This window comes from Mustela erminea, chromosome 7 (genome assembly GCF_009829155.1).
Source record: "Mustela erminea isolate mMusErm1 chromosome 7, mMusErm1.Pri, whole genome shotgun sequence".
Taxonomy (NCBI): domain Eukaryota; kingdom Metazoa; phylum Chordata; class Mammalia; order Carnivora; family Mustelidae; genus Mustela; species Mustela erminea.
The window spans coordinates 26,872,622-26,935,127 of NC_045620.1; the positions used below are offsets into that span (position 1 = coordinate 26,872,622).

The 62,506-nt window shown below is 46.0% G+C and overlaps 2 protein-coding genes across 7 annotated transcripts; one reads left to right on the forward strand and one right to left on the reverse strand.

Moving 5' to 3' along the window:
- Window positions 1-17,148: 17,148 nt before the first annotated feature.
- C7H20orf96 (chromosome 7 C20orf96 homolog) lies at window positions 17,149-55,371 on the reverse strand. 6 transcript variants are annotated; one of them, XM_032351101.1, is made up of 11 exons: window positions 36,951-37,358; window positions 36,632-36,680; window positions 35,965-36,082; window positions 28,105-28,217; window positions 24,168-24,326; window positions 21,813-21,912; window positions 20,548-20,705; window positions 20,367-20,468; window positions 20,107-20,193; window positions 19,294-19,412; window positions 17,557-17,732 (listed from the first exon to the last, which is right to left on the reverse strand). In XM_032351101.1, exons 1-11 carry the CDS (start codon window positions 36,968-36,970, stop codon window positions 17,672-17,674), a joined length of 1,086 nt encoding a protein of 361 aa, XP_032206992.1. In that variant the 5' UTR covers window positions 36,971-37,358; the 3' UTR covers window positions 17,557-17,671. The 6 variants fall into 6 exon arrangements, with proteins under 6 accessions (XP_032206991.1, XP_032206992.1, XP_032206995.1 ...); XM_032351104.1 differs by lacking the exons at window positions 35,965-36,082; window positions 36,632-36,680; window positions 36,951-37,358 and adding exons at window positions 53,575-53,683; window positions 55,225-55,371; XM_032351102.1 differs by lacking the exon at window positions 35,965-36,082 and having other exon boundaries at window positions 36,951-37,354.
- ZCCHC3 (zinc finger CCHC-type containing 3) lies at window positions 42,675-45,814 on the forward strand. The gene has a single exon (XM_032351105.1). The coding sequence runs from the start codon at window positions 43,091-43,093 to the stop codon at window positions 44,306-44,308; it is 1,218 nt and encodes a 405-aa protein (XP_032206996.1). The 5' UTR covers window positions 42,675-43,090; the 3' UTR covers window positions 44,309-45,814.
- Window positions 55,372-62,506: the final 7,135 nt, after the last annotated feature.

Here is a 62,506-nt window from a genome sequence, read left to right on the forward strand (position 1 = left end):
TGCTCACAGTTCTGGAGGCTGGAGGGCGCCGATCCTGGGCTGGCAGGGCGGGTTTCTGGCAGGGCTCTCCCGGGTGGTGGCTGCCAGTCCTTCCGCTGTGCCCTGACGGGGCGGACAGCGAGCTTGGCTCCGGGGTCTCTTCTAACTAGGACACTAATCCTAAGGATTAGAACCCACCCTTGTAGCCTCGTTTATCCTTAACCCCTTCCTCAGAGGCCCCACCTTCAAGTACAGTCACATAGCGGACTCGGGCGGCGACATACTGTTAGAGGAGGTCATCGAAAGGACCTGAAGGCAGGTTGACCCCGGGGCTAGACCTGGACGCTTGGACGTCCCTCACCCCCTGGAACGTTCGTTCCGCCTACCAACTCCGCAGCTGGAGCCATTTTCAAGGACACAGCTTTGGTAGAGCACTGTATTGACGAAATCACCTGGACTCAGGCACTGCGGAACGGGTAAGGCCCAGGGCAAGCCCGAGAGGTCAGTTTCCTCCCCTACTGAAACTGCCACCTACCCATCTGGGGTGGTCTGCCTCTTTTGGGGGGTCTCCCCCTGCCCTCTGGGTGGGGAGGGGCGAGTTCCAGATCCTCCCCTTCCTGGGAATTCCCCAGTTTGGGAACCAACGCCTGTAAATCTTGGAGGGGGACATAAACATTCAGTCCCTGCCACTCAGTTTTGGACTTTAAATGCTTAATTTTACCAATTAGCAAAAAGACAAGTTGATAAATAATCGTAATTGTTTTGAGAAAATGAATATAGACATGCTTCGATTCCCTTATAATGATGCATTGATTACATAATGTTTAAAAGTTTTGAAAATACAGAGATGGCACGTTTTGTTGTATTTTTTATTAGATTTTTATGCTAAAGCAAACTGCTGATAACATTTTAATTCCCTTTGCTTTTCTATAAAGCATTAGATCTTTCATTACCTATGACGACCTATTACGCAAATGTAATATAAACATGGGTTTTGCAATACGAATAATTTTAACATTACTCCCACCCCAAGGTTTCTGTCCCTGGGTTAGTCATTCAAATACTGATCTAAGTACAACTATGAAGGGATTATGCAGATATAATTAAAGGCTTAAGTCAAAGTGGCCTTAATTTGTGGAGAGTATCCATAAAGACCCGACCCAATCAGGTGAGGCCTTCAGAAGCATTTTTCTCTGGCTGGTATGAATAATGAACTAACGACTTACAACTTGGTTCATATACAAAAATACCCAGATTATACTATAAAATTATGTGAATTAAAATTCCACTCAAATTTTATGAGATTTAACAAAATAATTTTTTAAAGATTTTATTTATTAGAGAGATGGAGAGAGAGCACAAGTAGACAGAGCAGCAGGCAGAGGGAGAGGGAGAAGCAGGCTCTCCGCTGATCGGGGATCCCTATGCAGGGCTCAATCCCAGGACCCTAGGATCATGACCCCAGCAGAAGGCAGCCACTTAACCAATTGAGCCACCCAGGCACCCCCGGAATAAATTTTTTAAAGATTTTTTAATGTATTTATCTGACAGCAGAAAAACACAAGCATGGGGAGTGGGAGAAAGAGAAGCAGGCTTCCTGGTGAGCAGGGAGCCCCAGGATATGTGGCTGGGTCTCACATGACCTGAGCAGAAGGCAGATACCTAATGACTGAGCCACCCAAGCGATCCCAAAATAAAATTTCTATAGTAATTTTTAGCATTAATACTATTTGCATGAGATATTATATCATCTGCTATTTTCAGATGCCTTTTGGAAAGTTAATATCCTGATAAATACCCATGTATATCTAAAGACTTTTTATAATTGGTGTTTAATTCTAAAGCTATCAGATTTTAAAAACTGAAAGGAAAAAAGTTAAAAGGATATACTGTCATCTTATAGTCTCTGTGTAAATTTTTGTTGTTGTTGTTTAAGATTTTATTTATTTGGGGCACCTGGGTGGCTCAGTGGGTTAAGCCCCTGCCTTCAGCTCAGGTCATGATCCCAGGGTCCTGGGATTGAGCCCCGCATCGGGCTCTCTGCTCAGCGGGGAGCCTGCTTCCCCATCTCTCTCTGCCTGTCTCTCTGCCTACTAGTGATCTCTCTCTCTCTGTCAAATAAACGGATGAAATCTTTAAAAAAAAAAAAAAAAAAAAAGATTATCTATGCTTTAAAAAAAAAAAAAGATTTTGTTTATTTACTTGACAGAGAGAGATAGCAAGAGCAGGAACACAAGCAGGGGGAGTGGGAGAGGGAGAAGCAGGTTCCCCGCCCAGCAGGGAGCCGGCTGTGAGGCTCAATCCCAGAACCCTGGGATCACAACCTCAGCCGAAGGCAAACACTTAACAAATGAGCCATCAATGCACCCGATGTCTAAGTTTTATTGGTACAAACAGCCCAAATAAAATGCCTTGGCTTTTCTGAACTCCAAAATAAAATAGTGCCTTGTAGGTATTATGTTAATAATACGTTTAAATTAGATTTGTTTTTAATGAATATTGTTTTCAAGTTTTAAATAATGTTACAATTTAAACATTTTTATATGACAATGCTGATAACATTAAGATGGTAACAGGACGTACTACAATTTAAGGTAATAACAGAAGTGAGTCTCTGGTTGGTTCAGTCAGTAGAGCATGTCACTGGATCTCTGATTATGAGTTCAAGCCCCATGTTGGGGATAGTACTTAAAAAAAAATAGTAACAAGTTATAAGTGAGAGGAAGAATAAAAAATTCAGAAATGAGAAAAGAAGTAACTGAAAAGCTTTAATATTTGGGTTTTTTTTTTTTTAGAACCAATAGTTTGGGTGCTCGTTTTTTTCAGGGAAAAAAGACTAAGTAAGCTTCCCACAATGGACAACCACAGATTGCATGCAGCTTCTGACCACATGAAATGTCGTCATCTCCATATCCATTTTTATAGCTACAGCCTTGGTAACAGGGTGGCTGATGGTGAGATTAAAGCTCCCAGAACAGTAAGAACACTCTGCCCTTTTTTCCCTACTAAAGAAATGATAATCATCTTTTTCCAGAGGAAAAGACTAGCTTTCACCCAAACTAATTTCTTTCCCTCCCAGGTCTGCTTCTACACTACATCTCCTGGTCTTCTTGCACTTTGGGGAGTCATGTGACTGAGTTCTGGCCAAGGGCATGTAGAAGGAAGTGATTAATGCCACTTCCGGGTGACCTGAAAACTCCTCCTGTGTAATATGGCCTCTTCCATGGAATAGCCTCTAGGAGGTTGGTGATACCCAGGGAGACCTTGATCACCACATGTTGAAGATGGCAGGGTCTCCATCAGCTTGGATGCCTGAATGACTACATGGAGGAGCAAGCCACCTCCCCTCACACTGTGGAATGGGATGTCTGTGAGAAGTGAACTATTAGGTGACAAGGCTGAATTTGGGAGTTTGTTACATGAGCTAATGTTACCACAACTAATACCAAAATATAAGACAAAAAATAGAAACAAAATATTTGTAGTACTGACCTCTCCCCTGTCAAGGAAAAGAGAGTTCACAGCACAGGCACTAAGATGATCTAGACATAATAGAAAAATGTCACCTTGATCACCAGTGAGCCACATCAGTCTTCCCAGGGTACTAGCTGGGTAGATTCAATAGTTTATCTATAAGTCATTTATCTAAGTAAAATAGTATTTCATGAAGAGTGGCTAGTACAACCCACAGTTCCATGGCACAAGTATTTTTAACTTGAAACAACCATTATACTTCAAAATTACTTTAGATGTACTTCCCATTTCATCATACAGAATATTAAAAAGATGCATTCCCTAGGAAACAAAATATTCTTCTTCTATACTTCAAGGTCTTCTGGCTGAACCAAGAATTAAAATTCACATGAGATAAGGCAACAGGAGGGAAAAAAACCAAGATTTTATTACATGTGCACAGAAACCCAATATTGAAATCGAGACCTAAAGAAATGACCAAGGCTGGCAGTTTTTATACATTTTAGACAAACAATAAACTTGTGACTACTTGACAGGATATAGAAAACAGGTGTTTGGGAGCTTTAAGTAGTAGAGAATTCTAAGCAGAATTTAGACTAAGGTAGTAAATTAGAGAAAAAAAGTTTCCTTCTAAGTTCTCTTTATTTTTTTATTTTTTTTATTTTTTATTATATTCAATTGGCCAGCATATAGTACATGATTAGTTTTTGGTTTAGCGCTCAGCGATTTATTAGTTGTATAATACACCCACTGTTCATCACCACATATGCCCTCCTTAATACCTATCACCCAGTTACTTTGAAGTCCTTGTCTCTCGGGCACCTGGGCAGCTCAGTTGGTTACGTGTCTGCCTTCGGCTCAGGTCATGATCCCAGGGTCCTAGGATCAAGCCCCACATCAGGCTCAGTGGGGAGCCTGCTTCTCCTTCTCCCTCCACTGCTCCCCCTGCTTATGCACACATTCTCTCTCTCTCTCTCTCTCTCTCAAATAAACAAATAAAATCTTTTTTAAATAAATAAATAAAATGCCTCATCTCTGATGATAGATGTCTTTTTATTTTTTATATAGGAACAGTATCTTTCACATGGGAGATTTGTTTCCTGCTTTCAGGGGGACAGAGGAGAGTCTGAGTGTCCTTGCACCATTGTTTCTTTCTTTCTTTCTTTCTTTTTAGATTTTATTTATTTGACAGGGAGAAAGCACAAGCAGGGGGAGCCGCAGGCAGAGGGAGAGGGAGAAGCAGGCTCCCCACTGAGCAGGGAGCGCAACATGGGAATCAATCTCAGGACCCTGGGATCATGACCTGAGCCGAAGTCAAATGCTTAACCGACTGAGCCACCCACGTGCCCCAGAACCACTCTTTCTTAAGTAACTTCTACTTAAAACAATCAATATGCCAAAATGACAAATTTGGGAGTGTCCTGCCCTTGGTCCCCATAGTACTCAAAGGATGAAGTTTGATTAAAATTATAATTTTCATTAAGGATGTTCTTAAGTGGGGCACCTGGGTGGTTCAGTCAGTTAAGTACCTGCCTTCACCAAAAATCTTGGACATTATAAAATATATAAAAATTAAAATGATATCTTGGACTTTAGATTGTAAAAGTATAGAATTTATAATAGGCCTGTGTTTGAAAAAAAATGGGGACTGCAAAAAGGTTATAAATAAAATATGGGAAACCTTCTTTATTGTCAGGCTTAAATCCAGCTTCATATAATAGAAAAATCCCAAAGGGTTTAAGCAGTATAGATGTTTATTCCTCTCTTATGCAGAAGACTTGTGCAGAAAGCAGTTCAGGCCTTAGTTTCACAGGGCCACTCTGTCATCACCAACCCAAGTTGCTAACTTGCTGCTTCACCATCCGTACTGAAGAGCTTCCATACTCAAGGTCACCTCATGGCACAAAATCGGTGCTGGGCCTCCAGCCATCATGCTTTTGTTTCAAAGAACAGAAGGAATAGGAGAGGACCTCACCTTTAGGAAACATTCCCAAAACTCTCACACAACATTTCTGCTTACATACAATGGGCCAGAACTTAGTCCCATGGCCATACCAGCTTTAAGGGAAGCTAGAAAATATTGTCTTTATTCCTAGAGGCAAGATGTCTTTAAAATGTGGATTTCTGGGCAACTGGGTTGCTCAGTGGGTTAAAGCCTCTGCCTTTGACTCAGGTCATGATCCCAAGGTCCTGGGCTTGAGCCTCGCATTAGGCTCTCTGCTTGGCAGGGAGCCTGCTTCTTCCTCTCTCTCTCTCTTTGCCTGCCTCTCTGCCTACTTGTGATCTCTGCCTGTCAAATAAATAAATAAAATCTTTTTTTTAAAGTGGATTTCTGTTACTAAAAACGAAACTTCTAGGTAGAATGGTGGGTCGGTGAAGGAAACAGAAAGTACTTTAATACACTTTAAATATATACAATTGTATTTGTCAATTATACCTCAATAAAGCTGAGGAAAAAATTAAAGCAAGATCTTGAAGAGATATTTGCACACCAATTTTCATAGCAGCACTATTCACAATAGCCAAAAGGTGGAACCAACCCAATGTGCACTAACAGATGAATGAAAAAACAAAATGTAGCATATATTTCCAATGGAATATTACTCAGCCTTAAAACATAAGGAAATTCTGGCATATGCTACAATGTGGATGAACCTGGAGGACCCAGAGCTAAGTGGGGAAAAGTTGCAGAAAAGACAAATTGCCTATGATTCCACTCATCTGAGGTATCTGGAGTAGTCGAATTCATAAAAACAGTAAGTAAAATAGCAGTTGCCTGGGCCCTGGGCCCTAGAATGGGCACTTAGCACAGACACAGAGTAGGCATGTACTATTTTTTTAAATAGGCTCCACGCCCCAATGTGGGGCTCAAACTTATGATCTGAGATCGAATGGGAAAATGGAAAGTTGTGACTTAATGGGTATAGTTTCAGTTGCACAAGTTGAAAAAGTTCTGGAGACTAGACGCACAACAATGCGTGTAATCTTAAAACCACTAAACCACACACTTAGAAATGGTTAAGATGGTCAATTTTATGTGTTTTTACCACAATTTAAAAAAATAGAATTCATAATTTTTTTTAAGATTTTATTTATTCATTTTGACAGACAGAGATCACAAGTAGGCAGAGAGGCAGGCAGAGAGAGAGGAGGAAGCAGGCTCCCCGCTAAGCAGAGAGCCTGATGTGAGGCTCGATCCCAGGACCCTAGGATCAGGACCTGAGCCGAAGGCAGAGGCTTTAACCCACTGAGCCAACCAGGCACCCCAGAATTCATAATTTTTTTAAAAAGTCACAGAAATAAGATGGACAGATGGATGGATAGGGGATGGACAGACCTGGTAAAGCAAGTACAGACCATTGTTGAGAGTAGAATCTTGGTGGTGGGGCAAGTGTGTTCTTTTCACTGCACTGTATGTTTGAAATGTTTCCTCAGAAGGGGTTGGGGAAATGAGTCTTGTATTAAATCAAGGCTTGGAATGAGCTAACCACTTGGGTTTTTTCTCGCTCGAGAGCATCTCTTCCTTTCAAGTCAGAGGGAGTTTGAAGTTCTCCCAAGGCACTTAAGGTGCTTTCCTTCCACCTCCTGCACAGCTGCCTTTGATCACTGTCCCTGAAACCTTATTTAATTTGAAGACGTCATGGCTGCCATGAAGGAGAAAAAGCTGTCACTGTATCTTAGAGATAGAAAGAAACTTTCCCCGACCTGGCATTCAGTCTCTGCCAGGTCCCATCCTCGGAGCCATTTTACTCAGACATAGGTCCCTTCAAGAAGGACCCAACCTGCGGCCTACGAACAAAGTTCGTCCCTCCTGATATTTTTAGCAAAGAACGTGGGGCCTCAGTTTAGCTAGCAAATAATTTTTAAAATTTGGCACGAATATGAAAAAACTGAGCTCACTAGAGCAATGCAAACCAGAAGGGAATGTTCCAGCCGTTTTTCAAGTTCTTCTCCTACAGCCTCATTTATCGGTCAAATAACATGATGAAAGAAGTGAAAGATGTGACATTTCTCTGTGTCCATGCCCTTAATCATCATCCAGTGTGTCCCAAGGCTATGAAACACAGTACAGGAATTCATTCATTTTCATAGAATCAGTCGGTAGAAATGCAGGCTGGTGGCATAATTCTGATGAAGAATGTAGTCAGCTGCTTCTGCAAATCAAAAAAATTGGGGGATTTCAGGAATAAGAGACTCTATCTGGTCAGCTGCAGTCCGTGCAAGATACCTAATTCATGGGGCCAAATGGGAGGTCCCTTGTCCTAAAATTATTAAGAATTTCAAGATAGTTACAGCAGAATATTTAACCAAGCAAAGAGTTCTTTTGAGTAGGAGGACCTATGTGACTGCATAGGTCACACACCCATGAAACCAGCCCTGGGCCCCATGGTAAATAAGGCTATTATTTTTACTGATGTGACAAAATATCAGAATAATTTGAACTTGAAGCTGTTGGATGATGAGAATTGCTCCTTTCTTCAAGGCAGTACTGATACTTCCACTAAGTGAGGCATGCAAGTTGAGCAAATAAAAAAAACATTTAGGAACTGCATTTATTTCCCATTTCCAAGTTCCCTGACCTTGCTAGAATGGGCACTTAGCACAGACACAGAGTAGGCATGTACTATTTTTTTTTAAGTAGGCTCCACACCCAACGTGGGGCTCAAACTTACAATCTGAGATCAAGAATCACAGGTCCTAATGACTGAATCAGCCAGGCAACCCCTAGGCATGCAATATTGACTGAATTAATCACACAATTTAAAAACTGTAAAGCCCTATTTCCAGAACTCACTCATGTATTTTGATAAATAAGGATTATCTTAAGCTTATGCATCTTCCTTTTCCTGAGACGACGAGCCTTAGAAAGTGCCGTTAGCCAGTCCTCTTATTTTCTTGATGTATTTCAAAGTAAAATCTGGGCTTAAGTACAAAAAGGAGCGATTAAACTACATATCAGTCAACACTCTTCAGGTAATTTATTGGCTCACCCAACTGAAAGACCAGGCACAATCATCCAGGCTGTAGGCAAGGGATCACATGATGTCATTAGAACCCACCTTCCTTTCTCCTCTGGTGCTAATATCCATCTCCTGCTCTGTTGGACTCATTGGTAAGCTATGTGTACATGACAGCTCCAAGCAACTACAATTACCCACCAACTGCAACAGGAAACCCAGTAGGAAAGAGAGCAACACAAATAGATGTCCAAGACCTGAGCCTCAGCAGACCTGAAAGGCCTTACTTTGGTCTTGTGCCCATCTCTAAATCAGTCAGTGGCTGGCGTGGATAGAATACTCTGAGTGCCTCAGTCCTGATCATGAATCTCACCCCCAAGGGGCGCCTGAGTGGCTCAGTGGGTTAAGCCGCTGCCTTCAGCTCAGGTCATGACCTCAAGGTCCTGGGATCAAGCCCTGCATTGCATCAGGCTCTTTGCTCAGCAAGGAGCCTGCTCCCCCCACCCCCGCCTGCTGCTCTGCCTACTTGTGATCTCTCTGTCAAATGAATAAATAAAATCTTAAAAAATAAAAAATCTCACCCCCAAAGCTTCTGCAGGGACTGAGAAAGGAGCCAGCGTGGATTCCCCAAATGGAAATTTTGGAATTGTTACCACAGGAAGTAGAGTAGCTTCCTGCTGGTCCATCGCAAGCAGAAAGCAAGCTACCCTTACTGTGAAGATACTGCATCCCCGGAAGCTTAGAGATGGGACACAAGTCAAGAACCATCCTGAAGTTTCTGGCTGTGTTTCAGTGTTCTGGGCTACAGGTCTAAGTGAGTCCCTGGAAGCATTTTTTCCCCCTTTAAATAAATGAACTTAAAGCTGAGAGCCAGCATTAGGTACATGAGTCTAGAGTCAAACTGAAGTACACCCAGTCGGAGTTACCCTGCGGTTCCTCCAAAATGGTTCACAACTGTAAGTGCTATTCAGATTTGTTTCTACTTTAGAATTGTTTTTACTGTAAACATCTAAAAAGAGAAAATTGTTCAGTCAATGTAATACCAGTATTCTCTCACTGACTTGTTAAAAATGACCTCACCCATCACTATGAACATCTACGTTAAACTTATGTAAATGGCTATTTAAACACTTACTTTTAATCCATATTTTTAATGTGCTTCTACTAAAAAAAAAAAAAAAAATCCACACAGCCCTAAGATGTCGACTAGTAATAACCACACCACCATCTTCAACAGTGAGAGCTTGCATCTGTTGACCTTCCTTCTTGGCATCATCTCCCCTATTCATCCCCCTACGCAAATCCTAGTTTGCCTAAGACAGAGCTCTGCTGAAATTCCCTGAGTACAGGGGCCAATGCAGAGCTAGTTACAATGATGCACTTTCATAGGAGATGGAGGTAATTGAACCCCCACTCAGGTGGCAGGTGGGCTGGGCACCAGGTGCTGCTGCATTCTGTTTTCTGTTTTCTTTCTTTCCTTTTTTTTTTTTTTTTTAATAAATGCTTCTGCATTCTTTTTTTTTTTTTTTTTTTTTTTTTGACAGAGAGAGATCACAAGTAGGCAGAGAGAGAGGGGGAAGCAGGCTCCCTGCCGAGCAGAGAGTCCGATGCGGGGCTCGATCTCAGGACCCTGAGATCATGACCTGAGCTGAAGGCAGAGGCTTAACCCACTGAGCCACCCAGGTGCCCCAACGCTACTGCATTCTGAAGAAACCATTGGCAGATTCAACCCAACCAGTACAAAAGCTGCACAAAAAGCTTCTGCGGTGTTTGGCACAGTGACAAGCCTCTGTGAAGACGAGGGACAACTTGGAGGTTCCAGATGTTCTGTTCATTGCCCCGGTTCAATGGGAGGGCAGGACCAAACACCCTGGTCCTGTCATCAGAAGCTCAAGACTGGTGAAAGTCTTATACTGCAGAATGCTGACCAGATACTCCATTTTGCCTCCTCACTGCACCGTTTTCCCTGGGTGGGGGCTTCATTTCCATGACGACGCAAGTGTCAGTGAGGAAACCCGCCTTTACACCAGCAGAGCCAGTTCACCCATTCAGTAATTTAATAAATATTTGTTGGCACCAACTATGTGCCAGGAACTGCTCCCCACACGAGAGGTAGCAATAAACCAGAAGGACAAATTGCTTGCCCTCGTGCTGCTTACCTTATGGTTATTGGACTCCAAGAACAAACATAAAAGGAAGTAAACCGATGTGTGATGTCCAGCAGTAATCGGTGCTATCAATGAAGTAAAGCAGAGTGATGTGATGGGAAAAAAAACTGTGGTCAGGCAAGATCTCTCTGAGAAAAGAAATTTGAACTACCAGCACATGATAAGCTGGCCTCTTGAAGACGTGGAGACGAGCATTCAGACCAGGGGACCAGCCAGTGCCCAAGGCTGAGCTGGAAATGCACTCGTTTGATGGATAGAAGGAAGGCTGGTGGAACTAGAAGTAGAGACAGGAGACGAAAGGAAAGGGATGAGGCTGGAGGCATGGAGCAGGCAGGAGCATTGGGCACATAACACAGTCGTCCCACTCTCACCACGCTAGTGGTGAGCATGATCGGTTCCAACTGTGAACTCTACAATAAAAAGTGTCATTAACGATTTACAAACTGGGGATCCATTCCCCCAGAGCCCGCCCTTAATTAATTTTACTGGCCCTTTGCCGCCATCTGCTGGCGACACTCGGTATGCCCACGCCACGGTCAACACCGGCTTACTAGGAAGGAGTCCGACGTGGGACTCGATCTCAAGACCCTCAGATCATAACCTGAGCCAAAGGCAGACCCTTAAGCAACTGAGCCACCCAGGTGTCCCTAGAATGGCTATTATTTTAAAAAAGGAAGAAAGATTGGAAGGAGGAGGGAGAAGAAAGGAAGAGAGGGCAAGAAGGAAGGGAGGGGGCAAGGGAGAATGGAAGGACATAACAAGTTTTGATGAGGATATGGGAAACTGGAGCCCTATGCATCGCTTGAGGAAAGGTAAAGTGGTGCAGCACGCCACTGGGGGGAAATTTGGTGGTTCCTGAAAAGTTAAACACAAAATTACCATATAATCCAGCAATTCCACTTGTAAGGTCATAGCAGCATTATTCGCACCATCCAAAAGGTGGAAACAACCCAGGTGTCCATGAACAGAGGAATGGATAAATAAAACATGATGTATCTGTAAAATGGAATATTACTCCTTAGAAAGGAATGAAATTCTGGCCCATGCGGCAACATGAGGGAGTCTTGAAAACATTATGCTAAGTGCAATAAACTGAACACAGAAGAACTATTGTATGGTTTCACCTATATGAAGAACGTAGAATAGGCAAATTCACAGAGAAAGAGAGGAAAACAGACATGACAGGGGCCCGGGATGGGGAGGAGGGAATAGTAGGAAGTTATCATCTAATGGGGACGGGTTTCTCTTTAAGGAGATTTTTTTAAAAATTCTGGAGATAGTGGTGATGTTTACACAATATTGTGTGTGTGCTTATGGTCACTGAATCGTGCACTCAAAATGGCTACAATGATCAATTGTATGTTATATATATTTTACCACAATTTTTAAAGGTCCCTTGAAGAGAGGAAGCATGGGACTCACAGAACCACTTAGCCAGCTGAGCAGAAGTCACAAATCACAAGGGACAGGAGTCTCTAGGAAAGCTACATGGAGATGAATGGAGTGAATTCCTATGATGTGCCCCAGAGTCCCAAAAGCTTACTGGGGGTGTCAGGTCAGCAGAAACACTGCCAGCTGAGAATAAAAGGGACAGAGACGAAATAAGACCAAAAAATGAAAGCAGGACACCAACCTCCAAAAGCCTCTAGGCAGGAAATAGGTTGGTGGAACTACAAAAATGTACTATCTGGCATCAAAGAGGGGAAAATGACAGTGAAGGCAAAGTCTCAAGCCCAGAGGATTATTCTAGGCCTAGACAGCAGATGAATCTGGAAATAACTTGGGACCAGGGACTCCTTTTTTCCTTTTATTTTCTCCCTTTTTAATGGAAAAGCCTATAAATTTAGGTACCCTATGTACACCCCACCATTGCATTTTGGGAGCAGGTAACCTGTTTATTGAGTCTCTTAGACCCACGTGTGGAAAGAAATTATGCCCCACAATGAGCTATTCCCAGATCCTCCCTCTACCTAGTTCAGATGATGAGATAGGGGCCCTTCGAGCAGATGAGATTCAGATAAGAATTTTTTGCTTTGAGTTGATGCGATCACAGGATGAGACTGGGGGACAAGGTGAATATGTTTTGCATGTGGGACGGATCTTTGAATGTGGGATGTGAATCTTTGGAGTCCAGAAGGCAGACTGTGGTAAGCAGAAAATAGCCCCCTAGAGATGTTCACACCCTCTCCCCTAGTGTGTTATGCTACAGGACAAAAAGGAATTACAATTGCAGTTAAAATTAAGTCGCTAATCAGCTGACCTGGAACAAGATCACCCTGAATTATCCTGATGGATACAAGGTCCCAGAGCCTTTAACAGCCAAAGAGGGCAGAAGAGGAAGCCACGGTGACAGGGGATGGACTTGACCTGCCGTTACTTGTCCTGGGGGTGGAGCAGCGGCCACACACCAAGGAATACACACAGATTCTAGAAGCTTCCTCTAGAGCCTCTGCTCTAGAACACAGCCCTGCTGACACCTTGATTTTAGCCTTTTGAGATTTGTGTCAGACTTCTGACCTACAGAACTGGAAGATTAAAAAAAATTGTGTTGGGGCACCTAGGTGGCTCAGTTGGTCAAACACCAAACAAAGTTGCCTTTGCCTTCAGCTCAGGTCATGGTCTCAGGGTCCTGGGATTGAGCCCTGCTTTGGGCTCCTTGCTCAGTGGGGAGTCTGCTTCTCCCTCTCCTTGCTCACGCTCTCTCTCACTATCTCTGTCTCTCTCAAATGATAATAAATAAAATCTTTAAAAAAAAAAAAAAGGGGGGGGGGAATTAATGCCAGAGCTCAAGTCCTGGCTCTACAGGCAGAGAAACACAATGGTCTGAGTTACTGTTCAGCAAATATGCATTCCCCAGCACTCCTGAGGGACCACTTTCCTGCCTAATGGCCGCAGAGCCTGGACCTTTCACTCTCTTTGCCCAGTGAAATGCTAGCGTGCATGCACATAGAAGTCTTGAGTAGTTGATCAGACTCACTCTAGGGATCCTCCTTGGAAAAAGCATGCCCCAAATCACCCCAGAGCCCAGGAGCACCCCTAAGCCTAACCCACAGTCTGAAACCCAGCCCAGATGACCTGCAGCCAGAAGCAGAGCCATCCCACCAAGCCAGCCAAGGCCAGCCAAAGGTAACAGCTGACCTGAAGACACGGAGTAAAAGAGTTCTTCTTGCTGCCATCCACCGAGTTTTGCCGTTGGTTCTCATGCAGCAGTATGACTGGAGAGAAAGCTGACCAGGACATAGAATTCTTAAGAAGTCATGTAACAAGGGTCCTCCTTCTGTGACTTAGGCCAGTCTGGTGTGTGTCTGCACATGCACGTGCAGGGAGGCATCCCTGTGCACACGAGAACCGACCCACGTGCAGCCCTGGTAAGTGGGGGAGATCTGTGTACAGCGTGCACACGTGTGAGCTACTCTCTGTCACACCTGGAGGCCTGAGGGCTGCATGCGATGTCAGGGAATCTGTATGTTCAGGCTTTCTTGCTTGGTTTCCCTTGCCAGAATTCATTTGTTCCATCGCTATAAGGTGTCAAGCTCCTGGCTAAAATCCTATGTCATTTTTTAGGTCCAACCTATAGGCCATGATGAAGGCTTTCCCTGGCAGGAAACTATACTCTGCGCCCCAGCCTGGGTGCCCGGCCAGTGCCTGGCAGTCTCAGAGTGGGGGGCAGCCAAGGACTCAGCCCCCAGTGCCCTCCTCCAGAGCCTCGGCTGAGACCTGCCTGGCAGGGGGAGGGGGAACCTTGCAGACACTTTCCTTCTCCCAGCCCTGCCCAGTCTCCCTTCCCCACCCAACCCCCCATGGGGGTCCCCAGATTCACAAAATTGCAAAAGACTTTTGTTTGGGGCTCCCCCAGCTGTGAGACCAGCCCCAGGTGCTCATCCCCCTGACCATGGGTCCCATTCCATAGGGAACATGGAACGGACTGTGGCACTTTCTCTAGTTTAGCCTCTTCTTTGCTTGAAGCAATCAATGAAAGGCCTGTCACTTTAGTTTTGAATTGTCTTAACTGGCTGCTCTGGCCCCTGGCGGCTCAGATCTCCAGCTCAGCTGAGCTCCTGACAGTACAGTGCTTAAGAGTGAACTACTTCGGGGCGCCTGGGTGGCTCAATCAGTTAAGCAGCTGCCTTCAGCTAAGGTCATGATCTCAGGGTCCTGGGATCGAGCCATGCATGGGGCTGGCTTCCTGCTTCGAAGAGCTTCCTTCTCCTCCTGCTCCCCCGATTGTGCTCGGTCTCTCTCTCTTTCTCTCTCTCTCTCTCTGTCAAATAAATAAATAAAAACTTAAAAAAAAAAAGTAAACTACCTTATGCCTGGTGCCTTCAGAAGATCACTTTGCCGCTTCATGGACTGGGTTTATCTGTAAGATGGAAATGCTTATGATCCCTACCTCAGAGGGTTGACCTTGTGAGGCTTACTGACTATAAGAAAAGCATAGGGTCCTAAGTGCTAGCTAAGTTTTTGCTCCTGTTGTGTTCAAAACTGTTCATTTCTGGGGTGCTGGCTGGCTCCATCAATAAGACTCTTGATCTCAGGGCTACAGATTCGAGTGCCACGCTGGGTGTGAAAATTACTTAAAAATGAAATCTTTAGGGGCGCCTGAGTGACTGTCAGTGAAGCATCTGACTCTTGATTTCAGCTCAGGTCGGGATCTCAGGGTCGTGAGATGAAGCCCCACATCAGGCTCCATGCTGGGCAGGGACCCTGCTTAAGATTCTCTCTCCCTCTCCTTCTGCCCCCTGCCCCTCCCTCTCTAAACAAAATAATAATTTTTTTAGGGACGCCTGGGTGGCTCAGCGGGTTAAAGCCTCTGCCTTCTGCTCAGGTCATGATCTCAGGGTCCTGGGATCGAGCCCTGCATTGGGCTTTCTGCTCAGCAGGGAGCATGCTTTCTCCTCTCTCTCTGCCTGCCTGCCTCTCTGCCTACTTGTGATCTCTGTCAAATAAATAAATAAAATCTTTAAAAATAATAATTTTTTTTTAAAATTTAAAATATAACTTAGAAATAATAAAATCTTTTTTAAAAATTTTCCATTTCGGGGCGCCTGGGTGGCTTAGTGGGTTAAAGCCTCTGCCTTCGGCTCAGGTCATGATCTCAGGGTCCTAGGATCAAGCCCCACATCGGGCTCTCTGTTCCGCAGGGAGCCTGCTTCCCCCTCTCTCTCTGCCTGCCTCTCTGTCTACTTGTGATTGCTGTCAAATAAATAAATAAAATCATTTTTTTAAAAATTGTCCATTTCTGTTTTGCAACCCATTCAGTTCTAAAGGTGCCTACTGGCTTAACCTAGGTCATGTGCTTCACCCCAGCCACCCTGACCCTGCTCTCAGGGTAGTTCATGTGACCTAGACCACACTAGGAGGCACTCTTCAGTGCCTGGACTAGTTCAAGGTGGCCAGGCGATATAAGCCAGGCCCATCACACTGAATATGAAGACTTGGGCTGAAAATTCTGGGACAGAGACCCTCTTTCCAGCAGTACCTGAACCAGGAGGTACAACCCCCGAGGAGAGGCTGGGAGACACACCATGACCACAGGAGGCTCATCCTCAGGAAGAGAACACCTTGGAACAAAGTAAAGAAACAGAAACCAGGTCCTTGGTGCTGTCACTTGATTTCTGGAGAGACCCTTGCTTCACCTAGAACACTGATTTCCCTGAGCCCTTTTTTGTGTAGGACAATTTGGTCAGGTGTCCTGTAACCTGTGAGTCTCTCTGGACGCCAGGTGGATTGGTGAGCAGTCAGAGCATCTGAGGCCTTGCAGGAGCCTGGGTCCCTGGGGAAGCGGTTCTGAGGCCAAGTGCAAAGCACAGGGTGTCAATTACTGAGTCCCTGGGAATCCAGGGAGGGAGAAACAGGCAGAACTCAGCAGAGGAAGAAATGAGCTGTCATGCAGGCCCAGGGACAGCTTCAGCCGACCCGACAGGGAATGCTGGAGCCAGAAGAGGTCTTCAGAGTCATTCCAGGTGAGGCCAGGATGGCTTAGCCATTGGCATTTGCACACGGAGCCGTCATGGACGTGGGAGGGGACTGATCTTGGGTGAGGGGCTCTCTGCAGCCGAGGCAAACCCTGAAGGGTCTGACTGCCGAAGGACACATTCCCACGGCACTCCCAGGGACTGCAGCAGCTGTCCTTGCTTGAAGGGGGGGCCAGGCAGCACAGCTCCAAGTCAGCACAGGGTGGGGGGCTGCGCCTAACTCCACCTGAATACGAGCATGTGTTCACGTCCACGCACGGCTGGGGTGCAGGCACTGGACAGCAGACAGCTGGACCAGAAGAGAGATGGCCATCAGCGAGGAAAACCCAACAAGTTCCCAGGGACACCAACTCAGGGAGTCTCCCCTCTGCCCTGGCACTGGCCTCAACAGGTCTGAGCACAAATTAGGAGGGAAGCTGGGCTTCCATCGCACCAGGGACAGCGCAGCCCAGAGCCAGTTCGGAGAGGGGCTCACTCGGCTCTTCTTGAGAAGTCCTGTGCCCCAGACACAGTCGGCGCAGTTAGCCACCCCTTATCTTTTTTTTTTTTTAAGATTTTATTTATTCATGAGAGACACACACAGAGAGAGAGAGAGAGAGGCAGATGGAGAAGCAGGCTTATCACCAAGCAGAAAGCCCGATGCAGAGACTCAATCCCAGGACCCTGGGAACGTGACCCAAGCTGACGGTAGACGCTTAAGCGACTGAGCCACTCAGGCACCCTAACCACCCCTTATCTTAAGACCATAGTCCATTCCTACCACATCTACTCAAGGCCTAGCTGGAAATCTCCAAGCAAAAGAGCAAATGCAAGGCCGGCTTTATTGGTAAAAAGGAATGGCAGACTTGACTGGGAGTATCCACCTGGCCCAACCACCAGCGCCAACCAGAAAGAAAAGAGGAAAAGTGGAGGAAAAAAAGGAGCCGGGGAGGGAGGAAGGAAGAAAGGAAGGAAGGAAGGAAAGGAAGGAAGGAAAAGAGAGAGAAAGGGAGGCGGGGAAGGGAGGAAGAGGAGACCAGGCTCTGGACGTGGGCATGCGCTCAAGGAAGACGATAAGTCAAGGCTCCAGGTATAGGAAAAAGAGCAGGGAGGGAAGGCTGGCCCCTGGCCCCGGCATCTAGAAGGGCAGCAGCTCTTCCACGGGGATGTTGAGGATGACGTCCATGTCTGGGGTGCACCTGGTAGGGAAGAGCAAAGAGGGTACGGGAGGTCAGGCAGGGGCGCCAGAGTTGAAGCGTGGGAGAGCACGGCCTCGGGGGCAGCCAGCTCTCAGAACGCTGGTACTCAGCTGGGGAGCCCCATCCCAAAACACCAGTGACTGTGCAGCAGTGGGTTTAAGCAGCAGCTGCAAAAAAAAAAAAAAAAGATCCCATACTTGGGATCTCCAAAGCAGGACGTCTGCAAATACGATCTCTTGTGTGTGCACGTGGAGATGTGCGCACACACCAAAAATAAAAGACGAATGGGTCTGGCATAATGAATGTTCCCCTCCAGAGGTCTGGGGTCAAGAGGGAGCAGGCTCTGAAACACGCGGCCTCTCACGCCCAGCACTCTCTGTGGTCAGAATGGCCGGCTTGGACACCTGGCTGTGTGTCACCTTGAGCTTCCGACTTCCCCCAGAGCCCCACTCCTTCGGTTGGCATGTATGTGACAAGCACTCACTATGTGCCCAAGCCCAGAGCGGCCTCAGTTTCCTCATTGCTCAAACGGGGGAGGATAATTCCAACCTCGATCTCTGGCAGGTGGACTAAGCTCCGTCACTGACAGGTGTCCTTCTTTCCATACAAGGAGTGAGAACAGCCTCCATCACAGCGACCAGCACATTTAGGGGGCCAGAGGATGACACCCTGCCCCCAACCTCGTCCCAATTCTCTCATCCATTCTCGTGGCTTCCATACTCTCCTGACCCACACTGAGCTATTCAGGCACGAAATGTTAGGATGTCTGCAATGGATGGTATTTCACGAGAAAAAGCGAAGGAATGAAGATGAACCCAATATGACAAAAATAGAACAACTCGTAATCTACACGGGCAACTGAGTGTTCACCAGAACATTCTCTCTACTGTCTGCATATTTGAAATTTCCCAAAATAATGGCAAAAAAGAAAAAGCATCTCTATACTGACAATGCCAAAATTTCCATCTGTAGCTGGTATCAGTCTTCTGAGTTCAATCATCGACCTGAGGGCTCTGCACGAGGTGCCCCAGGTCCTGTGAACCATCACATGAGGCCTGGCCTCATGGGATCCCCAGGCTCCACCACAAAGGGCTTGATCCAAGAAAGGTAGGTGGAGAACTGGCTTTGGAAGGAAGGAAGTTCTTCCTCTGGGGCCTGGGAGTCTGCCAGGCGGAGAGGACATCCTTTTCTCCTCACAGAGTGTCTTCTAGGCCCATCTTCCCTGGAGCCAAACACCCTATTCAATTCCACCTTCCTAAACACCCTGGGAGCTTAGGGGTATACCCACTTGGAGGAAACATGGAATCTGAGAACCTGAAGAGTCCACAAAGCTTATGTAACCCAGCTTCCTGCGTACGAATGGGACACGAAGGCCCAGAGACAGGAAAGGTCACTTCTGCCACGTGGTTAGCAGCAGAGCCAAGGAGACCCGGGTCGCCCTGCACCCTCTATCCAGGGGTCTGCCTTCTCCACCAGGCTGCCCTTCCTGGGGACAGAGAGCCTCTTCGAGGGCCCAGCATAGTGGGTTTAAGCAGCAGCTGCAAAAAAAAAGATACCATACTTGGGTCTCCGAAGCAGGACGTCTGCAAATACGATCTCTCGGGGCTCCTGGACCTGCACCTGGAGCTGCTCCACCTCGGCCTTCAGTATGGGTATTTCCTTCTCAAACTGGTTGATAAACTGAGGGGAGAAGCACGGCAGGGGAGAGTGAGGAGCCCAGCGTCCCCCAACAAAGAAAGAACGGGGCCACCCGAATGAGGAGAAAGGCCATCTAGGGAAATGGCACGGCTTGGCCACAGGGGCCTCCTGGACTCCGGAGGGCTGCTCGCAAGTAAGGGCCAATGTCTGATGGTCCTGAATGAGGCGCGGAGGTCATGGAGCATGGAGAGAGGTGGCAAAGCAGGGAGGGGCAGTACCCAGTGGTGAGAACGAATGGGGGCTGGCAGATACGGTGAAGGCCACTCATGCTGACAGCAGATGGAGGGTGATAATGAAAATGAATGTGGGGTGAGGGGCAGTGATGGTGAAGTTCATTAACTCGGCTAGTGAGTGATGGTCAGTGGCGAGAATTAAGTGGTGGAGATAGGAGGGGGTTATGACAGTAAAATGATGGGTGAGCACAGGCTGCTTGGTGATGTTGCTAGTGGGTCATCGCCGGTGATGCTGGTTAGTGAGGCAAGGCTTGGGCCTGCACTAACCTCCTTGTCAGAGGAATGACAAGGGACAATATGGCGCTAGCTGGGCGAGAGGCTGACACCGGAGCCAGAGGCCTCCTGAGCACCAGATCGGGACAAGCCTGACTCACACAGGTCCTGGGGCCTACCCACCCTTCTGCTCCCTCACAGAGGGGTCGTCCCCTTCCGTGCCCACTCACTTCTCGGAACTTGTCCATGTACTTCAGCAGGTCCTGGTTGTCCCGGGTCTTCTGCAGAAGAGCTTCCTGATGGGGCTGCTGGCTTTTCTGCGGAGGGAGAGGAGATCTGGCCCCCAGGTGCCTCTTCCGGGGAGGCAGGGCCTGGTAGATTCCAGTTGGGGTGGGAGGGGGTGAGTGCAGGGAGCCTGGAGGCAGAGGACGGGAAAGGAAGCAGGGCTGGGGCAGGACCTGGACACCCACCGCCACGTCTGGCCACTCACCACCACCAGAGCTTGCAGAAGCTTTTTCTTCTTCTTCTGAATCTGACTAGACAAAGACTGCAGGACCATTCTGCGCATCTCACCAAGGTCATCCAGCTCATCCTAGGGGCCAGCAGGAAGGTGTGGGCCACGGCCCTGCTTCCAGTGTGGTCCGGCAGGGCGGGGCCAGGGGCTCCCCTACCTGCTGGTTGTCCTTTATCTGCTGCAGCTGACGCACAAGGCTGGCGATCTGGACCAACTTGACAGGATACTCATGGTCCATGTACGTGCTCAGGAAGCTCACTTCCTTGTAGGTCTTCTCAATCTTGGCATTCAGCTGCTCCACCTGCCGCGCCAGGGCTGCAGAGGGCAGGAGGGACAGGAGGCAGTCTCTCAGGGACCCCTCCCAGGAGATCCAGGAGGCAAAGCTCTCCTTGGCCAATGGACTGGGATCTGGTGGAAGCAAGCTCCCACAAGGCTAAGTCCCTAGAGTCTTTTACCCCCGAAGGAGAAGAGGCAACACTGGGTAGGAAAGATAACTAAACCAGAGCTTGATCCCTAGATGAGTCCCAGTTCTGCCGCTGACTTACTCTGGGGCACTCACCAAGACTGTCCCTCCTTGGACCTCCATCTCCTCCTGCACAAGCTTCCCCCGCAACGAGCCCAGGGAGATGGGGTGACACTGACTCCCGTGAAATGACCATTAAGACCATGTCTGGGGGTGCCTGGGTGGCTCAGTGGGTTAAAGCCTCTGCCTTCGGCTCAGGTCATGATCCCAGGGTCCTAGGACCGAGCCCCGCATCGGGCTCTCTGCTCAGCGGGGAAGCCTGCTTCCCTTCCTCTCTCTCTGCCTGCCTCTCTGCCTACTTGTGATCTTTCTGTCAAATAAATAAATAAAATCTTTAAAAAAAAAAAAAAAAAAGATCATGTCTGTACTGATGCTCTCCATGGGTGGTGGCCCCAGGGTCTGAGGTTGGCTGACACACCGCCCTCGCCAGAGGGCTCCCAGTCTGCTCCAGAAAGAAAGCACAAGCTCAAGCTCAAGGTCAGTGCTATGGAAGCCAGAAGACCTGGCACCTGGCTGCGCCACTGACTCCCAGAGAGACGGCAGGAAGCAGAGGCAGGCTGGGGCTGGATCCTGGCTCGCAGCTATTATGATCCACGGCACGCTACTGTACTTCTTTTAGCTTCAGCTTTCTCATCTTTAAAATGGGCGAACAGTCCCTGCCTCACGGGTAGTTGCCATGACTGAGAGTGTGCCCGTACATCTGAACCCTCGGGGGGCCTGAAGTGCTCAGGGCTCACTGCTCCAGAAGTAAGCTGTTAGCTCTGCATCTTAGCAATTCCGTGCCTAAGGTGGGGGATGCTGGGCCTACTGTCTTCCAAAAGGTAGGAGCGAGATGAAGGCTCTGCTGACTTCCCCGAAGTCAGGGAGAGGATCAAGGAATTCATGCCGGGGATACTTACACTTCATCTTGGACTCCTCCTTCTCCTCCCACTCCTTAAGTTCACACTTGAGTTTCTGCAGCTTCTTCTTGTTCGAGTACTCCAAGATGTCCACGACAGTCTGTGGGAGTGGCGGGGTCAGCTCGCCCCACCACCTCTTCTGGCGCTACCAAAGCCTGGTCCCCCCTCAGGGGACTCGGCATTTCCTCCAGGGAGTCCCCAGATCCAAAAACAGTCCTAGACCCAGCAACCTGACCAGAGACCAGCCCAGCCACTCCAAACTGGGCCCTCCCCTACCATCCACCCCAGCCGGGGGCTCTCCCACACACCCAGGCACCGGCCCAAACCCGTACAGTGGTCCCCGCTCCCTCCTCCTTCAAAATGTCACCAAGCGCAACGGATTTAACCCCCAACAGCTCTCACAACCACGTCCTTCTCTCCACCCTCACTGCCACTGTCTTATTCAAGTTCTCTTCATCTCCTGCCTCAAATAGTACCACAGCTACCCCTAACTGGTCCTCCTCTGATCTTTGCTCCATGCCGCAGTCAGGAGCAATTAATTTAAAAATTAAAAAAAAATGTTTTAAAGCTGACCTCATCCCTCTCCTATTTAAAACCCTCCAGGGGCTCCCCTCTGCCCTGTAAATACGGTCTGAACTCCTAACCTTGGCTGACAAGGCCCTGACTGCACTGGCCTAGGCCAACATGTGGCCCCTTGAGTTGGCCACGCCCCCTCTCTCCACAGGCCTTCGGCACCCAGTTCCTCTGCCTGGAACACTTTACTGCTCTCTACCAGGTAACACTTACTTCTGCCCGTTTCAACATAAGCATCACCTTCTTCAGGAAGCCTTCCTGACCTCCCATGTCTGGGTGAGAGGCCCCTCTCAGCTCCCCAGAACCCCTGTTCCCACGACAGTACACAAATGGCTTTCTAACTGCCTGGACCCCACTAGAATGACAGCTTGATGTAGACAACGTGTCCCACTGATCCCTGTTTCCCAAGAGCCCACAGGGAGCATTCAGGATGAACAAAAAATATACTAATGGATCAATGCCAGAAGATCAACAGTGATTTTATCTAAATTTGGAGAATATTCTAAGTTCCCTTGAGCTGAATGACTCTGCAGTCCTTGGCCTGTGTGATAGACTGAACTGTGTACCCTCCCCAAACTCATATGTTGAAGCCCTAACCCCCAATAGGGCTGTGTGTGTAGACAGGGCCTTTAAGGAGGTAAAAGGTTAAATGAGGTCTAAAGGGTGCAGAATCCGATAAGAGCAGTGTACTTATAAAAAAAAAGGAAGAGACTCCAGAGCCTTTCCATGTGAGCACAGAGAAAAGGCCACGTGAGGACCCAAAGAGAAGAAGGCAGCTATCTGTATCCCCAACGACAGAGGCTTCCTCGCTGGACATTGATCTCGGACTTGCCAGCGCCTTGATCTTGAACTTCCAGCGTCCAGAACTATGAGAAATTTCTCTGTGTAAGTCACCTGGTCTCTGGTGCTTTGGTAAGGCCACCTGAGCAGACTAAGTCCCCAACACTGAGTTTTCTCTTCATCTCCCAGGCTCCGGTGAGCTCAGTCCCTCTTCTCCCTGGGCATACGGCAGCCAGAGGGCATTACTGCTCTATGAGACCATTTCCTCCGCCTCTCCTCCAGCCCAAGCTCCTGGGTCCCCTGTGAACTTTGCACTCTCCTCCAGCAGCTTTCCCAAGCCTCTCCCAGAGGAGGCAGAGGATGCCACCCGGGTTCTCGAAAAAGTGGCTCCCCCCGCCCAGACCATAAGCACCACCAGTGGCTGAGGATGACAATCACAGCTTGCGGGAAGGAAGCCAGATCCTGGTGCCAGATGTGCTGTGTTCAAGTCAAGTGTCGACCCTTGCTAGATGAGTGAGCTTGAAGGTGACCTTGAGTAAGTCACCCCGCCCCTCTGTTTCCATTTTTTCCTATGTAAAATAAAGATAATAATGCCCACCCCACGGGGTTGTGGTAAGGGAATATATGGATATGTACAACCCTGTGTGAGTAGGAATGGGAGTGGTCGGCATTGCTACACCTGTTGTGTGCCGAGTACAACACCCCCTTTCGGGTAGGTGCTTTGTGCTCTATTTTACAGAGCTCAGAGGTTAACTCGAATTCTCCCAGCTAATAAATGCTGGCTTTGGAGTGAGAACCCCCATCTTGGTCTGGTTCCAAAGCCCAGCTAGGTGGGGCGAAGAGTGGGAGAGATTCATCTTCCAGAGGAAGGAAGCATCTTGTGCAACGGGCCTGGAGAGGCCAGGAGAGGGCGCCCGAAGGCTCAAGGGGGCGGTGCCGCGGGCAGGACCGACGTGCAGGGGGCGGAGGCCAAGGCTGGGGAAGGTGCGGGTGGGACCTCACCTGGAGGATGTCCTGCTCCTGCAGCATCGTGCGCACTTTCAGGGCCGAGCTGTCTTCCATGTCCTGGATGTCCTTGATCAGCTCCAGGTTGAGCTTGGTGAGAAAGACCTCATGGCTGGAGAGCTCCTGCAGCGTGGTTCGCCTGTTCCTGAGCAACGCCTGCAGGCGGAGGGGAGGGCAAGTATGGGAGGCGGTGCTGCGCGCTGCGGCCCGGAGCCTAGGGACCATTTCCCTCCCGCCGCACGCCCGCCCCCTTGTGGTCTCGACTGGTAAATGCAGCCCCATTGTCTGCGGGACAGAGTCCGCCCCACGCCCCCCCCCAACTCTTTCATCCATTCTGAAACGCCCATTTTCCCTGATTTTTACACCTCAGAGGTGGACGCCTCTTACAACGGGTGGCATGTCACGATCTGACAAAATTTGTTCGTTGGAAATAAGATAAAGCGGCACCTTATTACCAATGGCTTCTTAGAATCAATAAAAAATAGTAGTAACAGTAGTAATAAAAATAGAAAACACCTCAGGTAGGTAAGAAAGGGGCAGAAGTGATGGGTCAGGTCTGGAAAAAGCGGGGAAGCCAACTGGATGATAGTCGCTACCGATGTTCATCAGAGACGGCTGAGCTAAATGAGTACTCGCTCTCTCATTGCCCACATTTCCCCGCAGAAACAAGGAGGCGCTGAAAGCTTAAGGGGTTTGCTAAGATCACCTCCAGCAGGTAAACAAAAGCTACAATAATAACAACTATGTGTTGGGTACTGGGCTTCACTGGGCACTCAGAAGGTGATATTGGTTCATTCAAAGGCCCTGTCTACTGACTCTTATTTTATTGATAAATGGAGGCTCAGATACGTTAAGTGACTTGCCCAAAGTCACACAGCCAGAAGGTATGGCACCGGAACTGGAAAGCCGGACTGTTGACTCCCGATGTCTGGCTCTCCACCACACCAAGAGAAGGAAGTGAGCGGCCTCAAAGCGCAAGGCATGGTTGAACCTCGGTTCAAATACCAGTTCTGCCGCTTACTCCCTCAGGAAACATGGGCAAACGAGTTAACCACCCCCCAGAACCCTGCTATCCTCATTCTATTTTTTTTTAAAAGAGTGTATTTATAGAGAGAGAGCACACACACGTAGGGAGAGCAACAGGCAGAGAGAGAAGCAGGCTCCCGGCTGAGCAAGGGGCTTGAGCAGGACTCATACCCGGACCCTGAAATCATGAGCTGAGCTGAAGGCAGGTGCTTAACCCACTGAGCCACCCAGGCGTCCCTGCTGTACTCATTCTAAAGGTTAGGAAACTAGCATTGCTGGGAAAAACAAATGAGATAATGTTCACTCAAGACGCGGAGTGGCTGCGCCTGGCACCCTCAGGGTGCGCGCAGGAAGTGGAGCTGATAACCATGCCCACGGGCTCTAGGCCTCCAGGTCTGCTGCGCCTTTGCACTCTCTGTCTTATTCCTGTTCTTCCTTGTTTCTCTGTCCTTCACGAGAAGCTACCCCTTCCTGGCCCCCAACTCCTGCATTCCTCATACAATAACGAGTAACCCTGCAAACATACAGACTGTTTATTATGTATGGGCCTGACACTCTGCTCAGCAGGTCACACGCACGACCTCACTTGGCACCAATCTCGGTCCCGTTTCACAGAAGCCCACCCAGCAGACATCGCGGGGGCTGGCATCAGGAATGTGTATTCTTGGGGCACCTGGGTGGCTCAGTTATTAAGCATCTGCCTTCAGTTCAGGTCATGACCCTGGGGTCCTGGGATGGAGCGCCCCATCAGGCTCCCTTCTCCATCGGAAGCCTGCTTCTCCCTCTCCCACTACCCCCTGCTTATGTTCCCTCTCTCACTGTGTCTGTCAAATAAATAAATAAAATCTTAAAAAAAAAAAAAAAGAAAAGAAATGTGTATCCTTAGCACAGACCCCATTCCCAGGGGATTTGGAGAAGCTATATAATTAATGACCTCTGCTCTAGAAATGGATCATCCCTGAGCACAAGATTTAGTGCAGAAACCCTACTTTGTTTCCTTCCTGACTCTTAACCCCAGTTGGGATTATATGTTTTTCTTATTACCTTATTTTCTTTTTTTTCTTATTTTGTAACTGTCTCTCCCACTCAAAAGGCACAGCCAGGAGGGCGGGGGCGGTGGGGTGGGGGGGGCGGGGAACTGGCTGTTCCATCACAGTTGTAGGACACAGCACATAGGATGGTGCCTGGAGCTCCATAAGTATGGGCTGAATAAACTGATGGCTATAAACTATTCTTTGGGTTTTTAAAATTCATTTATTATACGTCTCCCCATTATAGTGTAAGCTCCATAAGCACACAGATTCTGAGTGCCATGTTCACAGCTGTGTCCCCAACACCTGGCATGGTGCCCGGCACATAGGAGGCACTCTCTCAAGAATTGTAGATTGAACAAATTAACTGTCTGGAGATTGAGGGGCAGAGTCAGGATCCTGTTCCATTTCTGAGAGCAAATCAACAGAGTAATTTCTCCTCCCTTCTTGTTTCCCCCTTGTCTCCATGGTCCATTCTCCACACAGCAGCAGCAACAGCCCAAGGACTCCTGTGAAAACCTAGGTCATATCATGTCTCTACTCTACTCAGAATCCTCCAGGGTCTTCCTGTCTTGCTCAGCATAGAAACACAAAGCCTAATCATGGACTACAGAGTTGCAAATAAGTCATCACCCATACCCTCACACCCACCAGGTTTCCTTCATCACCTGCTCTAGCCACATCAACCTCAGGACCTTTGCACTTGCGGTTCCTATGTCTGGAACATTCGTTCCTCAGATGTCACCATTTAAGCAGCCTCTCTGACCACTCTGTCTCAGATGGTCACGGCCACTCTTCCTGACCTTACCTTTATACTTCATTGCTCTGCATTGCTTTACATTCTTCATTTCGTGGCACATGTTATATACTTATTTGTCTTGTTTATTGTCTGTCTCTCAGTCGAATGTGAGCTCCCTAAGGTCAGAGGCCATATCACTGGTGAATCTCCGCACTTAGATACTATGTGCCAGGGCCTGGCACATAGTAGACATTCAATAAATCAATTAAATGAATGAATAATCACAAGAGACAACATTAGGAACTGGTTGGGAGCCCAGGCTTCAGAGCCAAATTGTCCAAGTTCTAAAGTCAGGATAAAAATAACACCAGAGATAGGAATTCCTCCTTTAAGAACGCTGGGCTGCCTCTGAACCATTCTGCAAAATTAAAGGTTAAAGGGAAGAAAAGGTTTCAAAACGAATATATTCTTCCCTATTTCTTTATATAGTAGTCATTGTTCACTGAGCTCTTAAAAACCTTCTTGAAGAAAGTACGAATTCTTTGCCAGTATTTTGTAGCATTTATAGTATTTAGTATTCTACTTTCTGCTAAGGACACAAAAGACTCCTCCTCTTTTAGTCATTTCAAACATTTTAAAACATTGTTCAGAAGCCATAAAAAAGCAATAGATGGTGAGAACACTAATTATCTAAAGCTTTATCAGATGATGGGAAAAATGTAATAGTGAGCTTCTGAGCTGTGCCTTGAGCTGCTCTGTATTCCATGAAAGGTTAATTTACTGGAAATTTTTAAACGAGCAAGCCATCAGACTGTGTTCCTAATGCAGCGAAACAGAAGAGCGATTCTGATCATCTTCCTAGTCTTCAACACAAAGGCAAACACCTTGCTTAACCAGCTTTGATCCCTGGTACTGCCATTTTTCTAACCACGCGACTTGATAGGAGTCCATGATCTCCCTGCACCTCAGTTTCCCCATCTGTAAAATGGGGGTGATGATAAGCATGCTCATGGCACTGCTGGAAAGGAAATGAGTCAAGTGCAGCACTGCAAAATGGTCTGTGCGTGTTTGCAATCACCATCCCCCTGACCCTCTGTCCCTACCACGGCTCCAATGCCTATGGGGAGGCTGCTCATACCCTCAATAGCCGGATTTTCTTCTGTGTCTTCCCGGAGTCCAACCTCCCACTGTACTTTTCTTGTGGATTCCTCAGCTGACTTGTCATAGACGTGGTGGGCTTGGAATGTAACCCTAGGGCATGGGAAAGAGCAGAGAGGGAGTGAGGGTACAGGCAGGCCTGAGGGCGGGTCCCAGGGAAGGCACCATCTAGGAGATGGCCCTGGGCACCAGCCCCGCCCACTCTTGACCTTCTAATATGTGACAGTGAGGCAGAGCATGGGACTCACATCTGTCAATCAGCTCCCAGGCCCCACTCTGCACAGGGGACTTCCACATGACTATGGGTATGGACAGAGGGGAGGAGAGGGGAAGCAACAGAAGCTGGCCAGGTGCCCACAGTCTCTCCCACCAACCTGTCAGGTAGCAAGGTCAGATGCAGCAGAGGTTAAGGGCAAGAACTAATGAGCCAGACAGCCTGGGTTCCAGTGCAAGTTCCACTTTCTACTGGCCATGTGAGCTTGGGTTGGTAGCCTGACCTCTCTGTCCCTCCGTGTTTCCCACCTATAAAACAGGAGTCATCATCACACCTGTCTCATAGGGCTGTCCCGAAGATTAAATAAGATGTCACTATACCTTCAAGTGTTCGGAGCAGTGCCCAACACAGACTCAGTGAGGAATATGCATTCTTAGCTGTCACTGTCATTACTGATGACCTGAGGCTTGGCATCAGGACCACAGCCCCTCACAAAGGTACAAGAGCTGTGCAAAATTCCTACCTGACTGAAACACCTATAAAACCTGTGGTCCCGCCAGATAAAGACCATATAGAAATAGTTCCAATCAGCATAAGGCATTGGGGGGCATGTTCTCAGAACCCCCGATTCCTCTCAGGAGGAATCACCCAAATCATCTTGAATGCTAAGGCCACATTCTCAATGCCCACCAAAATCCCCCCCTCCAAGGGCAACACAGTACTTCTCAGAAAATATGATTTCTCTAATGAATTAATACAGCAAACCCTGGAAATTTTTACTATTAACTATTGAAGTGATGAAGCAAATTAACATAATCTTGTGTTACAGTTGTGAATTATCTGTATATGTCGGGTATTTAATTGCATTGTTTAAAAGATGAAATGATTAATAGAATAATCTTGTGGTTCTAATTTAAATGAGATTTTGATTTAGATTTGTTTTAAGGTTTAAGACATTTTTATTAAATGTGTATAGGTTACCAAAAGTTTTAAGAGGACATAGATTACCCATGTCTTGATGTTTATTTATTAGATTACGAGAATTATCAAACGCTCAATGGTCTTTGTGAATCAGACAAGTGAACTACTTGAAAATGAAAAATGAATATATTAAATTTTAAAATGTGGCCTAAAAGGATTGCGGGAACCTAATTAGCGAAGTTCCAAAATCCCCCTTAGAAGTGTTCATAAAAATTATAAGATTAGTAAGTTGAACTTGAATACTTAGGGAGATTTGTAGCTTTAATGACTATTTATTTTCATTAGTGGTAGTAACCCTGATTTATCTTCTTTTTAATTAAACTTAGTATTTTGGGATAAGTTCAAGTACATGCAGTTTTAAGAAATAATACAGAGTTGAATCACTGAATTCTATTCCTGAAAAAATCATTATTGCACTGTACATTAACTAACTAGAATTTAAACTAAAAAAAAATTTTTTAAAGAAAGACTACAGAGAAATCCTATGTGTCTTTAACCCAGTCTCTGAATGGTAGCATTTTGCAAAACTAACTACAATATCAGAACCATGATATTGACATCAAGACAGACAAGATACAGAACATTTCCATTATCCCAAGCGTCCCTCATGCTGCCGTTTATAGCTATACTTTCTTCCCTCCCCTGACCATGCTCTGCCCACCTTTGTCTCAAACCCCTGGCAATCACTAATCTACTCTCCATTTCTGGAATTTTGTCATTCCTGGAATGCTGTATACATGAAATCATAGAGTATATAACTTCCGAGATTGGTTTTTCTCGCTCAGCAAAATCCTGTGGATTCATCCAAGCTATTGACTGTACTGTATCAATAGGTCTTTCTTTTAATTAATGGATGGTATTCCATGGTATGGATTGCTTCCAGTTTGGGAGTATTATGAATAAGGCTGCTACAAAACATTCATGCAATGGTTTTTGTGTGACCAGAAGTTTTCATTTCACTGGAATAGACAGATGCCCAAGAGCGCAAGTGTTGCAGTATGAGGAGAATTGCATGTTAGTTTCATTAGAAACTCTCATATGGTGGCACCTGGGTGGCTCAGTCAGTTAAGTGTCTGACTCCTGATTTTAGCTCAGGTCATGATCTCAGAGTCATGAGATCAAGCCCCATGTCAGGGTCCCGTGTTAGAGTCAGTTTTGGATGCTCTCTCTCCCTCTCCCTCCGCCCATTCCCCTCAACCCTCATGCTCGCAATCTCTCTCTCTCTCTGAAAAAAAGAAAAACTGTCACACTTTTTCCCAGAGCAGCTACACTATTTTACATTCCCACCAGCAATGCATGCATGATCCAGTTTCTCCTCTTTGCCAGCATTTGGAGTTATCACCATTTTTCATTTTAGCCATTCTGATAGGTATGTAGTGAAAACACATTATGGCTTAATTTGCATATCCCTAATGGATAATGATGTTGAGTATCTTTTCGTGTGCTTATTTACCATCTGGAGATCCTTTTCGGTGAAACGTCCCTTCATATCTTTTGCCCATTTTCTTTTTTTTTTTTTTTTTAAGATTTATTTATTTATTTCAGAGAGAGAGCAGGCGTGAGTGAGTGAGTGGGAGGGAGGGGTAGAGGGAGAGGGAGAGAGAATCCCCAGCCAGCCCACCACTGAGCATGGAGCCTGACATTGGACTCCATCCCATTACCCTGAGATCATGACCTGAGCCCAAATCAAGAGCAGGACCCTTAACCAACTGAGACACCCAGGTGGCTTCTCTTTTGCCCATTTCCTAACTGAATTGCTTTTCAATTCAATTCTTAGAAATCACTGAGTTTTGAGAGTTCTCCATATGTTCTGCATAGCAGTCATTTGTCAGAGGTGATTTGCAAAATTTTCTCCAAGTCTGTAGCTTGTCTTTTCATCCTTTTAAGAGTCTTTCACAGAATTAGTGTTTAATTTTGATGACATCCAACTTATCCATTTATTTCATTTTTATTTTATGGATCAAGGTATTGGTAGAAAGTCTAAGGGCTCTTCATGGGGCCATGGGTCCCAAATATAATTTTCTCCTTTGTTTTCCTCTAAAAGTTTTCCAATATGGCATTTAACGTTTAATCTTTATTTCATTTTACATTTATATTTGAACTTAAGTCAAGGTTCTTTTTCTGGCCTGTGGATGTCCAAGAAATGGTGTTCTAGCACCATTTGTGGAAAAGGCTTTCCTTTCCTCTGCTGGCCTGTTTTCACACCCTTGTCCAAATCAGCTGGGCATACTTGCGTGGCTCTATTTCTGGTTTCTCTAGCCTGCCCCATTGATCTATGTGTCTATCTCTCTGCCAATATTATGCTATCTTGAATACTTTGGCTTTAATAATATGCCTTAGTATCAGATAAAGTGATTCTTCCCACATTATTCTTCTTTTTCAAAATAGTTTATCTATTCCAGGGCCTTGCTTTTCTATATAAATTTTAGAATAAACCTGTCCATTGACAAAACACCATGCTGGGATTTTGACAGGAATTACATCAAACATATAACTAAAATTGGGGAGAACTGTCATCTTTACTATACTGAATGTTCTAATCATAAACATAGTTTGTCTCTCCTTTTATTTAGGTCTTCTTTGATTTCTTTCATTTACATTATGTAATTCTCAGCATAGAGTAGTAGCTTTAAGTTTAAATCTAAATATTTCATTTCCTGGGGCATCCGGCTGGCTCAGTCAGCAGACTATACAACTCTCGATCTCAGGGTTGTGAGTTTGAGCCCCACACTGGGTGTGGAGGTTACTTGAAAAAAATGAAATCTTTTTTTTTTTTTTAAGATTTTATTTATTTATTTATTTGACAGAGACACAGCAAGAGAAGGAACACAAGCAGGGGAGTGAGAGAGGGAGAAGCAGGCTTCCCGTCAAGCAGGGTGTCTGATGCGGGGCTCAATCCCAGGACCCATGGATCATGCACTGAGCAGAAGGCAGACACGTAACAACTGAGCCACCCAGGCACCCCAACAAATAAAATCTTTTAAAAATATTTCATTTATTTAGATTATAGATACATTTTTTAATTTTAAATTTAATCGTTGTTAGTACATAGAAATGTGATTGGGGCACCTGGGTGGCTCAGTTGGTTAAGCATCTGACTCTTGGTTCTGGCTCAGGTCATGATCTCCGAGTCATGAGATCAAGCCCTGCATGGGGCTCCATGATGGGTGCATGAAGCCTGCTTATGATTCTCTCTCTCCCTCTCCCTCTGCTCCTCCCCCAGCTTGCGTTCACGCTCTCTAAATAAATAAGTTTTTAAAATGTGATTGATTTTTGTATACTTGTATTCTGCAACCTTGATGAACTCACTTATTAATTCCAGTTTCTCTTAAATTTAGTAGATTTTTAAAGATTCTCTACTAGATGGGCGTGTCATCTGCAAATAAAAACAGTCAAATCATTCTACCTAATTCATCTTGATGTTGGTGTCCGTCTTTTCTCACTCATGTTGTGATTTTCCTTATTCTTGGTATGACAAGTGGTTTCTACTAAATCCTTGATGTTCTAAATAACACTCAGGATCCTACTTCAGACAGTCCCCTCTTGAGATGTAGCATGAAGGCCAGTCTTCAGAGTCCTCTACGTTCTCTGTGTTCAGTCAGGGCTTTTTTTAGTTGTAAAAGGGACGACCAAGAAGGAATGGGGCTACCCCATCTTGGTGGAATCAGTTGATTTACCTATGTTAATACACAAAAGCTGCCCTCAAGGCCATGACTTTGCATAAGACATGTTACCAACCTAAGCTTCAATTTCTTCATCTGTAAAATGGTGATGAGATCATCTCCCAGGTCATAAGGAATGAATGAAATGATGACCTCCTTCTATCTATTTGTCTCAAGTGTTCTTAAAGTTTTGTGTAGTTACAGTTTGAGGTTGGGACCGTGAACTCTACATGGCTAGAAACCCAATCTGTCTCCTTCACTATGAGTCAACAACATTCAGCCCATTGCTGGGCACATGGGTTCTCAGCAAATGGATGCTGCTGAATGAAGGAAGGAAAGAATAATGACTCCACAACACAACATGGGTCCTGAGCCAGCAGTAGCTCTTTTCATCATTATAATTTACACAGACACTTTCACTTGTATAAAGGCAGGAATCCTTGCAGACTGGGGCTGTGACAAGCAACCTAGATAGGAGAGCAAGAAGGGAAACTGGAATACCAACTCAGGTCCATGTTTCTCCAGCGCCCATACTCTCCCCACTAATACATGGTTAAAACTGTGCATCCTGGCGGGGCTCCTGGGTGGCTCAGTCGGGTGAGCATATGACTCTTGATTTTGGCTCAGGTCATGGTCTCAGTGTCATGGGATCAGACCCTGCATCGGGCTCCATGCTGAGCATGGAGCTTGCTTAAGATTCTCTCTCTCCCTCTCCCTTTGCTCCCAACCCCTCATGCTCTCTCACTCTCTCTTTCTCAAACAAATTAAAAATAAAATAAAAATAAAAAGATTGTGCATTCTGGAGGGGCGTCTGGGTGGTTCAATTTGTTAAGTGTCTGACTCCTGATTTCAGCCCAGGTCATGATCTTGGGGTTTTGAGATGGAGCCCCCTGTCAACCTCCATGCTGGGTGTGGAACCCGCTTAAGATTCTCTCTCTCCCAGGGCACCTGGGTGGCTCAGTCAATTAAGCATCTGCCTTCGGCTCAGGTCATGATCCAGGGTCCTGGGATCCAAGTGCTGGATCAGCTTCCTGCTCGGTGGGAAGTCTGCTTTTCCCTCTCCCTCTGCCCCTCCACCACGGCTCATGCTCAGGCTCGCTCTGCCTCTCCCCTGACTCTTTAAAAAAAAAAAGGGGGGGGGGTGCCTGGGTGGCTCAGTGGGTTAAAGCCTCTGCTTTCGGCTCAGGTCATGAACCCAGGGTCCTGGGATTGAGCCCCGCATCGGGCTCTCTGCTCAGCGGGGAGCCTGCTTTCCTTCCTCTCTCTCTGCCTGCCTCTCTGCCTACTTGTGATCTCTGTCTGTCAAATAAATTAAAAAAAAAAAAAAAAAAAGGCACCTGGTTGGCTCAGTGGGTTAAGCCTCTGCCTTCAGCTCGGGTCATGGTCTCGAGGTCCTGGGATCAAGCCCTGCATCGAGCTCTCTGCTCAGCAGAGAGCCTGCTTCCTCCACCCCCCTCTGCCTGCCTATGTGCCTACTTGTGATCTCTGTCTGTCTGTCATAAATAAATGAAATCTTTAAAAAAAAAAAAAACTTATTTATAATGATCTGATCCTGGAACCTGACTCTCTTTCACGTATAAACAGAAAGGATATTTTGCAGGATTTTACAGTAATGCTAAATTTTCCAAGAAAGCAGCTACAATCAAGGGAAGGTTGTACTTTGTTTTGTTCAGAACTTTACCAAGAGATGGGCCCCACTTTGGAAATCATGACCTCAATGAAACACCCTCTGGGGCGCCTGGGTGGCTCAGTGGGTTAAAGCCTCTGCCTTCGGCTTATGTCATGATCTCAGGGTCCTGAGACTGACCCCCGCGTCGGGCTCTCTGCTCGGCAGGGAGCCTGCTTCTCCCTTTCTCTCTGCCTGCCTCTCTGCCTGCTTGTGATCTCTGTCTGTCAAATAAATAAATAAAATCTTTAAAAAAAAAAAATCCCTCTAGTTATTTGAGTCCCTGATATAACACCACGTGACAGTCTGCGTTTGCAATGGTTACGTTCACCATGACTCCACATCTGTGAGTAAGCTTCTGACTACTTTGACATAACTTCCAGTAGAGCGCATCCCCGGCACTTACATACTGAAATATACATTACTTAACTATAAGTAGCTTTCCTTTTCCTTTTCCTTTACTTTACCTTAGGGCATTATTTTAAGTTTTTTTAATTATATACATAGGTAGGTTATATTATCTATACTAAAGGAATATTACAAAGTATTTGTTATTGAAAGGAATGTTGGGTCTGATGAGGTTGAGAGCAACAATGCTTTCCATTTAATTCTTGAGACAATCTTGTCAGGTCCTCATATTACAAGTGCGAAAACTAAAGCTCAGAGAGAAGAATGGCTTTCCCAAGATAGTAAATGGCAGAGTCAAGATGAAAACCTGTGTCTGCCTCAGTCAAGGGTCTGAGAACTCCCCTGGATAGCATGACAACGATGTGGCAGAGATTATCCTAAGTGGACCAAACCCTGTTTTCTTTTCCTCTCTTTTCTTCTTGGACACACAGCAGGACAACATTTCCCATCTTCCCTTGTGGTTAAGGGTGGTCATATGACTAGTTATGCCCACCTGAATAAGAGTGGGAGTGGTATGTGTCACCTCAAGTCTAGGCCCTGAAAAAAAAAAAATTGCCCAAAAAATTATCCGTATTTTCACGCACGCGCTCTCTCTCGTCCCTTTCTACCAGCTGAATGCACAAGTATTTAGCAGAGGAATTCAAGGCCTTCCAAACTGTCACAGCCACAAGGCTGAAGGAGCCTGGATCCCTGAATGATCATGTGGAAAAGATTACTTCCATCCCTGCAGATCTGCAAATGTACTTTGACATAAATGAGAAATAAGCTTCTGTACTAATACCTGAAACCTGAGTATTGTTTGTCACAAGAATTAGCCTACTCTAATATAATTTATGTCACCAAAGGGCAAAGGCGTACACTCTATCCTGTCCCCAGTTCCCATGTCCACCTTCAAGTGCCTCTGCCCACCTGGCAGGACGCTAGTCAAAGTCTTCATTTTGCTCTTCTGGTGGCCTCTGGTTTGTAGGATGGGAGGCAGAGTAGGTGACTTGGATTTCTGTTTGGACCGCTGCCATGGAACATAATCCTACCAGATATAACACAATCAGTCACACAGCCCAGTGTGTCCAAATCCCAGCGTTGCCCCTTACAGATATCTGTGACACTGAGCAAGTAACTTCTGAGATCGAAGCCTCAATTTTCACATCTGTAAACTAGATCTAATTATAAAACCTACCTCCACAGATTGATGTGAGAATTCCAAGAGGCGGTATTTGTAAAGCATGTGGCAAGTGCTCCATAAATGTGAGCTATCACTTGTTTTATCAGCCAGCCATAATTTACTAAGCACATCCAGGCTGTGAGGTGCTAAGAACTAAACACAAGGCATGGAAAAGACCCAAGAGGAAACCAGAGGAGCGATCAGAGATGAGTAAGAGAGCAGTATAATACACCCTCATGCTCTGATACGGTGGTGCGAAAATAGTGGGTCCTGCAGCCAATGTGTGACACAGGTAAGCCTGGAATTCAGGTCTCCAGATTCTATCAGCGGGGACAGTCACGGCCATGGGGGCAGGCGGACTGCAGACCCAGAGTCAGCAAGCCCTCATCTCCTCCCTGGCCCTCCCGGACTCACCAGATTCTGGAAGTTGTAGATTGTAGAGTGAATCCCACAGTGGCTGGGTCTGGAAAGAGTTCGGGGCGGAAAAGAACTTCCATCATTCCCAACCCCTGGGACTGTGAGCAGCAAACGTGAAACAGGCGTGGAGTCTCCACAGAGACCATGGTCCACTAGGAACCGGAGCAACCAAGCTGGAACTGCGGTAGCGCGAGGGAGAGGCGGAGCTAGGGAGACGTGGGCGGGGGGAGGGGCGGGGCCAAAAGAGAAGAAGGCCGATATGGAGCAGAGGGGGGCACGCATGCGCACTCCACCACCCTTTGGTTCTTACACCTACTTGGGAAAGACGCGCGCCATTGGGTGAAGTGGAAGAAGAGTAGTGAATCCGTGGAGCCCTGGTCTCTTGCGATACTTATTACTCCGCTTCTCTGACTTTCTTGTCACAACGTGGACCGCGTGGTAACCTAGGCCACTGAAACTTCCCAGAAAGACCAGTCCCTCGCCTCCGTTTCCAAGGAAACGGACGCAGACTACAGAGCGCCCAGAGGGACTAATCTCTCACAGAAACGGAGCTCGCCACTGCCTGCTCAGCTAGGCTTTAAGTGCTATCCTTCAGCTGGCCCCACCCATTATCCCAAAGAATTATGTCATATTTCCCTTCTCATCAAACCCCATCACTTTCTTCTCCATCCTTTCTCTTGCCTAATGACTTTGCTTCCGATTTCATTAAGAAAATTGTGGGGATCAGTAAACTCACATTTTCTTTTTTCTTTTTTTTTTTAAGATTTTATTTATTTGACAGGCAGAGATTACAAGTAGGCTGAGAGGCAAAGAGAGAGAAGGAGGAAGCAGGCTCCCCGCTGAGCAGAGAGCCCGACGCGGGGCTTGATCCCAGAATCCTGGGATCATGAACTGAAGGCAGAGGCTTTAACCCACTGAGCCACCCAGGCGCCCCTAAACTCACATTTTCATGTCTCATTTACTTTGTCTCCCTCCTGTGACTGCATAAACTGCCTATTAAGACCGATTTTGACAACTGTACACTGAATCCTACCCTCCTCATTTTTTTTAAGATACCGCCCTAGAAATTCCAGTTTTCTCCTATCACCCTCCCTGTATTATTCCCATCGGTATAACACCATATTTTAATTTCTGCTATTAAAAAAAAGTGACTAGGGGCGCTTGCGTGGCTCAGCTGGTTAAGCATCTGCCTTCTGCTCAGGTCACAATCCCAGGGTCCTGGGACTGATCCCACATCAGACTTCTGCCCAGCCAGGAGCCTGCTTCGCCCTCTCCCTCTGTCTGCCATTCCCCCTGCTTGTGCGCTCTCTCGCTCTCTCTCCTGTCAAATAAATAAATAAAATCTTCTTTTTAATTAATTAAAAAAACAAAACTTTTAAAAATGAAAAATTTTACAAGTGGCCACTTCCCATCTAGGTGTCCTGCCATTTCTGCTTCACTTTACAGCACAACTCCTAGAGAGATTTGACTGCTGTTGCCCATTCCTTTCCACCTCTTTAGTCAGGCTTTCATTATCTACCTCTCCATTAAAACTGTCATTGCCGGGGCGCCTGGGTGGCTCAGTGGGTTAAGCCGCTGCCTTCGGCTCAGATCATGATCTCAGGGTCCTGGGTTCGAGTCCCACATCGGGCTCTCTGCTCAGCAGGGAGCCTGCTTCCCTCTCTCTCTCTGCCTGCCTCTCTGTCTACTTGTGATTTCTGTCAAATAAAAAAAAAAAAAAACTGTCCTTGCCAACACCACCCGTGTCCTCCACTTTGCTAAACAGCACAGTCACTTCTCCGTCCTCATCTTACTTGGCCTATCTGCAGCATTTGACCGAGCGGATGACTCCTTCCTTGAAACACTTTGTAAACTAGGTGCCCAGGAAACCACTCTCTTGAATGGCTTCCTGACCCTTTCTCTTCTCCTTTGCTTGTTCTTCCTCTTCTCCCTCTCTTTTCCTCTCTCCACTCACACTCCATTCAAGTTTCCTTCCAGTCTTGTGACTTCGGATGCCATCTTTACCTGGGTGCCTCCCATACTCATATCTCCAGCATTGCCACTGAATTTCAGCCACAAACATCCAAATGCCTACTCAACATCTCTTCTTGGGTGCCTAATAGGCAACTCTAACATGCAACTCTCTCCCCCAACTCAAAACGGCAACTCTCTTCCTGGAGTCACACTTGATTCATCTTTTGATTCACCTCTCATCCCACATCCAAGTCTCAGCAATACCTTCAAAGTACATCTGGAATCATACTTCTTACTACCACCACCCAACATACACATACCCACCTTTCCTCTCACACCCAGACTACAACCATGCAGGACAAAGACCTGCCTGCCAAATTCTGGCCCACAGATTTTTTTCGTCTCGCATTCCAAATCTACTTCTTCTTTCAAGATCCATCTCAAATCATGCCTCCTCCACAATCTTCTAAGTAGCTTTTTTTTTTTAAGTGAAAATCCAGGGTGCCTGGGTGGCTCAGTCGATTGAGTGTCTGGCTCTTGGTTTTAGCTCTATCATAAGATAGAGCCCTGTGTTGGCTCCACCCTTAGCTCCAAAATTGGCTTGTTCCTCTTGGTCCCCCTCTGCCCACTCTCTCTCTCTCTCTAAAGATAAATAAAATCTTAAAAAAAAAAAAAAGTGCAGGGTGCCTGAGTGGCACAGTCAGTTAAGTGCTTGCCTTCAGCTCGGGTCATGATCCCAGGGTCCTGGGATTAAGCCCCACATCAGGCTCTCTGCTCAGCAGAGTCTACTTCTCCCTCTCACTCTGCTGCCCACCCCCAACCCCCAGCTTCTGCTCTCTCACTCACTTTCTCAATAAATATAATCTTTTTAAAAATTTGTTTAAATAAAATTCTTTAAAAGTGCAATTCCAAAAGTCTATCAATAAGAAGCTAGACTGAGGTGCCAAACTGACCAATTCTGATATCCTTCTATGCCAATAATTTGCCAAAAATGAGTCAAGCTCCGCTCTGTAGATGGCCTCAGTGCCCATCTGGACTGATTTGTTTAGAGGGATTCTGCCTGGTCCTTGTAGCTCCTGATCCCTGATCTCCACAAAAGGCCAGTCTGACTGCTGGAACAGTGTTAAGGAGGATGGCTGACAATTTTTAAAGAAATCCACTGAGAAATAAAAATAAATTTCCAGGGGCGCCTGGGTGGCTCAGTGGGTTAAAGCCTCTGCCTTTGGCTCAGGTCATGATCTCAGGGTCCTGGGATCGAGCCCTACATCTGGCTCTCTGCTCAGCAGGAAGCCTGCTTCCTTCTCTCTCTGCCTGCCTCTCTGCCTACTTGTGATCTCTCTCTGTCAAATAAATAAATAAAATCTTAAAATATATATATATATATATATATATATATATATATATATATATATATATATATATCTCCAGTCTTTTGTCCAACTCATAGGGAAAATTGCTGGCAGTGATAATAAGAACTAAGCCAAAAATAACAAAAAGAGAATATAGGATCTTAGATCTCCAAAATTTGACCTGAGAAAAATAGAACTGATGGAAGGAATGGCCATACATATACCAACAAAACCTTAAGATACAAGATGTTGTTACTAAAATTTCAGAGGGAGCCAGAACCCAATCCACAAGTCAAATCTTTTCGAAATTCAAATAGATCTCTTTGTAGTCAGAAATAAAACAAAAATGCCCACTATATGATGGTTATATGAGAGGTCCTGGCTAGTGCAGTAAGGCAAGACAAGAAAAAGTGTAAGATCTGAACAGAAAGAGCAAAACCTTTGTTACTCAGACAATACCACTATCAACACAGAAAAGCAAAATGATTCTAAAAACCACTGGAAATTTTAAAAGATGTCAGCATTGTTGCTACCACACAAAGTTCAATTGTATGCCCTCTATTTTTTTTTAAGATTTTATTTATGTGAGAGAGAGAGCGCACAAGCAGGGGGAGTGGCAGACAGAGGGAGAGGGAGAAGCAGGGAACCCGATGCAGCATGCGGGGTGATCCTAGGAGTCTGGGATCATGACCTGAGCAGAGGACAGATGCTTAACCAACTGAGCCATCCAGGTGCCCCAATGGTATTCCCTTTAAATACCAATAACAAATATGTAATTTCTAAACATATTATTTACAATAACAACCAAATCATATTATACCTTGGAATAATTTTTTTTAATTATGCAAGACCTTATGAAGAAAACTATAAAATGTTACTGCAATTTGTAAAAATAATAAGACTTAAATAAACTAGACAACCAGTGAGGTCACAGATGCAGCAATTTAGTATTATAAAATGGCACTTCTGTACAAATTCTATGCAATTCCAATTAAAATCCAAAAAATTGGTTTCCTTGGACTTAGTAGACTGATTCTAAATTTTCTGCAGAGGATCCAAATATAGCTGAGACAGCCTTGTAGGGGAAGAAAGAATGTTTCCATAAATAAAATAGAGTTCGGTTTTCTCTTTAGAATTTGGAGTATCTGGCTACAGTGGGCTCTCACTTATGGAGAGTAATAATCAGCTAGGGTTGACTTGCCACTGCCCCTTCAGGTAGAAGACTTGCTCTCCAGTTCACTCAGCACCTTGTCCTTATTTAAGGTACCTGCCTGATCTTGTAGATATTTGTATGATATTGCCTCCCACCCTCCCACCTGGGGTGGGAGGGCAGGGTAAGAGGAATGGAAGAGATTATTTTAAATTATATAGGTTCTGTTTGGTTTTGTAAATGTTCTCCCAGTGAGCTGGCAAACAGAAAGAGGAAAAGAGTGGATTATGTGACTACCAGAGTTTGATGCCTCTGGTAGTGATCTGAGTATGATCATGGTAATGTGTGGCAGTGAAGAGATGGAGGAAAGCACACCAGAAGTTATAATGTGAGGGAACCGGAAGGTCCAAATGGCACAAGAGTTGGAGACGTAGGCTTCCCTGAGACCAATATGTGGAACTGGGTGAAGCGAAAGATCGTAAGCGAAGAACTCACAGGGACTCCGTAAATGCTAAGTAGAACTGGAAGATATGGCAGAGAAAGAGGAAATAATCCAACACCAATAGAAGGAAAAATAACCTTGCCTGGAAACCCACTGTGGACCCAGTTCTTTGACACAGGCTATCTCCTTGAACCCCAACATTAGCCCTCTGAGAGTAGACATTAATATTCCTTCATTATGGGTGAGCAAACTAATCTATAAAAACTGAGGTCATTGGTCTCATGTGACAATGAATCTCTCATGAGATTCAAAGTAATCAGATTCACACTAGGGTCTCCCTGTCTCCACAATCGACCTCTTCTTTCACTAAAGTCACAATGGTCACTGAAGCACCCTGAAATGCACACAGACTTGCATTAAGAAAAACGAAGCTGACAAAGGGTATTGTTAAACCCATCCCCTCAGACACCCAGATTTTATCAATGCTTCCCAAGCCCGTTGAGACAATGAAAGAGGAACAGAAATTCTGTCCAGCGCTAGCTTTAGCCGAGAATCTTTGTTAACCAGATTTTTCTGGAGAGTGTGATGGAAACAGCTTTGCTCCACAATGTCAGAAGCAAGCGCTTTTAGAAATATAAGCCAGCTTCACGTGGTAGCCTATTAAGTCTGCCACTTCACCAAGTGTTCTAACCCGGTCTCCAAGCCCCCTACCCCCTGTAAAAAGGGTGTGATCACAGTGTGGTTTTGGAAGATTCCATGTGATAAAGCTTGCAATGTCCGAATGTGCTTAGAACAGTAACGGGCACTGAGGAGCTCAATATATTATAATTGTCATCACGAGTATGATGGAGGTCTATTTTTAAAAATAATGCAGTATTACTTGGAAATGTATCAAAAAATAAGGACTATAGACAGAGGTGTAGTGTGATAAGGCACAGTAAAAATTCTAACGATATAAAGTCAAAATAGTCCAAAGTTAAAGGTAAACTATCCACTGTAAAATTCTTTCAACTTTCTCTGTTAGAAAATGTCCATAACCCAACCCTGGAAAAACAAGGCATTGTCGTGTGCTCTGGGAGGCAGAGTCCGTTTCGTTTTGTTTCCGGATAAACAGAAAAGGTATAGAAAAGCAAACGAAACGGGTACATTCTCCTGCGCTCGGGCCCGCCTCAGGGCCGAGGGCCGTTCGCGATGCTGCCTGAATGAAATCGAGGACCGCTTGCGAAAGAGCGAATCCTCGAGAGCGCAGCCCGGGGCTGCCAAGCCCTCGCAAGGGACAGGGACGCGCTCCAAGCGGCGCATCCCGCCTTGGCGCCCGGGAGGTGGGGCCGGAGCGCGTCGCCGGAGCCGCAGTTCGGCCGTTACCCGAGGGCTCCCGGCCGGCGCTGGCCGCGGCGCGCAGCGGGTAAATACCTTCAGCGGGGAGGGGGAGAGAAGCGTCGAATTTCAAAAAAAAAAAAAAAAAAAAAAACACCAAACCCCCACAGCCCCCGGCGGGCGGGAGCGCGGATGGGCGCCCTTTGGCTGCGGGAGCGAGTGGAGGATGCTGGGAAGGAGGTAAAATGGCCACCGGCGGCGGCGCGGAGGAGGAGAGGAAGCGGGGGCGGCCGCAGCTCCTGCCCCCCGCGCGGCCCGCGGCTCGCGGCGAGGAGCCCGAGGGCGGCCGCGAGAAGATGGGCTGGGCCCAGGTGGTAAAGAACCTGGCCGAGAAGAAGGGCGAGTTCCGCGAGTCGCGGCCGCCGCGGCGGGAGGAGGAGGGAGGCAGCGGCGTGGGCGGCGGGCTCGGCGCCCCCGCGGGCCTGGCGGCGCCGGGCCTCGGCGACTTCCCCCCGGCCGGCCGTGGGGATCCGAAGGGTCGGCGGAGAGACCCGGCCGGCGAGGCGGTGGACCCCCGCAAGAAGAAGAGTGCAGCCGAGCCGGGCCGGAGGAAGAAGGCCGAGGCGGCGGCGGCCATGGCGAGCCCGGCCAGGCCTGGCGCGGTCGAGGACGCGGCGGAGCGGTCCGCTCAGGACGAGCAGGCGGTGGCGTCGGGCCCCGCGGCGGGCCCGGGTAAGGGACGCTTCCTGGTGCGCATCTGTTTCCAGGGAGACGAGGGCGCCTGCCCGACCCGGGACTTCGTTGTGGGCGCGCTCATCCTACGCTCCATCGGCATGGACCCGAGCGACATCTTCGCGGTCATCCAGATCCCTGGCAGCCGCGAGTTCGACGTGAGCTTCCGCTCGGCGGAGAAGCTGGCCCTGTTCCTACGCGTCTACGAGGAGAAGCGCGAGCAGGAGGACTGCTGGGAGAACTTTGTGGTGCTGGGGCGGAGCAAGTCCAGCTTGAAGACGCTCTTCATCCTCTTCCGGAACGAGACGGTGGACGTGGAAGACATCGTGACCTGGCTCAAGCGCCACTGCGATGTGCTGGCCGTGCCCGTGAAAGTGACCGACAGGTTTGGGATCTGGACCGGGGAGTACAAGTGTGAGATCGAGCTGCGCCAAGGGGAGGGCGGGGTTAGGCACCTGCCGGGGGCCTTCTTCCTGGGGGCCGAGAGGGGCTACAGCTGGTACAAGGGGCAGCCCAAGACATGCTTTAAATGTGGTTCCCGGACCCACATGAGCGGCAGCTGCACGCAGGACAGGTGCTTCAGGTGTGGGGAGGAGGGACACCTGAGCCCTTACTGTCGGAAGGGCATCGTGTGTAACCTCTGTGGCAAGCGAGGACACGCCTTTGCCCAGTGTCCCAAAGCAGTTCACAATTCCGTGGCAGCTCAGCTAACCGGGGTGGCTGGACACTGAACACCCGCCTGCCTGCCAGGGTGAATACAGAGCCAGCTTACCCCTCTTAAGTGCCAAAACTTTTTTTTAGACCATTTTTTACGTTTTCGAAGGAGATCTTTTTAAACCTACAAGAGACATCTCTCTCTCTGCCTTCTTAAACCGAGTTTACTCCATTTCAGCCTTTTCTGAATTGGTGACTCTGTCATCAGTAACTACCGAGAACTGTAGTGTGCAGATGTGTCGCCTCGCCCTTTTTAAAATTTTGTTTTTATTTTTGTATGAGTTGTTTTTGTTTTTTTGTGTGTGTGGGTTTTTTGTGTGGGTTTTTTTGTACTTTTTACTCCCCACGCCTTGTCTTTTCCCTGGACTTTCACCCATTGGGCTGCCTTGCTCATCTTTATGCCCCAGCACTAGGTACGGGGCCCACCACGTGGTAGGCACTCCATCAGTGTTTGTTGAATTGAGAACATTGTTGACTGTGGCTTCCGTCAGGGTGTCTACTTTTTGCAGCTCTTCCCCTCCCGGTTTAATTTGCTGCTTCTAATCTATGTGGTCTGAGAATTTGTGAAACCAGTGTTGTTAGAAGTGTATGTAATCTGAGTCAATAAGCTCTGAATGGTGGCCAAGGGCCTCTCTTATGGCATTAAAATGCATGGACTTTGGGACAGCTGTTCAGTGGCTCAGAAGCCATTTTTCACAGAATCATGGAATTTGGAATCTTCTTGTTGGAAAGGACCTAAAAATTGGTTTAGACCAATCCCCTGGATTTCCAACAGATGGAACAGGCCCAGAGAGGTTACATGACTGGGTCAAAATCACAGAGCTGTCTGGTGCCAGAGCTAGCCTAGAGTAGAGTTCCCTGACCCCAAGCCCGGTGCTCATTCCACTACCTCTCACACTTCACAACATTTTCCTCAACACTTGAGGGCCCAGAAAGTCTGATCTCTCCAGAATGATGAGCCCAGAGGAATGCTTAGAAATCATCTGGGGGAGGAAGCAGAAAGGGATTTAGCAGGGGCTTCTGAATACTTGGGAGATAGGGAAGGGACAAAGGAACATAAGCTAGAGGGTACTCATTGCTCCCTGGGGTATCTTATCTGGATTAAAGTGCCAAGTCCTTTGGGGCCTTACCCTACATCATTCATTGCCACCACTTAGAAATGGGGGTGTTCCTGAATAAGGAAACCTCCCAGACGTTTACATTTGTACCTTAGCCTCCATAGCTAGAAACCCCAGAGAAGTCTCAAACTGGAGCTCATCCACAATTTCCTGATTCACAGGAGAAAGGTGATTTTAACCTGGAATCATAAGCTGTTAACTCTAAAATGTGCTTGCAAAACAGGTCAAGCAAGAGGGCATTGGGTCAACTAAGTGTTATCAAGTTAAAGTAGAAAAGACAGTACACTGCTTTTGTTTTAGTTTTTGTTTTCCCTTTGCTTTATGTTTTGCTATTTCCTTGTGGCTTAGAATGTAAAATCGATTGTTAAGTTTTGTTCTGAATAAATATTTATCTTTTGTATTGCTAACACCGTTGCCCTATCTCCTTTCAAAGTGTAAGATGCTCCAGTACACAGAGTCTCCTTCAATCAATCCATATTTCTACACATCATTTGTTTACCCTGCAAATACATTTCTAACCCCTGCAGGCAATGCTTAGCACCTACTATGTTGTGCCAAGCCCTTTGTTACCTAAACCCTATGTATGCATGGCACTCACTTAGCACATTGTAAAAACTCAAGTTTTAAGCCCTAACTTTGCTCCAAGGAATCAAAATCACTGGTGTGAGTGAAAATATTTTTAGTGAGCATCCTCAAACAATTCTGATGGGCAGCCAGGTTTGAGACCACAGTTCTGACCTGTACTAAAATGAGAAAGATGGATTCTGGCCTCGGGAGATTACAATGGGGAAAACAGAAGTAAGATGTTCACTTCATCATCTTAGAGTTCCTGTAAATGCCCACGAACTGGATGCAGAGTATTTATGGACTTTTAAAAATGCATCTCTTCCGGTACTAGAGGAGGAAGAAAGAGGCCAGGAAACTTCCTACAGAGCTGACACTCCTCCAAGCCAGCCATGGAGACCCCAGACAACTGACTGAAGGATTTTCAGCTCTGAGACTAAAGTGATCCAATCCTAAGAACTAGAGTTCTCAGTGTTGATTCTCTAACTCAGTGATTTGAGGATATTTCCAGAGCTGATAAGGTGTAATTGAGGCCTGGTTGGCTTTCAGGAGCCCAGGCCAGCTCAGCCTCTCCTTGTCTCCCGAAGCTAACAGACCCTTCCCTCCTTGATCCCTCCCCCTCATCTCCCCCCTTCTCTGCCTTGGGTTTCCCTCCTTCACAGGCAGAAGGCGGGGAGAAAGCCTGCATTCATCACACCCGCCCTCCCTCCAAGCAGGCACTGTGCCAAGGAGCCTCCTTGGAAGGAATCTTCCCTCTCTCTGCCCTCCCCCTCTCCCTCCCATCTCTTCTAAGGGAGCAGAGGAAGAAACTATTTCCCTGCCCATCCCCCCACAGGATCTGCTCCAGGGCCTCCTGCCTGGCAGTCTGGGGACAGAGCCATGGGCTGGAATGGAACAAACCTCCCCCAGCTTCCTCTCCTGATCTAGCAACCCCCAAATTACAATCCCTCACTGTTCAAGGGTTCCTAAGGAGTGTGCAGAGATCCCCAGAATGAGGCTGGCTGACTAGCTGGCATTCCTTCATTGGGCTTTCAACAAATACTGAGAGCCATTAGAGCCAAGACCCTAGGCCCTATAGCTCAGGGGTTAGAACACTGGTCTTGTAGAGCCAAGCCCTCCCGCAAGGCACTTTGCATGTACCCTGAATGAGACAGTTACTTGCCGAGGGAGATGCAGACGAGTAATGAGCAGTTTTTAAGATAATATTAAATATTTTTAAATATTCTGAAAAAATTATACAGAGAATATAGAATTGAAGTACAGGTCTCCTGGAAGAGATGATGATGTCATGACAGAAATCTGCAAGATGAAGAAGCCAGGTGAAGAGTGCAGAGCCATCTATGCATTACAGACAGCCTGTGCAAAGACCCAGAGGCCGAAGCATAAAGGGTGTTCAGGCTGACTGTAGAGTCCCAAAGATGTGCTTGGGAAAAGGCCAAGAGGAGGTGACCCAGGGCCTGTTGGTGTGACTTAAGGGGCTTTATTTTGTCCTGACCCCCTCCAGTCTGGCCATCTCCATTCCATCCACTTAGCATGAATCCTAAGCGCCAACTCTTTCTGGCAATTAAATACAGCACCATAGTCAAGTTCCCTGGGACTCAAATTCTAGAGGCACACAAAGACATAATTACAAACTATGATCAAGCCCTGAAAGAAACATACAGAGACTGATCTGGTCTTGGAGGTTGGGGATAACTTCCCAGAGAAAACCTTTGAAGTGAGATCAAAAATATCAGGAGTTAATTGAGAGATAGGATAGGGGGTTAACAGGTGGCAAGGGTATACTAGCCTAGGCAAAAGGGACAACAAGCATAACAACCCTATGGTGAGAGGAGGCATGGCCGGTTCTAGAAACCAAATGAAGCCCAGTGTTATCAGTCCAGGTTTAGAAACAGAAACCACTCTAGGTACTGAAGAAAGTGATGGGGCCTAGGTTGGGTCTTAGGAATGAATCCTAGAACCCTACTGAACTGACCTACTAAAGGAGCTACTCTCATAGAAACGAGCCAGGAAGCCATCACTGGAAAGGCCGAGTTTGAGGACACACTACTGAAGCTACCATCCAAGGACAGGCTGCCGGGATCAGGAGGCCATTTCTACCACCAAGACAATGAAATAAGTTTTTGAAGCCAGAGACAGGACACCAGTGTCTCCACAACCTTACTTAGGAGCAGAAACAGCCAAAACTGTTTGACTTCTGCCTGACTTCCACCTTCAAACCTCATGCAAATGTATCTACTTGCTAGAGCTTGAGCTAGAGGGGAGTCAGGAAGTGTTTTAGCTTTCCAGCATGTGTAGCACAGGAAGGCACATAAACAGTGAGAATCAGGGCACTTGGCTGGCTCAGTTTGTAGAGTCTATGACTTTTTCTTTCTTTCTTTCTTCCTTTTCTTTTTTTTAAAGTTTTATTTATTTAAGTAATCTCTACACCTCACATGGGCCTCGAACTCAAGACCCCAAGACCAAGCGTATGCTTTTCCGACTGAGCCAGCCAAGAACCCCATGAGCCTGTGACTTTCTTTTTTTTTTTTTTTGTCAGAGAAACAGCACACGCACAAGCAGGGTGGTCGGCAGGCAGAGAGAGAAGGCTTCCCACTGAGCAGGGTGCCCCCACCCCCATAGACCCTGGGATCATGACCTGAGCTGAAGGCCGGCACTCAACTCACTTTGCCATGCAGGCAGCCCAAGCCTGTGACTCTTGATTTCCGGGTAGTGAATTAGAGCCCAACGTTGGGGGTAGAATTAAAAAAACAAACAAAAAACAGTGGGAATGGAGGCCATCTCCAACTAATCCTATCCAGAACAGCTAGTGTGGCCACCGCACAGAGGCACAATGTATACAAAATACATTGCACTTTGTACAATGGTACAAAATAAAGCTGAAGATCCTGGGGATTTGGTTAGCCATGTTTAGAGTTTGAATCTAAGAATGATGATGAGGAGATACTGAAAGGTTTCTAAGCAAGGAAGAGACATGATCGGCGTTAAATTTTTAAAATTTTTAAAAAAGATAATTCAGAGGGCCCATGGGTGGCTCAGCCAGTTAGGCTCTGACTCTTGATCTCAGCTCAGGTCTTTACCTCAAGGCCATGAGTTCAAACCCCATGTTGGGTTCCATGCTGGTGTGGAGCCTGCTCGATAAAAAATAAAAATTGAAATATCATTCAGGATGATATTTCAGCAGGAGCCCAAGTATAAAGAAGGGCGGGAGACCCAGGGGTGCCAATCAGTTAAGCAGCTGACTTCAGCTCAGGTCATGATCTCGGGGTCCTGGGATTGAGCCCCACATTGGGATCTGTGCTCAGCAAGGAGTTGGCTTCTCCTTCATCTGTCTCTCCCCCTACTCATGCTCTCTCTCTTGCTCTCTCAAATAAATAAAATCTTTTTTAAAAAAGATTTTATTTATTTATTTGGCAGAGTGCAAGAGAGAGAGCAAGCAGGGGTAGCAACTGAGCAAGGAGCTGAGCCAGAAGCCTGACATGGGACTCGATTCCAGGACCCTGGGATCACGACCTGAGCTGAAGGCAGGAACTTAACCCACTGAGCCACCCAGGCATCCCTAAATGAATAAAATCTTTTTTTAAAAAAGTATAAAGTTTGAGAAGAAGGTCTTGAGGCCGATTTGGGACACAGAGAATGTCTGAAGAAAGGTATGGAATAGGTGGTTTAACCCAGGTCTTAAATTCTAAGGAGAGTTCTGGGCCAGAGAAAGAAACAGAAGTCCTATAGCGATGGCCTTCAAACTTTTTAACTACATCCCACAATAAGACAGACATTTTATACCATGGCCATCAGACATATGCACTTATGTACTTATGTATAAAGAAACCAGTGTTTATGTATATAAAAAAATAACATTAACCCTTTGGGTGATGTGCCCTGACATTTTCCATTCTATTGCTTCATTCTTTTACAAATCCTTATACAACCCATTAAATTGATTTTACAGCCTCCTAATGGGTCATGAGAAAAAGCTTGGGGGAGAAAGAGTACAGCAACTTGGATCACACCGTAAGCAGCTCTGACATGTGAGTCTTCCCGATGGAAAAGGATATTGTGACACACTAATAAAGGACAGTCGGAAGGGAAAAGGGAAATAAGAGTGGAGAGACATACAAACCAAGGAAGGAAAGTTACCATCAGTGGGATTAACAACTGGATTGAGTCTTGCAAGAGATCGAGTAAAATTGCCTTTGAGAAATATCAAGCGAAGTCAGGCTTGAAGAGCACCCCTGGACTGAGTAATGGGGAGGTCACTGGTGAAGGCCTTTTTGAGGCAGAATGATGGCAGCAGGAGACCAACCAAGGAACAATCTTCCTAAAATGCCAATCTAGTGCTCTGGGGCTCCCTATAGCTCTAGGGAGTCAACCTAATATCCTATTCCTTTCGCAAGAAGCTCCTGAACTCCTTTGGGACCTCATTCTCAGCCAGAATGCCCATCACATCTGCTCATGTCACCTCCAGGTAGGAATTCAGGATGGTGGAGGGTGCAGTGGTACAAGAGCAAACTGGGGGTAAACAGAGCTCAGATTATACCAAATTTAAGGTGGGGTCTCATGAGAGTGTACCAGACATGTCCAAATCCGATGGGTCCATACAGTGCCACTTACTGGATCGTCAACCTGAGACTATTTGGGGGAGGACATGTTTCATGAAAACAAACACAGATATAATACAGAGGAGAATGCAAACTTTACAGAGCTTTAAAGTAAAACATGGGAGGAGCCTGGGTGCCTCAGTCTGTTGAGCGTCTGACTCCTAATTTTGATTGGGGTCATGATCTCGGGGTTGTGGGATCCACCCTGAGTCAGGCTCTGAGCTGGGGGTGGGGGCTGCTCAGGATTCTCTCTCTCCTTCTGTGCACCCCCAGCTAAATAAATAAATAAATAAATAGAAACATGGACTATTTTTGGAAAAGTTTGGCATGATCTATCAAAATTTAAAATTCACATAATTGGAGCGCCTGGGTGGCTCAGTGGGTTAAGACTCTGCTTTCAGCTCAGGTCATGATCTCAGGGTCCTGGGATCGAGCCCCGCATCAGGCTCTCTGCTCAGAACTTCCTTCTCTCTCTGCCTGCCTCTCTGCCTACTTGTGCTCTGTCAAATAAATAAATAAAATCTTTTAAAAAGTAAATAAATAAAGTCCACATAATCATTAACACAGCATTCACTTATAGGAAATGAATCTATAGCTAGATTGTTCTCTCTCTCAAATAAATAAATAAATAAACCTTTAAAAGAAAAGTAAAGTCAACAAAGTAAGATATGGTATGTTACTGTTTAAAATTTCTAACTTTAACTTTTTGATATTTTTCAGTGGGTTATAAAAGACAAATCGTAAAATATTTAAAGTGTACAATGTAGTGATTTGACATACATATTGTGTTTTAAGATTACGGAATTAATATGTACACATGCTTATTTATATATAGAATAATTCTGGAAGGCTATTAATGAAATTGGTAACTGCTGTGGTTTCTTTTTTTCTAAGATTTATTTATTTAAGGGTGCATGGGTGGCTCAGTTAGTTAAGCCACTGCCTTTGGCTCAGGTCATAATCCCAGGGTCCTGGAATTGAGCCCCACATTGGGCTTCCTGCTTAGAGAGGAGCCCACTTCTCCCTCTCCCTCTGCACCACCCCCTGCCTTATTCTCTTGCTCTCTTTCAAATAAATAAATAAAATCTAAAAAAAAAAAAAAAAGCTTTCTTGATTTATTTGAGAGAGAGAGCATGCCTGTTGCGGGTAGGGGACAGAGGGAGAGAGAATCCCCAAGCAAATTCCCTACTGAGCGTGGAGCCTGACTGGGGGTTTGATCCCAGGACCCAGAGATCATGACCTGAGCCAAAATCAACAGTCAGCAGCTTAACCGACTGCGCCACCCAGATGCCCCAACTATTGTAGCTTCTGAGAAGAACTGGATATTTGGCGTATGGGATGAAAGGAAAATTTATTTTCTACAGTATGTCCCTAGAGGTTTCGTTTTGTTTTGTTTTGTTTAAATTATTTCATGTGTTGGGGCTGGGTGGCTCAGTTGGTTAAGCGTCTGCCTCCTGCTCAGCTCATGATTCCAGGGTCCTGCGACAGAGTCCTGCATAGGGCTCTCTGCTCAGTGGGGAGCCTACTTCTCCCTCTCCCACTCCCCCTGCCTGTGCTCTCTCTCTTTCTCTGTCAAATAAATAAATAAAATTTAAAAGAAAATTATTTCATTTGTTATCTCTGGCAAAAAACAACAAAAACAACAAAAATAAGTGCAAAATACAACACAAGACTTCAAAGAAATTCCTGTAGACTCTGCAGAGACTGGAGTCCATTTCCTCTATCTTTAAAAATTTAAAAAAAAAAAATTGATGGAAAAGTTTAAGACCCTAGAACAGCACACTCACTGCTCTCCCTGCTTCCTAGCTTGGTCTCCTTCAATCCACGACTACAGTCCCCAGAATGACATTTGATCACATAACTCCCCCATTTAAAGACCTTCAAAGACTTTGTGTCCTCCCTGGGGCCCACCAGGCCCTGCTGGAGCCCTGCCTCTTCTGGGCCTCACCCCCTCACCCTGGCTGGGCTCCTGCTAGTCATTCCAGGAATTCACCCATGGTTAACTCTTACCTTTCCTGGTGCTCAGCTCTAATGCCACTTCCTACCTGCAGCCTCCCCTACTCTTCTAGAGGAGACCCTCTCACACTCTGCCGTCATTTCAGCAGCTCCTTGCAAGTACAATGGTATGTTTATTTATGCCATGGCTTTATTAATATCTGTCTTTGTCTCTCAATTTTGAGCTCACAGAGGACAGGAACCAGGGCTTTTGTTGCTCTTGGTTATAGCCCAGCATTTAGCACTGTGCGTGGTACATCGTAGAAGCCCAATAAGTGTTCATTTGCATGAATGATCTAGAAATTACTTGATAAGGTTACAGATCAAGACATTGTGTCTACTTGTCCTTTTTTTTTTTAAAGATTTATTTATTGGAATGCCCGGGTGGGTCGGTCAGTGAAATGTCTGGCTCTTGGTTTCCTTGGTTTCCTCATGATCTCAGGGTCCTGGGATAGAGCCCCATGTCAGGCTTAACGCTCAGGGTGGGTAGGCTTGTCACTCTCTCTCTGCTCCTCCCCCCCATGCTCTCTCTATCTCTCAAAAAAAAAAAAAAAAGATTTATTTATTTACTTATTTATTTGAGTGGGAGAGAGAGAGCATGTGTGTGGGAGGGAAGGAGCAGAAGGAGAGGGAGAGAGGGAGAATCTCAAGCCAACTCCCAGCTGAGTGCAAAGCTGTCCTCGGGGCCTGGAGGTGGGGCTCAATCTTGCTACCCTGAGTTCACTAACAGAACAGACACCTAACCAACTGAGCCACCAGGGCACCCCTCTACTTGTCCTTCTTTAATGATACTCAAAATATCTCTTACCACACCTGCACTGATTCTATACTGAAAATGGCTTCTTCTTTCATCTTTAAAAAACAAATTCACTCCTTTTGTGTTTTCACTTTTGATTAAGGGTTTCCTTCAGCCTGAGTGGTCAGCCCCATCCTCCCCTAGTTCTCTGAGAGCATATCCCTGAGACAGCCCTTGTGTCCCCTGGCACAGGGAGGCACAGAAGAGAGTACCTGGTTCCTGGGTTCCAGATGTCCAGCCTCAATTCTCTCTCATCACAGCAAGAGTAGCTGTTGGCCTGAGATCTGATTTCTCCTCCTCAGGAGGTGGAGTGAAGATTCTCTATGTTAAAAAAAAAAAAAAAAAAAAAGATTCTCTAGGTACAAGAGGAACTGCTCCCAACGCCAAGTTTGTGTCCTCCCTTTCTAGAACATTTCCTAAGACCCCAGAATTCCCTTCCAAAATATCCCTAAGCTCATTTGCAGAGCCTTCACGGGTCTCATCCCTGGGTCCCTCTCAGCTGAGGGCAAAGTACACTGCCTAATGCACACCTTATAGACCTGAGGCTTAGTTTTCAAAGTAGCGGTTTCCAAGAGACAGCATGGATGTGGCGGCTGGGCCGTCCACTCATACAGGCTGGGTCCCTCACTGATGGGATGGGAGGTAGCTGGACAAGGGCAGGACGCAGAATCCAGTTGCTCTCCTTGGACCAACACATTCTGGCTCAGAACTTCAAGGGTCCTGGAATTCTGATTCGAACCTGCCTTCCAGGTTTTTCTGAGGATATATTGGTCAAGAAGGAGAAGAAAACATATGGCATTAGGCACATTAGATTGATGTATAACTTCTAACTCTTTAGAGATATGTGGACCTCCAACTGTACCCTCGTTCCAGACCCCACAAATGCCTCTCTTCGATTGTCACTTCTTAGCTTAGACAAACCACATAAACCTCTCTGGGCCTGTTTTCTTACCAGAAAAAAAATGAGTTTAATGATAACTGCCTCATCAGGGATGGTGAGAAAATGAAATGAAACAATTCATGCAAAGGGTTTGGCAGAGTGCCAGGCCCTCAGCGAACAGTAGCTACCCCTCCTTATTTTTCTCTTGTTTGCCCTCCGGCTATCATCTGCCATGATTTTCTCTATGACATCTAAACTGGTCTCTTTTGTAGGATTTCCACACAGCTCCTCCCTACTCCCTCCTTACCCAGTAACCATATAAGCTCCCCATTCTCTCTGCCTAGGCAGATCCCACCCCTCTTCAATTATGAAACAGCTACTGGTGATTGCACGCTTAGGATGTCTCAGGCATTGTATTAAGAACTTGACATGCATTATCTCGACTCAGTTCTGACGCCAACTCAGTGAAGTATTATTATTCCCCAAACACAAAGACACTGGGATCTGGAGAGTTGGAGCCCTGGCAGCTGGCGAGTGGCAAAGCCAGCGGGAATGTGAACCCAGGGAGTCTTACTGCACAGTCAGGTCTTCCAAATACCCAGTCACGATCCTGCGTGCCTCCCCCTCCCTCGTGCCAGCGCACCAGGCGACCCCTCTCTCCTTCTGAGGCGTCATACTCCATCAGTTCTCGGGGTCTGTCTGTGGAACTTCACCCCAATAGGGCCGGCACTTTGTCTCACGCCACGTTGCCCACATCAAGGATCCTCCCCCCATCCCCACCCCCATCTCTCCTTTCTCTTCCTTCCTCCCTTCCTCCCTTCCATTGAATATTGAGTTCCTACTCTGTGCCAGGCTTTGTGCTCGTTCACATGCAAAACATTACCAGTGAAAAAGTCAGGGGCGGATAGAATTTTATGTCATTTTTCTCTTTTTTCTTAATGGCTTTCTGTTTGGCTGATTGTTCCACCCGGTGAGCACGCACCCAAGTTCCTCGAACCCAGTTCCACTGTTGCTTTGCTAGGTAGCTTTGGTCAGAGGAAGGCCCTGTCCCCTTAACTCCCAGCCCCCACGTCTCCTTCTCCGGCCCTCAAATCCAGGCCGCCCTGCCCCCTCCGGAAGGGGGAGTTGGGGGCGAACGCCGAAATCTGAGTGGCTCTTTCAAGCCTCCGTTGCCGTAGAAACCGGCTGCACAGGCCTTGGCGGTCCATTACACCATCCTCCAGCGACACAGCCAATGGGCTTCGAGCTCCATCCAGGCGCCCCCGCCCCTCAGCGGCCCAGCAGCCCACCAATGGGCAGGCCCCTTGGCTTAGAGCCCTGCCCTCGGCCCAGGCACACCACCAATGAGCTTCGACCCCGCTCTCCCTCTAGCTTCAATGTAGGAACAAGACTCGATTTAAAAAAAAAAAAAAAAAAAGGAATTCTCTAAATTAGAAGGAACTAGTAGTAACGCCTCTGTCAGTTGCAGCCTGAATGATCTTTGACTGGTATTTTATTTAAGGAGAACGAAATTGTTCCAATTAAACAACAATATATGTCATTCTGTACTAAATTTGAGGCAGTGAAAATGCAGGCAATGGGGATAATATCTGCTCTATGTGGATTTCTTTCATTATAGGTATTCTCACTTAATTTAAAATGATCAAGGAACCAGTCATCTTCCCTTCTTTGTATTTCAAATACATACAAATTAAAGATGCTGTGATTTCGATGCTGAGTTCATGAGACATTGACCCAAGTAACTGAAAGCCAACTTTTAATCAGTTTAAACTCCTGCCTGAATTCGAAACGTAGTGAAAGTGTAGGATAAATGAATATTTATTTTAACCCACTGAAGAAATTCCACTTTCACGGTACGTTGTGTAATGGCTTTGACACTCTAAAGTCTAAATAAACTAAATGTGTATTTAAAACCTTATGTCAGGGGCGTCTGCGTGGCTCAACCGTTAAGTGTCTGCATTTGGCTCAGCTCATGACCCCAGTGTCCTGGGAACAAGCCCCATCTCTGGCTCCCTGCTCCTTGAGAAGCCTGCTTCTCCCTCTCCCACTCAACCTGTTTGTGTTCCCTCTCTCGCCGTGTCTCTCTCTGTCAAATAAGTAAATTTAAAAAAAAAATTAATGTTATTTTAAAAAATAAACTTTATTTTATTTTTTCAAAGTTTTATTTTCTATTTTCTATTTATTTAACACAGGGCTTGAACTCAGGACCTTGAGATCAAGAGTGTGAAGTTTAACCAACTGAGTCATGTAGGTGCCCCAAAAATGAACTTTATTTTTTAGAACAGTTTTACATTTATAGAAAAATTGTGAAGATAATACAAAGTTCTTTATCCCCCACCCACTCTGTTTCCTCTATTAACATTTTATATTAACGTGATACATTTGTTACAATTAATAAATCAATACTGATACATTATTAGTAGCTAAAGTCCATAGTTTATTCATATTTCCTTAGTTTTATTTTTGTTTTTTTTAAAGATTATTTATTTATTTATTTATTTGACAGACAGGGCAAGTAGGCAGAGAGGCAGGCAGAGAGAAGAAAGGAAGCAGTGAGCAGAGAGCATGATGCAGGTCTCCATCCCAGGACCCTGAGATCATGACCTGAGCTGAAGGCAGAGGCTTTAACCCACTGAGCCACCAGGCACCCCATATTTCCTTAGTTTTTATCTGATGTCTTTTTCTATGCCAGGATCCCATCCAGGATGGGAATCTCATTTATCCCATAATGCCTTCGTTCCTCTGGCCTCTGGCAGTTTCTCAGACATGACTTAGTACTATTGGTGTTAACCTTGATTAGCTGGCTGAAGAGGAGTTTGTTAGGTTTCTCCACTGAGAAGTTACTTTTCTTTTTTCCTTTTTCATACTGTCCTCTTTGGAAGGAAGTGACTATGCTCAGCCCAACCTAAGGATGAAGAGTTATGTTCCACCCCTCCTTGAGAGGAGAGTATCTACATAAGTTATTTGGAATTTTTCTGCAGTGAAGATTTGTCTTTTCTATTTACTTATTCTGTTATTTATTTATATCAGTATGGACTCACAGGTATTTATTTCATACTTTAGGTTATAATCCAATACTACTTAATTTTATTGCTCAAAGGGTTCCAGCTTTGGCCATTGGGAGCTCAGGTAACTCCTGTGTCCCTTATACATGCCCCCCATCTTTGTGTGTCCTTTCTTCTTACTGTTGTTGTTCTTGGGCATTTCCTTCTTTCTGGCACTATGTGATACCGCAGGTTTTTCTTGCATATTTCCTGCCCCAGTCTAGAACTAGCTGTTTCTCAAAAGTCCTGATTCCTCACATTGGAGAATGGTATTAGAAATCAAGATCGGGTGCTAAGTGTGCTCATTGCTATTAAGGTGTCATTTCTTTTAAGCCTTCTCAACTAACAGAACAAAGAAATAGGGGTGCCTGGGTGTCTCAGTGGGTTGGGCCTCTGCCTTCGACTCGGGTCTTGGTCTCAGGGTATGGGGATTGAGCTCTACATTGGGCTCTCTGCTTGGCAGGGAGCCTGCTCCTCCCCTCCTCCTACTTGTGATCTCTGTCTGTCAAATTAATAAATAAAATCTTAAAAAAATAGAACAAAGAAATATATGTGTATATATTAACCTGTGTGTAAACACTATACATATTTCTGTATGTAACTGTCTGTATCTATATTAAACCAAACATGAGTTCATATTTATATTTCCAACTCTAATCCATTACCACATGAATCATTATAGCCTTCTCTCCTTGCTTATCTGTAAACTCCCACTCCAACAGTGAGAAACCTGGCTCCCACTATCCACCATCCATTTACCTAATTGTTCAAGACCTGTGTGCAAGTATAGCAGCATCAGCATTGCTGACCCATACCCTTGTAGAAAACTTTATCAACTAGAGTGCAGTACTTCTGTACACTTTCTTTTGCTTTTAGTTTTACAAGAGCCACTCCTTTCTGAAGTTACTTAAGCCAGTGCCTTTTTCCCATCCTCTTTGGTGGGATTGTCTTATACATGTGTAATATAATTTGAATGTTTCATTACATTCTGCATTCCATCTTGAGATTCTCCAGATGCTTTAAGTGTTGTTGTTGTTGTTGTTTTAATTCTCATGCATTAGCATTTACCCTTTGTGTTGTACACTTCTATGGGTTTTGACAAATGCATAATGGATTCAACATTATAGTATCATACAGAAGAGTTTCGTCACCCCAAAAAGTCTTCTGTACTTCACCTCTTCAACCCTCTCTCCCTCAAACCCTGACAACCACAGGTCTTTTTACTATCTCTATGGTTTTGTTTTTGGTGCCTTCTTAAAAAAAAAAAAAAGATTTATTTGGGGTGCCTCAGTTGTTTAAGGAGCTGCCTTTAGCTCAGGTCATGATCCAGGGTCCTGGGATCCTGCACATCAGGTTCCCTCCTCAGTGGCAAGTCTGCTTCTCCTTCTCCCTCTGTGATCTCTCTCATTCTCACTCTCTCTCAACAAATAAATAATTTAAAAAAAATTTTAGGGGTGCCTGGGTGGCTCAGTGGGTTGAGCCACTGCCTTCGGCTCAGGTCATGATCTCAGGGTCCTGGGATCGAGTCCCGCATCGGGTTTTCTGCTCAGCAGGGAGCCTGCTTCCCTCTCTCTCTCTCTCTGCCTGCCTCTCTGTCTACTTGTGATCTCTCTCTGTGAAATAAATAAATAGAATCTTAAAAAAAAATTTTTTAGAATGAAAAAAATTCATTCTAGAGAGAGAAAGTGTGGTGGTGGGCAGAGGGAAAGAGAAACTTAAGCAGACTCCATGCTGAGTGCAAAACCCAACTGGGGCTGATCTTATTGCCCTAAATCACAAGCTGAGCCAAAACCAAGGGTTGGCCGCCTAGCCAACTCTGTCACCCAGGTGCCCCTGTGCCTTTTTTTTTTTTTTTAAGAGAAGACACACAAGAGTATATTTGTTGTTGCTTTTGTTATAGCTACCACTCACTGAACCATTACCATGTCCTATGTCCTGAACTATTATACTCTCCCATTTTGCAGATAAGAAAATGGAAACTAATGAGTTGAAATAACTCCCTAAGGACTAATTATATTGAATACATTTTTACTTCAAATCCTGAACACGTTGATTGTTTGGACACATCCCAGTATCTGGAATGCTTGACAGAATTCTGAGTCATCGAAGGGCATCCACTACCTTTAGCCAATAAGATGAGGATGACCTACTTCCTGATTTACCAGGTCGTCTCAGTTTATTTCTGTTGCTCCAGCATAATTATTAATAGTATCCCTTTCATCATAAACAATATGGTCACTGCCAAAGGAAAAAGTCTAATGAATTTTAGAGTCAGGTTGTAGGGGTAAAGATTAGACTCCAGGAGATGACGAGATGTAGCAGGGCTGTGTGATTTCAGAGTCACCAGGCAGCACCTGCTCCCAGATCAAATCCCCTCCCCCATCCAGTCATTTTCCCCTTCCTTCTCCCAATCTGATTAACCCCCATTCCATCAGTTGTGCTGGTGCTGTTAAAATGACTCTGCCATTGTCCTCTTCTCCCCATAAATATGTCCCTAGTTCTGGTCTCTCCTTCCGGTCTTGTGCTTCTCTGAGTCTCAAACTACATCTCATGGATTGGCCATCCAGTGTTCAGGCAGGATTTTTAAGACTTCAACATTTCACAAAGAAGTTAAAAAAAAAAAAAAAATCCTCCTCGTTCAAAAACAAAACAAAACAAAACAACACACGTTTTAAAAATTTGGGGATAGGCAAAAGTTTGCTCACTTTTTATTCTGCTAAAATGAGAAAAACTTCCATCTTCTATACATTAACCTTGTCTATTAGAAATATAATAAGGGGCACTTGGGTGGCTCAGTGGGTTAAAGCCTCTACCTTCAGCTCAGGTCATGATCCCAGGGTCCTGGGATCTGGGCCCTCATCGGGCTCTCTGCTTGGTGGGAAGCCTTCTTCCCCTTCTCTCTCTGCCTGCCCCTCTTCTTACTTGTGATCTCTCTCTCTCTGTGTGTCAAATAAGTAAATAAAATCTTAAAAAAAAAAAAAAAAAAACCAAAACCCAAAAAGAAAATAAGCAATGACAGCACAGTGATTATGAAGCTGAAGATCCAGAACTTGAGTTTCTTCAACTCTGTCATTCAATAGGACCACCTGAAACTTTCAGTGAAACAAACTTTATAGTGAAACAAAGAGTGAACCATAGTGTGGCAACTGCAAATTTTATTATTTAGTAAAATTGTATTATTACACTATATTATATTAATTACATTACAATTTCATTTGATAAAATTATTGTTTTGTTGTGTTTTGTTTTAAGTAGGCTCCATGCCCACCATGGGGCTTGAATTCATAATCCTAAAATGAAGAGTTTCATGCTCTACTGACTGAGCCAGCCAGGCGCCCCTGATAAAATTACATTTTACCGAATTTGAGTAATATATTTAATCTTAAAATTGATTTTTTTAAAAAGATTTTATTTATTTATTTATTTGACAGAGAGAAATCACAAGTAGATGGAGAGGCAGGCAGAGAGAGAGGGAAACAGGCTCCCCAATGAGCAGAGAGCCCGATGCGGGACTCGATCCCAGGACTCTGGGATCATGACCCGAGCCGAAGGCAGCGGCTTAACCCACTGAGCCACCCAGGCGCCCTTAAAATTGATTTTTATTTTCAAAGTGTTTTCTTGTGTTTAAACCATAATGTGACATAATTATCATTGCAAATGATCACTATGTAAATATTTTTTTCTTTTTTTTTTTTAAGATTTTTATTTATTTATTTGTCAGAGAGAGAGAGAGAAAGCACACAAGTAGGGGGAGTGGCAGGCAGAGGGAGAAGCAGGCTCTCCACCAAGCAAGGAGCCCCATGCAGGACTCAATCCCAGGACCCTGGGATCATGACCCAAGCCGAAGACAGCTGCCCAACCAACTGAGCCACCCAGGCTTCCCTCTTTTTTTTTTTTCCCCAAAGAAATATCTCAGCGTAATTGAAAACTATTGATTCAATACTCTTTTCCTATTTTTGCGCTGTAATGTTTGTTTTTGCTGACATGATTACACATAAAAAGTTCAAAGAAAGAATATTTTCACCATCTACATTTCTTTTCCAGCCATTATCATTAGTGTTATTGCATTTTATGAGTATTATTGAAAATATTATCAGTTAGGGATGTCTGGGTGGCTCAGTTGGTTAAGTGGCTGCCTTCAGCTGAGGTCTTGATCCCAGGGTCCTGGGATCGAGTCTTATATCAGGCTCCTTACTCAGTGGGGAGCCTGCTTTTCCCTCTGCCTGTCTCTCCCCTGCTTGTGCTCTGACAAATAAATAAATAAAATCTTTTAAAAAGGGAGGGGCAGGCCACCTGGATGTCTCAGGCCTGCCTTCTCAGATCTGCCTTCAGATCTCAGATCTGCCCTGGTCATGATCCCAGGGTCCTGGGACTGAGGCCTGCATAGGGCTCCCGGCTCAGCGGGAAGCCTGCTTCTCTTTCACAAGCCCTGCTTGTGTTCTCTCTCACTGTGTCTCTCTGTCAAAGAAATAAATAAAATCTTTTTACAAAATTAAAAAAAAAAATGAAAAAAGAATAGGAAAAAGTAAATAATGTAATTTAGAAGATATCGGTGTTAAAAAGATGGGGCACCTGGCTGGCTAAGTGGGTTAAAGCCTCTTCATTCGGCTCAGGTCATGATCCCAGGGTCCTGGGATCCAGCCCCATATCGGGCTCTCTGCTAGGCGGGGAGCCTGCTTCCCTCTCTCTCTCTCTGTCTGCTTGTGATCTCTGTCTGTCAAATAAATAAATAAAATTTAAAAAAAAATTCTCTCTGTTCCTCTTCCATTGCCACTCCACTCCCACCCCCACACCTTCTCCAAAAAAAGAAAAAAGAAAAAAAAAGTTCTCTGTCTTGAGTGTCACATGACCCAGGTAGACCACAGATACACTGAAGGGAGGGGAAGGGACATGGGGCTAGGAGAGCCACAAGGTGGGAGACAGAGGTGGGAGTGCTAGAAGGGGTGAGGGAATGGACTTACAACACCCCGTGTGGGGAGGAACTTCAAGTTTGTGAGCTTGTCCCACAAACTGAAGACGCTAATGTGGTTGGAAACTGGTTCAAGACAAAGAAAGCAGGAAAGGAGATCAGATAGTGAGTGGGGGCAAATCAAGCTTGGCCTGGTGGGCCCCATGAAAGCCTAGTGTTCATCTTGAGAGTAATGGGGGAACCAGTGAAGGGCTTTAAGGGCTTTTACACACAATCTGATTTATGACTAGAAAATACCATCACTCTGGCTT

What these genes read in the sequence shown, in the direction of transcription:
- C7H20orf96 (XM_032351098.1), bottom strand. Translation starts at nt 36,916, where the DNA reads ATGCGTGCCCCCCTCTGCTCCATATCGGCCTTCTTCTCTTTTGGCCCC. An exon ending in AGAAAATCCGGCTATTGAGG is followed by an intron (nt 24,327 to 28,104) that starts GTATGAGCAGCC and finishes CTCCGCCTGCAG; the next exon opens with GCGTTGCTCAGGAACAGGCG. An exon ending in AGATAAAGGACAACCAGCAG is followed by an intron (nt 20,469 to 20,547) that starts GTAGGGGAGCCC and finishes GCTGGCCCCTAG; the next exon opens with GATGAGCTGGATGACCTTGG.
- ZCCHC3 (XM_032351105.1), top strand. Translation starts at nt 43,091, where the DNA reads ATGGCCACCGGCGGCGGCGCGGAGGAGGAGAGGAAGCGGGGGCGGCCG.